This window comes from Leptosomus discolor, chromosome 22 (assembly GCF_034619465.1).
Source record: "Leptosomus discolor isolate bLepDis1 chromosome 22, bLepDis1.hap2, whole genome shotgun sequence".
NCBI classification, from domain to species: domain Eukaryota; kingdom Metazoa; phylum Chordata; class Aves; order Leptosomiformes; family Leptosomidae; genus Leptosomus; species Leptosomus discolor.
Genome location: NC_141412.1, coordinates 7974633 through 8045572, shown reverse-complemented (window position 1 = coordinate 8045572; position 70940 = coordinate 7974633). Strand labels below are relative to the sequence as shown.

General features: G+C 50.9%; 1 pseudogene; it reads left to right on the top strand.

Annotated features, from left to right (window-relative positions):
• Positions 1 to 33136: 33136 nt before the first annotated feature.
• On the top strand, positions 33137 to 45091 carry LOC147413965 (ubiquitin carboxyl-terminal hydrolase 36-like; annotated as a pseudogene).
• The last annotated feature ends 25849 nt before the right edge of the window (positions 45092 to 70940 follow it).

Here is a 70940-nt window from a genome sequence, read left to right as displayed (position 1 = left end):
TCCTTCTGCTTCTAGAGCTGGCTCAAAGCCCTGGCGTGCTAATGTAATCGCAGGAAGGTTTTGGTTTGGTGGGTTTTTTTTTTTTGTGGGGGAAGAGGGTGTTTCACTGTTTGTTGTTCTTTTTGGAAATCAGGTTTGGGAGAATCAGGATCTCTAGTTGAGCACAAAGACCTACAGCTGGATTATGAAACCTATTGGAAGTATTGGCATCCCCTTACTTGGACAGGTTATAAATACTGTTTGAGGGAAGTCTGTCAGTTTAGGTGTAGAGTTAACCTTTTTTGTTTAGGTTTTACCTGCCAATTTCATGTCTTTTTCCATTTAGATTGTTTACCTGAATCTGTTTCGAAGCCGAAGGGCGGTCACAGAGGTACAGAAAGGAGCAGCAGGATTTTATGCCATTTTACAGTTAGATTTTTGGTTTAGATTTTGTCGTATTTTCCATTTAGATTTTACATCATTTTAGGTTTTGTTTTTATGTTTACATTTTATGTCATTTTACAATTTGATTTTCCGTCTAGATATGATGATTGTATTTTACTTCAAGATTTTAGGTTATATTTTAGGATTAGATTTTACATTTAGATTTCAAGTTTAACTTTTGAAGTTTAGATTTTTACATCTAGAGTTAACATTTAGATTTTACGCAATTTTATGTTTAGATTTTATGTCTAGATGTTAGGCTGAGATTTCAGATTTAGATTCTATCTCATTTCATGTTTAGATTTTACGTAGTTTTAGGGATATATTGCTTTAGACGTGGTGAGGAGTGACACAGGAACAGCGGGAACACCACTGGGTTTGGTGACTGTGTCCGTGTCCTGCAGCAGAAACGTTTGAGTCTTCAGCCTGATTCAGCCGTTGCTGTGGAGAGGTTTGAGCTCACTGCACACAGCCTGTTTGTATGGGCTAAGTGTAGTGTTCTGGGGTTTTCTAGGTATTTTGATTCTAACATTCTGGGCCTAATTTTCTCGAAACTGGATTTTCAGATAGGGTGTTACTCTTGTTGCTAGATGCTAGCATTGGGCTGCCTGAGGAAAAATACTGTGTAAGATCTATAACCAAAGGGTTTCTGTATTTTCTCTATATTTCTATATTTTTGGAGTACTTGCCAGCTGAGGAGTTTCTCCCTTGGACTTAACCTATAGAGGGTGATCTGTCGGACAGCCTGTCCTAGCAGTTGCATTATTCCTACTTGTAATCAGGTTCTTAATTTGCAGCCTGAATTTTGGATGAGTTGTGTGCTGAACTTCCCAGTAGCTCGTTTGTTTGTTGCTACTTTTCCCCAAGGCAAAGATTTCAAAAGGCAGCAAAGTTAAGGATATTTGCTACTGTGCCGTGAGCTGTTGCTATTTGAAAGCCAGTTTGAGTATCGGTGGTGTTCAAGAAATTGCCAAGGTTTTGAGGGTAAATCTGAGTATCTGTGTGCCGAGCAGAAAAGTACAAGGCATGTTTTCAGTTGCCAGGTAGATTTCTTTACCCAGGTTGCTCGAGATGATGCTGCAGCGTGGCTGGTGTATTTGTTAGTTCCAGCAAGTGTCCTCTTAATGCAGAGACTGATGGCAGTTCTGTGATCAAAGCTGTGATCATTGTCCCTGGTTACGTGTTCTTACTTGCTTTTTCTAACTCTACGGCAGGGCAGAAGAATCACTCTGCTGCCTCTACCGAGGGCAGAAGAATCACAAATCTAGACCAGATTTTGCTCAGTGGAAATAACACGACAGTGGTAAGTCGTCGTTGTTAAAGGCTGCGAGCATTTATCTTCTGTGCCTGTAAATCCATCGGTCGTTGAGTTCAGCTACTTCAAGCTGAGCTTTCCGGCAGTTCTGTTACAGAGGCTGTTTTCAAGTAGCTTTGGGGGCGTATGTGTGTGTCAGTGATGCTGGGAAAGGGATCTTACTGCCTCACTTGGTATATGTTACAGCGAACATGAAAGGAGCGTGGCTCTCATCTTATTTTGGGGAATGTTTTTCTGGTCTTCAGGTGCACGAGGGAATCCCTGGCTTTGCTGCCCACTCTGTGGGCTGGGTCGTACAGTGGCTTTTAAGTGGTGAGCAGACGTTTGCCTGCAGGAGCGCGCAGGGTGAGATCCAGCTGCATTTCATCCACTGCCTTACGGATCAACGCATTGGCAGCCATTCGGATGCTTACAAGCTCGCCGAGTCATCTGGGGATGGTGATGATGCCACGTGATGCCCAGAGAGATGTACCTTCGTGTGCTCTGAAAGGAAACCTGGAGGTCTGCTGGGTTCACAGCAAATTGGAAGCGCTGGGATTCTTAGTTTATCCTGTGCCGATGCATGTAGATGGGTACTGAAACGGGAATAAAGTCTTGGAATTCTGCAATTGCTGAATTCTGCAATTTCCTAAATACCACAAAAGCGGAGCCACAGTCATTTTTTGCTTGTCTGCAGAGATGGCTACAAAATCTGGACTTCTTGCCTGAGGGCATGCCTGATTTTGAGGGAGGAGAAGAGGAAGAGTGACTTGAGTCCGAGTCAGCTCTGTGTGAGTAAGGAATAGTCTCCATTTTACTGTCTTCCCTACCTTGCACCTGTGTGACTGAGCAAGTGCCATCCTGACTTAATTTCAAAGCCTTTCTCCACTTTGGTTACTGTTCTGCAGCCTTAAAGGATAACGCATGTTCTGCCTTCTTGGGGGGGGTAAAATTACGATGATGCAGCTGAGCTGGTGCTCTGCTGCCCCTGGAGCAGCAGACTGTGATTCTCAGAGTGCGAATTTTCAGCCAGACACAGGTCTGTTCCCGTGTTAGGGCTTGTGTCTCTTCTGGGGATGCATCTTCCTGCACCAGGAAGGCTCTGCTTTAGGCTGCTCCTTACTTCAGTCCCAACAGCAGTGAAGCTCTTTGCCTTCCGAATTGCTCAGCTCCAAAATCACTTTCAGTGACACAAATCAGAAAGGCTGCAAGTGGAAACAGAGTTTTGTCTTTAGATTTTATGTCATTTCATTTTATGCTTATTTTTGTGAATCTGTTGCCGAGCCGATGCTCCCGAGCACTGACACAACGCCCGTGTGTCGCCAGGAGCAGGCTGATGCATTCTTTAGTTCAGCTTGTAAAAACTTCCCTTGCAGTCTGGCGAGGGGCGGTCACAGCGGTCCAGAAAGGAGCAGCAGGGGGTTATGTCATTTCACGTTTGGGTTTCACGTTTGGGTTATGTTTAGAGTTTATGTTTGGATTTAACTTCCTATTTCAGGGTGAGCTTTTCGGTTCATGTTCTAGACCACGTTGAGGGTTCGGGTTTGCATCTGATCTGTGTGTTTCAGGGTGAGATTTTTGGTTCGGGGTTGAGCTCACCTTTAGACTTGGGGTCTGCATCTGAGCTGCCTGTTTCAGGGTGAGATTTTCGTTTTGGCTTTTAGCTTCAAATTTAAAGTTTGGGTTTGCATCTGAGCTGCCTGTTTCAGGGTGAGCTTTTTGATTCAGGATTTAGCTCACGTTTAGACTTTGGGTTTCTATCTGACCTACCTATTTCAGTGTCAGCTTTTTGATTCAATTTTTGCCTCACGTTTAGAGTTTGGCTTTGCATTTGACCTTCCTATTTCAGGGTAAGCTTTTTGGTTTGGCTTTTAGGTCAGGTTTAGAGGTTGAGTTTGCATTTCACTTGCCTGTACCAGGGTGAGCTTTTCGGTTTGGGCTTTAGCTCACCTTTAGAGTTTTGCTTTGCATCTGAGCTGGCTGTTTCTGGGTGAGCTTTTTGTTTCAGCTTTTAGCTTCAAATTTAGAGTTCGGGTTTGCCTGTGACCTGCCAGTTTCAGGGTGAGCTTTTTGATTCGGCTTTTAGCTTTAAATATAGAGTTTGGGTTTGGATCTGATCTGCCTGTTTCAGGGTGAGCTTTGTGGTTCAGGTGACGTGTGGAAAGGACTCTACAACCTGCAAGGTTATAAAGTAGGTATGTTTATTGCGCACAGATGCACGGGGGATCGCTCCACCACAAACGTGCATACCCACCGTGGCCGCTTGTCCAGTATTTATACAGTTAAAACATCAGCTATTCCAGAAATGCCTATAGATATTCATGATCTATCCCTGAAAAGGCAGTTCCTTCCGGTCACTCCATTTCCATAATCTCCGTTTCGGGCTCCTCCTCAGTGCGCTTGTGCAGTTCCTCCTGGTGTTCGTGGGCAGGGGTCTTCAGGGATGAAGGCTGTAGGTCTTCCTTGCTGTGTACTCCTCACCTCTCCCCTGGAATCTCTAATTTGGCTGAGCTTGCAGTACCCGACTGGTTTCGGCCTGGTCTGTCCTTGCACATCTGGCTATCTCCTTTTTGTTATTGTTTACAGATGGATGTTAGGAGCCCTCCTTAGCCCTTATCTCCTCCTCCTGCCTTTGACGCCTTTGAGCCATGAATTATGTCCTTGTTTCTGTCTTTTCTGTTTCCCTTATCAGCTTCTTTCTCAGGCATTCTGGCCTCCTTCTCGGGCAATTTGCAGGGGTTAGTGACTAATTGCTTACTTGCATGTATGTTAGTGCTGGGAAAGCAAGTTTTAATAGTTTTAGCATTTTCTATGTAGGTCCCTATTAATATTTTCAATATACATTTGGTTATAAAATATATTTTCTATATGGCCCCCTTGCATCTGAGCTGCCAGTTTCAGGGTGAGCTTTTTGGTTTGGCTTTTAGCTCAGAAGAAGCAAACAGGTTTGGGTTCAGCCTGATGCTGAGTAAGCTGAGTGCACTGCAGCTGGCAGGGTGGCAGTAGGCCTGTGTCCCTGGTTTGGAGGCCGAATATTCCCAGCTTCCTTAACTTCAACTGTTGAGGCTCCTCGAGAAGCCTCAGGTCAACTGTGAGGAAGGGAACTTACCCCTGATCAAATTCACAGTCAGCGATTCCTGCCCTTGCCCAGATTATTTGAGATGCTCTTTTTCTTCATACATGCCTCATCTGCTGCGGGAGTTGAGATCAGCTTGAGCACTTGGAGCTTCAAGGTGTCTTCAGGTGTCTGAGGAAAACTGCAGGAGGTTAAAATCAGGCCTCTGGAGTTGGTCCCATCTGTGTTCTCTTCCAGGAGTCTTGGGCAGAGGCTGTTGCCCCTGAGCTAGGAACAGTGAACAGCTTGTGATGGATCACCTGAAGTTCCCCAGTTCCCAGCTGGTTTTATGAAGGTGAATCGTCCCCAACGGGGACAGGATCCCTCTGCTGTTGCATGTGGAATCACAGAGTGCAGCGAGAGCTCTCAGCTGCATCCAGACAGGAGAGCGGATAAGCAAGACCTGTGTTTGCAGGTCAGGTTTTTGGCAGCAGCTTCTGTTACTGACATGAACTGAAATACCTAAATATACTATAAGGGCATTAAAGGATCATTGATGGTAGAGTTAACACCAGTCTGAATGTCGATGCATTTGTGCTCTTCCACGTGCAGAGCAAACGCATCCCCTGTTGCTCAGGTTCTTCCCAGCCGATGCAGAACTCCCAGGAATGAATCATTTCCCAGCCAAGACTGTCCTGGATATTTCTGTGACGGTGTTTGCTTTCTCTCACTGTGATTTCCTTCCACCAGGCATATGCCTGGGGCCTGAGGGACAAATATTGGTGTGATAAATGTCCTTTGAAATGCCGGTCGGACCTCCCCAGTTTCAGTTTTAAGAAAACCCAACAAACCAAATCCTAGGCATTTCTGTTTGCTTTTGCATTTATTGACCGCAGTGCATCAGTGTTCCTCAAAACTGTAGCGATTTTCCAAATGCTGCGGATCTTCTACAGTTTCAGGCTTCTAAATCGTCTGTATGTTGTTCTGTCATGCATCTGGGTGCCCTGGATAACTTGAGGGTCTCATTTTCACAGACTGCAGCTGTATGCCAAATCCCTTCTTGTTTCTGGGTACGTTAAAGAAATCCATGAGATTATTGCCCCTTTGCAGCTACTGCAAAAACTCATTTCCTTTGTACTGTACTTGTTTTTCTCTGCCAGCTGGATCACAGGAAAGCAAGAGACACAGCAAGAAGGTACTTCAGCTTCCCCTAGACCTTTTTCTGTGGTTGTAGAACTATTTAAAGGTGCAGTGCCCAGCTACAGATGACTCTGCTGATTGGTGTTCTGTGAAGAAAGGAGCAGCTGAAAGAGCTCCGTTTGTCCTGGCACTCCTGTTTCACAGCCAGGTGAATGGAGCCGGAATAAAATTCCCAAGGCTGACATGGGTGTTATGTTCTTTTACCACAGGAGAAGGGACGTCCCTGGGGCAGCACCATTTAACCGCAGTGTGGACAGGCCCTCCGGCTCACCGCTGTGCCCGGTGCCTGAGGGCAGCTGCAGAGGGACGGGACAGGACTGATTTTGTGACACTTCTGTTGTGGGAAGAGTAGAGAAATTTCCTTTTATTGTTTTTACTCTAGGATGGTTCATTTGCCTTTTTAGGCCTGGAATTTTTCTTCTGTGTTTAAGAGGACAAGAGCAAAGTCCCTTTGGCCACTGTCTCTTTAAATGCCAGTAGTGCAGAGCTGTTCTTGTCATGGCAGACATTTTTGTGGAAGACTCCTAGACCTATTTCTGTTATTATTGCTGTATATTTGAGACATATTCTGCAAGTTTAGGTGCAAACAGTTCAAAATGTTTGTCTTGTGTTTCTAAAGAACGTCTTGCAGAAGCAGAAGGAACTCATCTGTCCAGCTTCTCCGCATGTGAGACCTTGGTTCCAAATGAACTGCCCTGGATAATGCTCGCCCCATGTTTTGCAAAATTCCGTTCTAATTCCTTGGCCTGAGGAGGTCTGTCAGGAAGACTTGCTGATCTGGAATTTGGAGACTGCTGAAAGACAGTTGAGGTGGCTCCTGTCTGCCCAGTTATGCTTTTTCTTCATAGTAAACTTGTGTATGCAGCTTACACGTCTGTGTAGAAAATGAGATTCCAAATGTTTCTGTTTATCCAAGGAATAAGCTGATGGATCTACTTTTTTTTTTTTTTTTAATCCGGTTACCATTTTTATCTAGAACAGAGCAAAAATCTGGACTAGGTTTGTTTTAAGGAAGCTGTACTTTAGGGAGCAGTGAGCACTGCAGGGATGCGTTTTATGTAATCATCCTTTGAAATAATACAGCTGGCCCAAATTCACTCTTTAAAATAACCAGTAAAGCTGGGGTCGATGCATGGAGAAGCAAAATGTGCTTTTGCTGAGGTAGTTCATACTAACCAGGTCAGCCACTGCAATCAGCTGTCAAGGCAAGATCACGTTGATGTTGGAGTAGCTGTGGCTGCATCAGGGTTTTTTTTGTAGGTATAGAAAAATCATCTCTAACCCTCTGCCAGGGAAGAAAGTGGCTCCGGAGGCTGGACCTTAAAAAACGGGCTCTCTATGAGCAGTTCTGGGTAAGAAAGAAACAGGTGGAGTCTCGTGTTTCTTGTCTCTCTAGGTGATGTATCTGATAGCGACCAATGGGACACCAGAGCTGCAGAACCCCAAGGAACTGTCCGCTGAGTTTCGGGCCTTTTTGAGCTGCTGCCTGGAGGTGGACGTGGGTGTCTGCCAAGGACCTTCTGCAGGTAAAACGCGAAGCGGCTGCAGGTGAAAGAGCTGCGCTGTGTCATGGTTTTGTCATCAGCCGAACTCGAAGGCATCAGATGGAGCCCCCTCATACAGCCTGGTCTGTACTTGCAGGCCGGTAACGGGCTTTGGTACCGAATGGAAGAGGCCTCAACAGCCCTTCCTGATGCCAAACCGGTGCTCAGTCAAGGCGCTTACGTACTGTTTTATATCAGGTGGTAACAACTACGGGTCGCTGGGCAGGGCGAGACCTGCACCTCTGAGCACAGTGACGTATCTGGTGCCCACGTGGAGGGGACAGCAGAAGTGACCCTGGACTGCTTTTCTGGACCCGTCTGGATATAGCCCACGGGCATCTGGAGAATCAGTGTGCCTGTGAGGTCAGACATGCTGCATTTGGCTCCCGAGGAAAAGCACAAAAAATTTCAGCCATTAACTTTGAAGTGCACTGCAGTTAGATCGTTGTCCTCGGAGGCTCACCATCCACTCCACCCTTTCAGGCTCTTTCACCAGTGGGTTCCTCAAGCCACACTTGAGAAGACAGGCCTTGTTTTCCTTCATTTCTTAACCCAGAAAGCAAACAGGGTATATAACTCTCCCGAAGCATCCTTCTCATCTCAAAGATTCTAGAGAAAGGTGTTTTGAAATATATTCATGCAAGAGTTCTATCCTAGAGGCACAACAGGTGAGCTACTAGAGATATGACACCTCCCAAAACAGGTCCATCCACCCTTCTCCACTTCTGCTTCTTCCCCACGCACAGAGAACAAGGAAACACAAGAGTGTGCAGACTCGGTAGCTCAATGGCACTGGGTGTACGCTGGGGGGGTCTGGTGGAGCGTGGGACCTGACAGGTCTCTGAGGTGACAGAGCCCCGCACTGCTGTGCTGCGCCACGCCAGCCGTGGGCAACACTCCGACAGCAGCGGCAGCAGCCGGTAGCAGCATGGTGCGAGCGTGTGGGGCCCAGGTCCTTACCCGCCGCCTCCTCTTCCTGGTGGTCCTGCAAGCCCGCAGGCTGCTCCAAGACGAGCACAGGGAGCAGGTAGGCAGGCAGAGGGCCAGCACCCAGCCCTGAGGAATGTGGTGTAGCATCCAGTGCGCCTCAGTGGGGTGGTGTGGGGCCAAGGCTAAGGCTGGGTCTGGGAGAGCGGCTGGGCTGGGCAAGTCAGGCAGGCACCGCGGTGTGGGCAGAGGGGGCAGACACCCTGTGGGGAGCTGTAGAGGGGCTGTGGCTGCTTTGGGGGCATTTTCTAGTGGGAGTGGCCGTGCAGGGTAAGAAACCCAGCACTAAGTCCCTGTGGGGACACCCGGCCCCGTGCCACACTGCCCTGCCCCAGGGTAGCCTGCCCCCGCTGTGTGCCAGGGTGGGTGAGCGTGTGGCACCGCGGGAGCCAGACAACAGCCCACAGCAGCGTTTCTCCCCGGGCTGGCTGCAGCCGTGCCCAGGGCTGTGGCTCTGCCACTGCCTGGCTGGATCCCAGCTGTCAGCCTCGGGGCCACCCCAGAAGGGCATGCTCAGGAGAGGTCTGCCCGGAAAACAGGTGCATTTCTGCTCCAGTCCTGCAGTCCTGCTCCTCTCAGATGAACCGCAGGTCCCCAGCCTGCAGGAACAGGCAGGGGTAGCGCTGCTGCTGCCTGTCACAGTCTGTTGTCACTTTTCCTCCATTTCCAGGGGTGGGCTTCCTCTGTGTGCGTGGAAACTTCTCTGAGCTCTGCTGGATTGCAGGTGATGGCCTTGGCCTGGCTTATTGAGCTTCTCAGGTGGTTTCCTGATTATGAGCCTTGGGAGTTCCAGGGGGCTGACACTGCAGGCAGCCGGTAAATATCTGCAAGCGGCACCTGAGCAGAAGGCGAGAGGAGCGCTCTGGAGCAGTCCTGTGTCTGAGCTGTGTTCGCTGGCATTCAGACCTGAAGCAGCACATTGAAATGTTTCACAGGAGCTGCCCTGCCTGGTTGCAGGCAAGAGCTGTCCAGCTTCCCGGCTGGATTCTAGGGCTGGCCTGCAGAGAGGTCACACGGGTGTGTCATGGCTTTGTCCTTAAACCTCCGGGAGCTGCCAGCTCAAAGCCAGCTCAAAGCCCAAAGTCAGCCAGGTGCCTCTGCGGGGGTGAGAACACAGCCCCATGTGCCTGTGCCATGTCATGACGTGACCCCTTTCTATGTTCTGCTGTTCAGTTATGGCCACGTGGGTCACAACATGTGACAGTAACTTCTCGTGGGTGTTTGGTTGCAGATGTGGCCACTGGGAGGGCTTTTGCAACTCCTCGGCTGGATCCCAGGCTGATTCCTAGCTGGCATCCCAGGGTTGAGTAGTCCAGCTTTGCTGACTTTATAGAGTAAGAACGCATTTTCAGTATTTATTCGTGTGACATTTACCTTCCTACTTTCTGTTAATGTTGTCAAAGAGGGAAGTAGAAAGCTAGGATAAGGAGCTATTCCCAAAAAACCTCCGAAGTTTGAAAGGAAATCCTGACAGCCTCGAAGAAAGCAGCACCTGGTCAGTGTATTCTCCTCTGGTAACCGTCTGACTTTGGAAGCTGAGGTTCAGATCCATGTGTGGACGTGCTGTAGCCTGCACAGCAGGAAGGGATCAGTCAGAGCCTCGTTGCAGCGACGCTCAATTTCATGCCTTGCGTGGGCTGGTGAGCCACAGAGATGGCCCAGCACAGCGTCTGCTACCAGTTGTGTTTCCAGCTGAGTCCCAGGGGCAGCTGCTGCGCCAGTTGCACTGGTCAGAGGTGCTTTGTGCAGATGCTGGTATCCAGATGTCAGGAACCAGATGGTTTGGCCATCACGATGATGTCACCGATGAATTGCAGGTGTTCTGGAGCTTCACTTGTTCCAGTGTAGTCTGAATCAGTCCATGGGAAACGGTGGGACTGTGTTTCCACCCCTGGGGCAGTCGATTCCAGGGGTACTGGACACCCCTCCAAGTGAAAGCAAACGGTGCCCTGCACTCTGCTGCCAAAGGGATGGAGAAAAATGCGTGAGTGATAACCCCTTGGCTGCCTTTGACTCCAGTTGGTATTGAAGTTCTAGCATGGCTGGCACGGCAGCACTCAGGGGTGGCATGACTTCATTCAGGCCACCATAGTCTACTGTTAGTCTCCACTCTCCACTAGATTTTCACACTGGCCATGTGGGGCTGTTAAAGGGTGAGCGAGTTGTGCCGATCACCCCTTGACTCTCCAGTTGACAAATCAGCTCATGGGTGGGGATCAGAGAGTCTCAGTCAGTGCAATATTGCTGACGATGTACCGTTGTGGTAGTGATTGGCACCCTTTATTCTACAACCTTCAGCAGCCCCACCACAGAAGGGTCCTCCAAGAGACCAGGCAAGGTGGACGACTATTCAACTTCCTCTGTCTCCAAGGCAGCTATACCAAAGGCCCACGGGTACCCTCTTGGGTCCTTGAAATCCCCCCTCCTGAGGTAGTCTGTGCCAAGGGTGCACAGAGCCTCTGGGACAGTCACAATGGGGTGTTTGTGCCATTCATTCCCAGTTAGACTCATGTCAGCTTCCAGTACAGTTAGCTGTTGGGATGCCCCCTTCACTCCAGAAAACAAATGGGTTCTGCCCCTCCTTAGCTCGATGGCATTAGGGTACAGTGTGTACCAGCATCTCCTGGAGCCTTAGACTCCTGTGGGTCTTGACGTGCCAGGCCATCGGACCCACGCAGTCCAGTAAACTCGGTTGTTCCTTTCCTCCCCCTGGCTGGAGGCAGTGCCCCTCTAGTCACTCCTTGTGAAAATTGCTTAGAAGGTCCAGAGACCTTCTCTTCCCCTTGAGGGCACTGAGCAGTGCTGAGAAGGGCTCAGTAGGCATGGGCCAGGCCCCAGCGTATTGCAGTGATTTGTGTCTCTCTGGAATTGCCAGGGTGACAGCGTACCTTTTCCAAGTATTTTACTAGTTTTTCAGGATTCTGTATTTGTTCAGGGGTGAAATTCCAAAACACTGGGGGTAGCCACTGTCCCAGGCACTTGCCCATACTCTCCCACACACCCTGCCACTCATAATTATCCAGCCTCAGGGCAGATCTCTGGGTGGTGTTCTTAGCAAAAGTTTGTTTAACTGTGAACAATAACCTGGGACACATTCAGGAGATACAGCAAGAAGAACATGCCAGCTTGGGCATCCCAGGGATATATGGAATTCTCAAAAGCTGCTATAATGAGTCTGAATGTGGAAGGAGAGGTGGAAGAGTGGGAGAAAGTGTCCTCCTTTGTCCTTCCTGTGGGCTGGGTGCGATGAGTAACAAATGCCGAGAGAAGGTGCCTGGGGGATGGGCACGACAGCAATGCCACATACAAATACCAGCTTAACCTCGTGACCAGTGATGCAATCAGATCATAAGTCGACATCAGCCAGTGCAGCAAGATGCTAGTCCTGATCCCCCTCCCAGAGGTCCCGACCATCAGCTCAGGGAGCACACAGTGCGTGTACGAGTTGACACAGCACTGCCGCGTGAGCAGACGAACCAGCATGACCAGCGGTGGTTTAACTGATGTCACAGAGGGGTATGACAGACCTTTCAATGCGCTCTGGCCAGATCTGCCGTTATCTCAACCCCTCGTGCCCCATGTTGGGCACCAAAAAGGACCGTCGTGGTTTGGGCCCGGCTGGGAGCAGGCACCACGCGGCCGCTCACTCACCCCTCCCACTGTGGCAGGGTGGGAAGGAGAATGGGGAGAAAAGGGTCAAACCCCGCGGGTTGAGATAAGAACAGTTTTAATGGAACAGCACGAAGAAACAATGGTGACAACAACAATACTAATGGGATAATACATACAGCGAGTGACGTGGAAGGCAACCTATGTCCCTGAAGAGGAAGGAAAAGACTGAAAATGTAGCTGAAGGCACACTTGGATGAAAATTATCAAAGATCAGAGAGCACTGCAAATCTATACATTCATAGCAAGTTTATGTAATCTGTGTGTAAAACTTGGTACCATGATATAGTTTTAATGTTGTGTTCTTGAGATGAAACAGCAAGAGGAACTAGGATTATTTTTTACCTTTAAAAAAAACAGCTTTGTTCTAGCACTCTTGTAAGTCTGTTTTTAAATACGTCTTTGTGGACTTGTAATCATACCTACAGTATCTTTATTTCCTTAATTTAAATGCAGTGCCTCCCATTTTGAGACAAAACGGGACTGGAGAGGGATTGTTGAGAAGGCAGCCTCTCTGTGAGAGTCCTTGCTTGCACAGGGCCAATTCCAACCACTGAAAAAACCCCCCACATAAAACAGGCATCCAAGAGCAGTGGTTGCTTACTGATGTGTCCCTCTTTTTAATGAAGCTGGACAAGGAAGCTTTTTCAACTTTGTGGTTTTTAGTCCCCACGCATGCAGCTTAGGTTTTTAAACATTCCTCTGCACTTATGAGTTTTGTCATCTTTTACTCTGAAGGAAAGCAGAAACCACTGGATTCCAAGAATTTGCAACATGCTAATGGAATAATCATACCATGTAATTTTTCATGTCTGTGTGCCTGAGATGAACATAGTATATAATTTGGAGGTATGAAAGGCTGCTTCCCCAACTACCATGCATTGAGCTATAAAGCTGTCTAATCTGACAGCGTGGTGGAGGTGATTCTCTTTCCATTCCCAGGGGGGCTTTTCAGCCTTCCACGTGTATTCCATGGCCTGAGGAGGATCGTTAAGAGGATCAGTGTTGGGGACCCATTTCCTCAGTAATCTGCAGGGCACCTGAAGAAATGACTCATCCAACAGTGCTTTAACATTCTTGACCCTAACCTGTAACTTCGGGGTGCCAAATGTTCGCTTTTGCAATACCTAGTTATAATTTGTGAAAAGAGGGTTTCCTTTTCCCCAGTGGATTCAATCTCAAATTGAACATACACTCCCTTTGAAAATCCAGTTCCTCCGATCTCCTTTTTGGTGTTTAAATTTCTGTGTTTCCTTTCAGATCCTAAGAAAGAGCAAATCCCACTTGCAGGTTGGTGGGGTTTATTTATGGGTTTCATGTGTGTGTGTGTTTGGGGTTTTTTGTTTGGTTGGCTTTTTGTTTGGGTGATTGTTGTTGTTGTTGTCATTTACTGTCTCTGTCTTACCTAGAGCGGTTTGCTTGTCTTCAGCATTCCGTGCAGCCCTGTAAGATTCAGGAGGTTTGCTTGTTTGCTTTCCTCTAGCAAACCATGTGGCTTCCATGGTACCAAAGAAAACCAAATTGCACCGGCTTGATTTTGTTCTTGGTGAGAACCCCTTTAATAAACTGCAATGATCAACTTCTCTTTATGGTATGAATCCAACCTTCTTACATGATTTTTGTCTGTCCCACCTTATCTTGCAAGCAGGAATCATCAGGATTTAAATATTTCATTGGTCAAAAGGTGGGGAGGGGCGAAGTTACGGCGTTAATCCCACTCAATCTGCATATTCTAGTCACTAGGTCAGACTTGTACTTCACTGGATAAAGTAGTAACTGCAAGCTAGCAATTAGATCTGAAGAAGCAGAAATAATTGCTAAATGAAAACAAGCATTTTTGATGATTTTTTAAATAAAGCAAATAGAAACATTACCGTTTTGATTTTACTTAAAGATGCTTCATTGTGGATTTCATTGTTGCTGTGTTTTCTGAATTGCTTCACTGCTCTGAAATGCGCTTGCTCTCGTTTATTTGAAATAACATTGACAGGATTGGTGGGCAAGCTTGATTCCCTTCCATCTCCCACTTTGTATGTACATTGCCTCATAGAAACCATGTCTTTGCATATGTTCTGTGCTCAAAGTCTACTGAGTCCACTATATTTTCCATTCAGTGAACTAACAAAAGAATATTGAGATAGAAATGAGTTGCCTGATATTTGAGGCCAAAATCACCATTATTGCACTACATCTCTGTAATTCTTTTCCCAGTATGAAGCTTGAAGACTGTTCTGCTGTGCAGGTGGGAAGCATTTTGCACTGGTATGAAGAGTTGACATGCACCAACAGAGGTATGACACTGGAAATACCTTACAATTAATGGCTTTAGTCATTTTCTTTTAAATGACATTGAGATTAATGAAAAGCAACCCTCTCTCAATCTTAGAATTTCATGCATACTTACTTGTCTTGGCTGTGCTTTCCCTTTTAAATCCCCCCATAGCAGGTGTGTTAATGAAATACAGTAATGGAATTAATTTTCTCAACATTGTCTTGTGGATCATAAACATAACTCTTGTTTTATTGCTTGTTATCTCAGATTTCAAAACCAGCGAGAGAACATCTGGGATGTACCTACATTGTACTAAAAGGTTCATTTAGTAGTGGTGTTAGCCGTTTGATTAGTTGATAGAGACATTAAGTGTGCTGAGCCTAGCATAAGAGTGCTGGGGGGGTGTGGAATATCAGCTATTTGTAATAAAATTCCTTTTCATACACAAGATTTTATAAAAATAGCCTTCAAAGAGGTGTTGCTATTAACAACTCCTCTTTTCTTGGGTTTCATGCTATCTAATGACTGATTTAAAGATTCAGCTCTTACAATTATGTTAATTTAAATTCTTGATTTTAAAATTCCTGACTTTAATTAAAGTAACCCCCCGCTATTATTTAACCCCCCAAAAAATATCTTGCAAGTCCTTGAAGCTTCGGAGTTAGACACCAAACTGCGGAGTTCATAATGACTTTTATTTGAAACCATACAATTGTTGACTCAGTCCCGTTTACCTGGAATCTCCTCTGGTCTTAAGACGTTCTCTCTGTGAGATTAAATCTTCTACCTACCTTATTAATAGTGCAAGTATCTTGATAGATGAACAACACCAAAAGGGCCTTTCTTTAGCTTTCTTTTTCCCTGAGCTCCCTCTGTATTGGTGCCTCTTCATTGTCAGCTGTTCTGGTGTGAAGGCTGGTAAACATCCCCCTGTGCAGGCCCTGGGCAAAGAGCAGTGACCTTGGTTATGCACAGCCGTACCCCTCCATTTGGCAAAGACCTGTTGGGAGATGCAACGTTCAGCAGAGCCGAAGCGAAGGCCACGCACGCTGCTCACACAGGAGATTCAAAATGCAGTAGGATTTCCTCCTTTTCGCATAAAGAACTCTTTCAACATCCTCGGTTTTCTGCCTTTGTTTCTTAGCTGAATCGTTCCTGCAGCTTGGGTGGTCAGACACTAAATTTGTGTGGCTCTTCGATAAGGGCTAAGAGGTGAGATAAGTAACAGTTAAGAAGAATATATGCAAACAGAAGATACTTTCTCACCTCCTCTCACTTAGGAGCATGTTACCAGCTGCCTGTAACAACAGCAGGCACAGCACCCTCAGATCAAAATTATGATACGTGAAGGTGATACCGGACTGCAGCGTTGTGCTTGGCTGAGCAGAGCTGCCGCGGCAGCCTTCAGGAGGTGTTTGCTGGAGAGGTTGATTGCTGTAAGACATATCATGAAGACACCTTCCTTTGAACAAACACTTGAGAAGTCACAAAGGCTTTTGAAGACTAGTTGACACTTGTATTTCAAGTTGTCTTTTCTGGGTCTCCTTGTCTCCCTTTCTACCTCCACCCCCCTGCCTTCCTTTTTCACTCTGCTTTATGGGTCCTGGACTGCTCAGCTCTAGCTTTTCTGATGATTGTGTTCGCTCACCTTGCTCTGACTGCCCTCTCTCTAGCCACAAGAAGCTGGATGTATGCTTCTCTCCTCCTTTACTTTGCTTTAATGTTTCGCTTAATTTCTTTTTCTAGTTCCATGAATGTTTCTAAGGAGTGATGAAACTTGGGTGAATGAGGGCTGAAAATAAAACAGTTTCTTTTCTTACCCATTTAATGCACTATTAAGAAATGATGCTCAGGGAAACAAGCAATATCACTACATTCAGGTATGCTGGTATCACCAGATGATTAACTTTCATTTGCACTAAACATTTCATGTTCTAGGTTAACATTTTTTCCATGCAAAATGTGTTGGACTATGGATTATGCTGATGATCTACAGCTGCTTGTGATGGAGGCCTTTTTGAGAACGCTTGGAGAATTAAAGAGAATTGGCTAAGTGGAATTAAAATTGGCCTTATTCTGGTGGACAGTTATCTGTTTATAGTTCCCAGAAGCTTTTCATTGAACAGTGATATGTTGTATATGTGGTACTAAATAAATATCAGGTACTGCAGCAAGATTACAGAGCTATTTTAGGCTGAGGAGGACATTAAAATGAACAGATTTGGTATGTTGGAATTTGATGTACACACCTTCAGGACCTGTCTTCCCAAGCTTCAGCTGTGTGCGCACAGGCATCTTCCTGGTGTCAGTAAGTTCATGGCCACTGTGCAGGTCCTTGTTTCATGGTTCCCACACGGCTAACTGGGGGCTCTTGCTGTTCTCTCTCAGCAGTTGTTGCGTAGCAGTAGCAGTACGTACAGCAATGCTGTGGCTCTGCTGTGCCCACTTTATGGGCAAGCATGTGCACTGTCAACCACCTCTTTCCTCTGCAGAACAGTTCCTCACTTCTGGGAGCAGATCCCATAAGCTGGCTTGGAAGAGCTTGGCAAGGCAGAGAGGCTGGTTCCCAGTAGTTCAGAGTGGTCTGAAAGGGCCCAGGAACACACCTAAGGAAGGAAATAACCGCTGTTTTTTCAACTAACTTTTCACAGCCATGTTTGCAAACTTGTGCAAGCTGTGTAAATATCCAAGTGAAAGTAACTTCTGCTCATATGGATAATGTTAGGAAACATTATGCCTTATGCCAAGCTTTGTCGTAATGAGAAATTCAGTTGCACGACTTTATTTGAGGGCGTAAGATGAATTAACCTACGAATGTCAGGTTTTTCCTTTTGAAATGCCTTATCAGTTGGATATCACCAGATCAGCCCTTTCAGCACTCACCGTTTTCCACCCAAAGGGAAAGCTGTGTAGAAAGAAGGAGGAAAATGTCTTTTGAAACTCAGGATAAACCCATTCTCTTCTCAGCCCTATCTCCCCCTCTCTCTCCATCTAGCATGGAGCAGGTGGCAGAAACCTGTCCTAATCCTGGTGGATGCATGGGCATGTCAGGTGTTCAGATGAGATGCCTCTATGTTATTTTCTCCCCCCCTGTCCGCCCCTGCCCCCCTGCCTCTTAGAAGTAAAGTCTCTTAGGAGTTAGGAGGGAAGACTTGGGATCCATCAGGAGGTGATAGTGAAAAGCACTTTCCATACTTGTATCACCCTCTGATTTTCAGACAAAGTCCATGTGGATAAGCCCCTGACAAGTTGGAGGGGGATTGCATTTTCTGTTTGTGTAATTCTGAACTATACCCAGGATCATAACATCTAACGTGATTAGCTGGGATAGTTCTCAGATCTCTAGCACCTTTGGGAGCCTTTTCCAGTTTGGAGGCTGGTTACTGGTTTGTGTAGCTTTGTGTATCAGATACTCTTTAAGCTGTGAGGTCCTTAGGCAAAGGGTTATGTTGCTCAAGTGTTTGGGATACTTCGGTATCGTACAGCTCCTGAAAAAGCTTTTTACTAGGGGATGAAATTTGTTCCATCAGTGGCTCTGAGTGAGCTGGTAAATGAAAGTGAAGCTGGCTGCTGTGAGCTGTAGGGATACACAGGCAGGTTTGCTCGCAGTTCCCACTTGCTTGACAGCACTTCTTAAACTTGGTCCCTTCAAAAGGAGAGAGCATTTGAAGTGTTGGCAGGAGCTAAGCAAACGGGGAAGCAGCATCTTGACGAGCACTGAGAGCGGCCATTCTGTTTTCATTTACTTGGGTCTCCGTGGCGCTTCTGTTTCCCATGGAGACGGTGGCCTCCTGGGTCCTGGGAGTTCCTGAGCCCATGTCCTCAGGCTCGGGCGGGCACCTCCAGCCTGCAGCTCTTCCAGACTATAGCATCTTCACCAGGAATAATCTCTTTGCTACAGGTTAGGTGAATACTTCAAAATCTTGAAGTATTTCCTCTCTAGTTAGCATTGGTTTGAGCAGCAGTTGCCATTTATCAAGGAGTCCTGGTAGGAAGAAGGTGGGTAAATTTTACTGCTGTCAAGCCAGAGGTAATAGTTTATAGAACTCAGGGGGTGCAATTTGTTTATTGATAACATGGGGCAGATCGTCTACGTACTGTGAATCAGTGTAGTCAGCTGAAGAAAGTGGCCTTGTTGAGGTTGTGACCTGTGACAAGGTAACAAGATTCAAGAGTGTGGTGGTTAGCTGTGACATCTAGTACTACCACACTGTTCCGGAAGATGCCTGCTTCCTCATTTTCTTCCAACTCAAGCTGATATTTATATCTTTAATCCCATCTTAGATTAAGCCTCTGTGAATCCAGTATTATATTTCCTTCATGCAGAAATTGAGGAGTGCAGGGTACCTGTTGAGCTCCAGGCAATCCTTGTTTGCTTTTGACTCTGGGCAGCACCTTTGTTGGGTTAGAATCATAGACTGGTTTGGGTTGGAAGGGACCTCAAGATCATCTAGTTCGGACCCCCTGCCATGGCAGGGACACATCCCACTAGACCAGGTTGCTCAAGGCTCCATCCAACCTGGCCTTGAACACTGCCAGGGATGGAGCAGCCACAGCTTCCTTAGGCAACCTGTGCCAGTGTCTCACCACTCTCAGGGTGAAGAACTTCTTCCTTGTATCTGGTCTAAACCTGCCCTCTCCCAACGTCTATGGTGGTTGACGTAACTCTATGTTAGAGTGAGTTGGATAACCAGGGTCTGGCCAGCATCTGATTCTGTGTCTGAGCCTTTTAACAGTGCGTTCAGTTGTGAACACTGAGGTTGGGTAATGTCACTGGAAGCCTGTATCTCAAACTGGGGCTGTAGTGGGATAGCCCACTGCAGTCACTTGCCAGCTACTGCTGTGTCCCCCTTTGTGTTGTCAGAGATGCATGAAGAGCTGGCCATTACGTGTTGGGTGCATGACCGGGTGTGTGGTGGGACACACCATGCACATTGTTTTCACACATGGAGGCCTCTCTGTGGTCACGGCGGTCTTTGGAATGTGGACACTTGTTGAGTGTTGTGATGTGAACATCAGTCTGGCACTGTTGGGATGGACCTTGCAGCAGACCAGTGGTTGAGGATATGTTTCAGCAAAAAGTTTTGATAGCTGAGTATCTGCAGCTTCCGCAGGGAATACTCTTGTCCCAGTGGTGAGGTAAAGTAGGTATATTCCACAAATCTCCTCCACTGAATCTTCTGCATTCAAATCTCCTATCGTTTGACTTTCATAAGCCAAAAATGTACTTGACCTGGCTTTTGCTGTAGGCTGAAGTGCTGTACAGCTCAGCTACTCAAATTGCAGTAACTTAGTCTCATAAATCTGTTTAACTTAAATCGAAGTAGTGAATGATTTGCCTTGTGAGGCTTCAGCTTCGTGGTTTCTTTCATCTGAAATCAGTCTGGGTTTTGTGACACACTGGCAGCCACATATGTCATGGATGTAAATTCCAACATTAGAATCATAGAATCATTCAGGTTGGAAAAGACCTTTGAGATCATCAAGTCCAACCATCAACCCTACTGTACCAAGGACACCCCTAAACCATATCTCCAAGCACCTCATCTAAATGACCTTTAAACACATTAAGGGATGGTGACTCCACCACCTCTCTGGGCAGCCTATTCCAATGCCTGACAACCCTTTCAGTGAAAAATTTTTCCTAATGTCAAGCCTAAACCTACCCTGGTGCAGCTTGAGCCCCTTCCCTCTTGTTCTGTCATTAATCACCTGCGAGAAGAGACCAGCACCTGCCTCTCTACAACATCCTCTCAGGCAGTTGTAGAGAGCAGTAAGGTCTCCCCTCGGCCTCCTTTACTTAAGACTAAACAGCCCCAGTTCCCTCAGCAGCTCTTCATAAGACTTTCACCAGATTTGTGCCTTTCTCCACACTCTCTCCAGCACCTCAATGTCCTTCTTGTATTGAGGTGCCCAGAACTGGACACAGTACTCGAGGTGTGGCTGCACCAGTGCCGAGTAGACAGGGACAATCACCTCCCTACTCCTGCTGGCCGCACTATTCCTAATACAAGCCAGGATGCCGTGGGCTTTTTTGTCCACCTGGGCACACTGCTGGCTCATATTCAGCTGCCTGTCAATCAGTATCAACATTCAGTACAGCTTTATTCCCCTGGCATCCTCTGAGAATCAACAGCTCTTAGACTGAAATAAGAATTGAAGGCAGCTGAGTTGGTTTTGATTTACTAATGTGAGCTCTTGTGTAAAGAAGGGTTTGTTCTTGTATATATAATGTAACTTCCATGGCCTAAACAAGCAGGAAGTTTTAGAAGCCTGCAGAGTTGAATTTCCATAACAACTTATGAAAAGTTATGTGACAGAGGTGATCTGGGGAAAGCAAAATGTCAAATATCAAACACTCACTGAGGGATGTAACTGGCTTCTAATTTGATGTAGGGCTTACATATAGCGCGTCGTGTCACCGAGCTCTAGCAGGCTGCAGCATAAATGGACTTACATGCCTTTGTCACACATGGAATTCAGGATTTGATGTGCTTTGCATGTTTCACGCCATGTCTGCCTGGCATGCAGTGCAGGTCTGATGCCTGTTTGGGCACGCTGCATTGCATGTGCAGGTTTAGCCATTCTTCCGGCTACCTAGTCAGCTCCATTCCTTAATCTTGGAGAATAAGAGGATATTTGAGGTGGGAGACAGAAGACCTGAACTAATTGTTCCCATTATGAGAGTGATATGATAAATCGCCAACCTGAGCTGGGTATCAAAGTTTTGGGCCTGTGTAAGATCACCAGTTAGGTTAGTGTAAAACACAAATCTCTTGACACAGCACTGTGGAGTTTTGGCTTTATCTGGTGTGAGGAATGCTTAGAATACGCTTTATTACGGACTTTAATGTGTCAGAATTTTCTCATTGTAAGAAGTCATTAAGTTGTACTGAAAAAGCTCTAAATCATGAACTGACATTTGTGCCTTGTTTTGTTTCTATAGACAAGATGGATAAGATTTTTTTTCTCTTCTTCTTTTGATTATTTAGTCCTGAAATCAGCTGTCTTATGGCTCAGATTTAGTCCATCTGAATGCTCAGGCATCTACTTACCATTGCAGGAGCCAGAGTGGCATAATAAAATAACAGTAAGTGATAGAAATAAGAAACTTTTTAAAATTTAAAAAGTGGGGAAAGTTATTTTTAAATACCGAATTGAAATAAAAGTGAAGATAGCCACTAGATGATACTTGAAACTCGTGTAATGAGACAGTACATCTGTGTTCAAAATCATTACAAATTTTGATAGACCTACAAGGATTTTAAGTGGATCTGCATAGTTCTGAGAGATGGTGGTGTTTCCAAAACCAGTCAAAGTTCCTTCAGCTGTATCTCCTTCTTCTGTGATCAAATTAAACCACTGCACTAAGGAATCTGGTCTGCATTAAAAGCTCATTCCTGATGCTTAAAATGCTGCCTTCAGAAAAAAGAGAAATACATGTATTACTGATCTATGTGGAAAATGTTTCAGGGTCTGTATGTGAGTGCTTCCTCAGTTCTGGACCCCTGTTTTCATTGCTGTCATGCAACTATTCAGTCTGTCAAAATTTCTCCCCTACTTTAACTTGCTAAAAGTCAGCGGGTTTTGGATTGTGCTGCTGCTGTGCACTGTACTGCTCTGCAGACAAGTGCTCGTCTCCTGTCTGAGAGGTGGATGCATTTCACAGCCTGCTCTGTGTTCTGGAGGAGAAGTGTGCTATTGAGAAATGGCTCTGGGGGGAAGCCCTGCAAAGCAGTGCCTCTGCCTCCTCTGCATTTGGGCTTTCGGACGTTTGTTCTGCTCACCCTCCTGGGGTTCTTGGCACTCTCTCGTGTTGTGGCAGCAGACGTAGGAGCAAAAAGAACCGCTGCTTTGGAGCAAAAGGATGACAAAGCTTTCTGGCTGGGTGGGTACTACCTCCTTCACCTAGGAGCAGGGCCAGGTTTAGGAGCGCAGGTGTCCCAGTGTATCCATCCCCGGGGTGACTGACCTCGTGTGAGGGGCTTGGCGCTACTCTACGGTGCCCATCTCCTTGGCATTGGCACTGCACAGAGCACGCAGCAAGGGCACCTCCTGCCTGCTCTCCAGGGGCTCCAGGCAAAGGAAAGCACTGGGCTAATCTGGGTGGATTTTCCCAGGGGATGTGCGTGGCTGCGGGCAGACCTGCTGTGGCCGTTGGTTGGCGCCTGGGGTGGTTAGTGCCTGGTGTCTGGAAAGGCAGGTCTCACTCTAAGAAGTGGCTGTCTTCTGTGCTTTATGATCCGGAATTTTGGCTGGAGGAGTGTGTCACTGGAGTCTCGTTAACGTTTCGGTGCCGTAAGTGTAGCTGTGGCCTGTGACTTGCTGGGTTTCTTCTTGTTCCTGCCTCTGCAGCTGCTGAAGGCTGCAATGAGCCCTGCAATAGCAGCTGGCCTGTTTTGCTTAAGACAGGAGTCTTCAGCCAACTGCTTTTTTTCAAGTGACTCTGGAAGAAAGCCACACAATCTGAAAAAAAAGTCAATGCAAAAGGGTTCTGGCTGGCTACTTCAGACTCTTTAGATCACGTCCTTCTGTGGTGAGCAGTGTGCCCCTCAGCTGCACCAGCGAGCCGCTCTGCAGACAGTTGCAGGCCATCATTTGGGCAGGTTGGCTGGTGTTTTATTTCCACGGTGCATGCTGCTTGTGGTTGGGGTTTTGTTTTAAGTTTACTTTTAAAAGGATGAGCCTTCGGTGTAAGCTTTCCTTTGCCTCCCTGCCCGCCCCACCCTTGCCTGCTCCCCCTGGGCTGGCACCTGGAACCCCCAGGGCTGGGTTCCAAAGCCACTTTAGAAGTAAGTACCTCCAACCCCTTCCCCTGCTGCCCAGGCTTGGCCTCTGCTCTGTGTCCTCCCTCTCCTCCAACCCCGAGCTCACAGGGAGCCTGCTCTGAGTAAGCCTCAAGCACCTCGTTGGCTTTCCTCTGGGCATGAGAAGGTCTCCTGTGAGGGCATGGCTCACCAGAGCTGCTGAACACCAGCGTGGCTTCTCCTCTTCCCTGTAGCAGGTATTTACTGTCATTTCCCTCTTCCCAAAACACTGGGTGGGGGCTCGATATGGCTGAAGAGGTGACCCGGGGGTGCAGGAGCCCCAAAGCAGCCAACATGCCCAGCCCCTCACCCGGGGGTTGGGGACAGCAGGAGCGGTGCCTGGCTGGCCGATGGGACCTGTCCCCCCGCACCCCAGCAGCTGCACCAGCTGGTGCCCAGCCGTGCCGCTCGCCGTGCCCGGGAGCACTGTCAGCCTGGGGGGCAGCCAGCCGGTGGGGTGCCCTGCCCTGGGCTGCCCTGCAGCCCTTGCCTGCCAGCTCCTCCCTGCCTGCCTGCCTGCCTGGGGCCAGCACCCCAGCTGCTCCCTTTCGGCCCCGCTGTATCCAGTGCGGGCACCAGTGCCATGATGCGGTTACTGGCCATTGGATCGCAGCCCCGGCACGGGTCACCTTTGGCACTGGGTGGCGGCTGCATTTCTGCTGCCTCCTCCTCATTTTCCCCGATCCATCGCCCACGGCGTGCCAATCCCTCCTGCTCCCACACTGCTGTGCCATTTGGGCAGGCTTGTTTCCCGTGCCACCTCCTTCCCTTCTGCACTTAATGCTCACCTTCTGCGGAGCTGCTGGGCTTGTGGACGTGTACCATGTCAAGGTGGTGTCAGTGTTTTGTTTTGATGTGGAAGCGGTGTGTTTCTGCCAAGCAGCAACGGTGTTGCCCGAGCAGAGCGAGCGTTTCCTGCAGGGTCAGTGGCTTGCCATTTCATCCGCGAGAGGTTCCTTAAAGCTTGGTTCAAAGTAGAGCCAAACCTGCTGTGCCCAGCCTCAGCAACTCCATTGGGAAAGTGCTGGTCACTTTGTTATTTTTACAAAATGAATAATTAGTGTTTGAGGTCCTGACTTTTTTCAGGGATTAGGTTTATTAGGATAAAGCATAGCAGAAAATAAAGGCTTAACCATTTCCTAAACCATATCTCACTTTATAAAGGTTATTTTTGTAGGTCCAGGAGCTGACTCCCACGAGCCTGGTAGCTGGTACCTTCCAGCACTGACAAGTTTAAGATAAATGTACTGATTTGTTATACCTAATAAGTGGTTGTTGGCATTCAGACTGGGGAACGAACATTCAAATGGAGGGAAAAAGCAACATAATGAAAGACTTCAGAGAACTGGGGCGGTGGTTGTATGTATAAAGCTTGTCCAAACTCCTGTCCTACTTGTGTTCAGGATGTTTTCAGTCCTTTTTAAAAATACTTTTTTAGTTACATATTTGCAATGTCATGCACCACTTAGTTTTCATAATGAGATTAGTTTTTTCTGTGTTTAGAATCTTAAAACACCTTCCCCCCACCCCTCCCTTCTTTCCCGGGCTTAACTTTGATCCTGATTTCTTTCCCTCCTCCCCCCGCAGCGGGTAGGGGGGGAAGAAGGAATGGGGGATGCAGTCAGCTCATCACTGTTGTTTTCTGCCGCTCCTTCCTCCTCAGGGGAGGACTCCTCACACGTTTCCCCTGCTCCAATGTGGGGTTCCCCTCACAGGAGAAAGTCCTCCATGACTTCTCCAGCGTGAGTCCTTCCCAGGGGCTGCAGTTCTCCATGAACTGCTCCAGCGTGGGCCCCCCCATGGGGTCACCAGCAGCAAACCTGCTCCAGCGTGGGCTGCTCTCTCTCCATGGGCTGCAGGTCCTGCCAGGAGCCTGCTCCCGTGCAGGCTTCCCACGGGGTCACAGCTTCCTTCAAGTATCCACCTACTCCGGCGTGGGGTCCTCCACAGGGTGTAGGCAGTCATCTGCTCCACCGCCCATGGGCTGCAGGGGGACAGCCTGCCTCACCATGGTCTTCACCACAGGCCGCAGGGGAATCGCTGCTCCGACGCCTGCAGCATCTCCTCCCCCTCCCTCTTCACTGACCTTGGTGTCTGCAGGATGTTTCTCTCCCATATTCTCACTCCTCTCACTCGCTGCAATTCCTGCTGCTCAACAACTTTTTCGCTCTCTTAAACACGTTACCCCAGAGGCGAAAAACGCTGTCGCTGATGGGCTCGCCCTTGGCCAGCAGCGGGTCTGTCTTAAAGCTGGCTGGCATTGGCTAGATCTGACATCAGGGAAACTTCTAGCAGCTTCATACAGAAGCCACCCCTGTAACCCCCACCCCCACTACCAAAACCTTGCCACGCAGACCCGTTACAAGTAGGGACAATGACCCACGATGACCTGGGCACTTTGTCCAGCAGTGACGTTGCCCTGCGTGCCACAGCCACGGGGGTCCCGGGGCGCTAGGTGACCCCTGGCAGACACTTCCCTTCCGCTGCTCCTGTACCGCTGCCTGCAAGGGAGTGCTCCTCTGTAGAAGAAGAGAACCAGAAAGAAAAACAAAAAAGAAATCTTTGTTTAAAATCAGCTATCATTAAAAGACTTTGCAGGAGATTACATTATCTGCTCCTGACTTTTCAAGCTTTATTTTTTATATTATGGTTAAGTCTTATGGAAAGGTTCATGTTCATTTAGTACACTTGCCTGAAATGGTAACACAAGCACATCTGGGCAGAGTATTCCTTGCATAGAATAAGCAAGCTTTTTCTATGTATTGAATGGATGAGGTGTTCTTGTTCGGTTCTTGTGCCATCCTGGGCATTTACTGTCTGTGTGGTTTCCATTTTAAAAGCAGATTTGGAGAGAGCCAGCACTTGAAACGCCCTTTAGATTATTAGGTACGAAAGATTCACTTAAAAAAAATAGTTTAAAAAGTGTTGCTGATATCCTCTTGATCTTGGGGCTTAATTTTATGTGTTAGAGAACAAAGAAAGCAAGCAACTCAGATCTGAGTTTTAAGTCAGTTAAAAAAATTTCTGAAGGTGGAAGAGTGTGTCATTAAAAATTAAGTGAGATCTGTTGCTGTGTTGCCAAGCATTTCATGTCGTGACAGTCTGTCCCAAACCTCTGCTAGCAAACAGGGCTCCATTGAGTCTCAGCATGTCCCCCATTAAACCATCACATTGCCTAAAATTAGAAAGCTCGGCTGTGCAACAATAAAGAATATATTCACTGACTAGTCAGTAATTAGCATCAACCAGTTCTTGTTCTTCATTATAGAAATATTTTGGTTCAGTTATTCCAGAGTGAAAAGAAATTTACTTTTAAAAAACTTGTTGCATTATGTAGGTGTATTTTACTGTCAGCAATCTCCTTTTGCATTTATTTGGAAATTTAAATACCTCTTCAGCCCACTGGACCTGTGAGAACATGAACTCATGTCCCAGTTGCCTGCTGCTTTGTTGGAACAGCTCAGGTCACTGACTCGGTCACCCCCAGTGACCAAGCCATTAGTGCCATAGTTTGGTCCCCTTTTCTCTCTTTGGTACTTGTTTTCATAAAGTAGTAGAGAATTAGATCGTGTAAAACAGAGCGGAAAGTGTGGGAAATCCACTTGAAACTTTCCCTTTGTTCCTTTGTACCGGTTATCTGCATGGAGTCAGCTGAGGGACCAGTTGGACTCCATTAAATGTGGTTTTAAGGTAACAGGAAACCAGAAATTCGTTTCCACTGTCCTCATGGAGATGAGATGAGCGTTGCTGAAGTTCAGACATTCTTCCACAGAGAACCTTCCCACAGGGAAGTCAAAACCAGCGTAGTCAAAATTCACATCTCCAGGGTTCTGCTTTTGCAGGTCTTGGATTTCTTTCTAGCCTGTATCACTGTGTGCCTTACGGCGCCTGGTTGCTTTTGAAGAGCTTTGTAAGGATTTCTGTGTCTGTGGACGTAGTTTGGGCAATGCCTGCTGAGTACAGCTGGTTCAGCACAACCACTAGCAGCGTTCTTGGTGACAGGTCAACTGTGGGGTGAGATAGTCCCAAAATGAGGACCGCAGAAGTCAGTCTCCTGTCTGTATCAGGTTTTGTAAATAACAGAGGATGATAGGAGGAAAACAAAACTTAATGTTCATGAAGGTAATCAAACACTTGTTCTTAATGAACACTTAAAAAAATGAAGACTTGCATACAGTTGTCTCATTGAAATAGAAACATATGCTGTAAAAAACTAAACAATTATTCTTCTTCCCTGCTCCACCCCACCATCCAGCTCTTTTCTTAAGGAATCTTATTTTTTTTGTCTCTGAAGCCCTATTAGGTGTACGTATTTCTGAGTCATCCAATAAAACTGTCATTCTTTGGTTAATCTTTCCAGGACTAGAAAGGAAATAATACAGCCAGCGCACACACACACCCCAAAGAAATGAAGTTGTTAATTTTTTTACTGGTGTAATATCTCTCTACTATTCGATCTGTATCTGCACCAAAGGGAGGTGTAGAACATCACCCTGAAGGTATCTCTTGCTGTCAGTGGATCATGAATTTCAGCCTTGACAAGCATCCTCTGATGCTGTTATAAAGCATCTATGGCTTCCTGTAAGCAAAGCTGTCCGTACTTTTGTCTTATCTTGTTGGAATATTCCTACTTTTTCCATAGCATCTCTCGCTTGTCATCCTTACGCTGAGAAATGTCTTGTAAAATCTTGTTAGCTGGTTTTAATTGTCTGCCCTCCTGCTAACTTTTAAAAGCCATTGCATCTGCCTTAAAAGATACATGGTATTTTTACTTGTACTGTAGAAGAAAAGACTTTTTTTGTGATATGGTTCATAAATTCCAGTTATTGCAGACTTTGCACTGTGGGTGTCGTGTATCTTTGTCTACATTGAGCCTGTACTTGGGGCTAAACTGTAACAGTCACTCTGTCACCTGGTGAACCCTCACCAGCCAGGGAGGGAAATTGGGAAAAAGGAGAGCAGACCTGGGGTAGAAGTGCAGCAGATTTAGTGAAAATGCCACCAATACCAACAGAGATGTGCTTAGACAAGGGAATATGCAGTTGTCCCCACTGGCCAGAGGGCAGTCCTGAGGAGAAGCCAGAGGAACCGCACAGGAGCTCCCTCTCCTCAGCAAACCTTCCCCCTTTAGAATGACCATGACATCATGGTGTGGGCTACTCCTGGAGCTAACTCGGGTCAGCTGCCCTGGCTGCCCTGGAACTGCCTAGCGTGGCTGGGCTGTGATTCTATCCCAGCCAAGCCAGGAAAAGCTTGTACACTTTTAAGCCCCAAATCCTGCAAAGATTGTGACTTTCCACAAATTTTTTCCACAAACTATTTAACCGCCAAACTTAAACGCATGCTTCGGTTCTTGTACAGTCCAGGTCCAGCTTTCTTTCCAAAAGCCTGCTGGTAGGGATGCTTGCCAGCACTCAGGGATCCCTGAGAGGGAGAGCAGGAGTTGATATTTTGACTTGCTTCTGTCTGCCAGCTTCCCGTCTCCCATACAAAACAAGCAACTAACATGGTATTGATGATGTGTTGAGGGGAAAAAAAATCAGGTAAATAAATGGAATCTGAAAAGTCCTCTAAATGGGTTCCACTGATGTTTTGCCATTCAAAAAGTAAATAATTCCAGTAAAACTTGTGCTGTCATATAATATGTGCATTCACGTGACCATGGAGTGCCTTGTCTAAGTAGTTACGTTGTGTCTTGCCAAAATCTTCCATATACAAAAAAAAAGAATGAAAGTGTCCATGTTAGCTGTTTTTTGCATTTGATTGGATTTAATTTTTTTGATGGGACAGCTTCTCTCATAATTATATAATAGTATGTGAATATATCAACAATTATGACAGAAATGCCCATGAAGCGTTGTAGCAATATGGTAGATGAAGCAATCCAAAGGAAAACAAGTTCATCACACTATGTCAGCATCCCTTTTTTAAAAGGAAAAGTCCTATGCAATGTAATAGAGAATTAGAACATTTTTCATTGTGTCAATCCTACATTTGACTGAGAGAGGCATCAGCAACAAGTGAATACCAAAAAGTCTCTGAAATGTAGGTCAAAACTTAGGAGAACTTGAATAAGCAAAAATGGAGGAAAAAGATTTGGAAACACAGATTTATTAAAACACAGAGGCTGGAATATTTCACCTGTTCATGTTATGAATGACCCCCTATTTTATAGGAGAGAAGAGAGGGCACAGAGGATAGATTATGTAGCTCGACATACTTAAGGGGCAGGGGGCTTCCAGGCCATGCTGCAAAGGTAAAGTTTGAAGTCAGTCTGTGGCCTCAGTCCTTCCATCAGTGGGGCTAAATCATGAGGATTTTTGTTGTTGACCATTGCAGAGATTCACTCCAAAGTTGAATCAAAGAGCGACTGTGTGTCTTCCTGTAGTAAGTGGTGCCTGTATAACAGCCAGGTCCTGACTTACTCTGTGTCTCGGATCTCCTAAATGTGTGTTCAGCCTAGAGGATGACCACCTATCTTGCTAAAAAGCCTCTTTATAGCAGAACTGCTGCTTCAGGGTGATGACTCGGGTTAAATGGTTCACAATTTAAGAAAACAACCTACTGAACACCACTTGAATGCCTGGAGCTGAGCATACATTTTTATTTCAGCACTAGTGTGCAGTAAGCTTTGGTTCATTTATTTTAGGGGAGAGAGCGGCTTTGCAATGGCATCCGCCAGCTCCCTCAACACTTGTGGGTGCATCCCATCAGGGCCCATGGATTTGTGGGTGTCTAGTTTCTCTAAAAGATCCCTAACCCAATCCTCCTTGACCAAAAGGTAGTCTTCCTTTCTTCTGACTTCTTCCCCTACAGCCAGAGTCAGGGACTCCTGAGGGCCAGCTTTAGTAGTAAAGACTGAGGCAAAGGCACCATTCAACAGCTCTGCTTTCTCCATATCCTCTGTCACCAGGGCACCCGCCTCATTCAGCAATGGGCCCACAGTTTCCCTCATCTTTCTTTTACTGCCAATGTATTTGAAGAAGCCCTTCTTGTTGTGTTTGACATCTTTGGCTAGGTTTAATTCCAAGTGGACCTTAGCTTTCCTGATTGCATCCCTGCATTCTCTGGCAGTGTTTCTATATCCCTCCCAAGTGACTAGCCCCTTTTTCCACCTGCTGTACACTCCTTTCTTCCCTTTGAGTTCTACCAGGACCTCCTTGCCCATCCAAGCAGGCCTCCTGCCTCCTTTGCTCCACTTCTTCCTCATAGGAATGCACCAATCTTGAGCTTGGAGGAAGTGCTGCTTGAATAGCAACCAGCTCTCTTGGGCCCCTCTGCTTTCTAGAGCCCCAACCCACGGGATTCCTCCAAGTAGGTTTTTGAAGAGGCTGAAGTTGGCTCTCCAAGTCCAGGGTTGCAATCTTACTTATTGCTCTGCTTCTTCCATGCAGGACCCTGAACTCCACCATCTCGTGGTCACTACAGCCAAGGGTGCCCCCAACCTTCACATCTCCGACCAGTCCTTCTTTGTTTGTCAGTACAAGGTCAAGCAGCGCCCCTCTCCTCATTGGTTCCTCCACCACCTGTGTCAGAAAGTGTCATCAGTGCTCTGTAGGAACCTCTTGGACTGTGGCTGCTTGGCTGGGTTGCTTTTCCAGCAAATGTCAGGGTCGTTGAAGTCCCCCATGAGACCCAGAGTCTGTGATTGTGAGGCCACTTTCAGCTGGCTGTAGAAGGCCTCATCAACTTCCTCCTCCTGGTCAAGTGGCCCGTAGTAAACACCCACAATATTGTCACCCACATTAGCCTGCCCCTTAAGTCTCACCCGTAAGCTCTTGAGTTGCTCCTCCCCTAGGCAAAGCTCGATCTGTTCCAGTTCCTTCTCATATAGAGGGCAACTCCCCCACCTCGCCTGGCTGGCCTGTCTTTCCTAAAGAGCCCGTAGCCATCCATGACAGTATTCCCATCATGTGAGCTGTCCCACCATGTCTCCGTTAGTGCTATGAGATCATGGCCCTGCAGCTGCACACAGATCTCTAACTCCTCCTGTTTGCTCCCCGTGCTGCGTGCATTGGTGTACAGGCATTTTGGGGAGGTAACTGAGCATGCAGGTTTCCCTGGAGGGACGGAGGAGGATCTAGCATAGCTAGACATGACGTGGAGGCAGCTGGCCTTCTGGTTTTCTTCTGGAGAGGCAGCTATGGGACACTTGTTGCTGCTCCGCTTGGCCTGGTCTATTCCCCAGTCAAATGTAATGGCAGGGGCATTGCCACCCTGGACCCCATCCCTGGAGACATTCAGTTTGAAGCCCTCCTTATCAAGCTGGCCAGCCTTTTACCAAAGATACCCTTGTCTCTGCCAGACAGGTGAACTCCATCCCTCCCCAATAGGTTAATGTCAAAGGATGCCCCATTGTCATAAACCCCAAACCCCTCACGATGGCACCAGCCACGCAACCAAGAGTTGATGTGCATTATCTGTTGATTTGCGGCTGCCTCTTTCCCCCTAACTGCTAAAATGGAGGAAAAGGTAACTCGGGCACCTGAGTTTTGCACTGTTGACCCTAGGACTTTGTGGTCTTCTTTGATTCTACACAGGTTGTGTCTTGTTAGGTCATTCATGCCCACACGAAAGAGTAACAGTGGGTAGTGGTCCATGCTCATGCAGGACAAGCTGCAGTACCTCCTCAGCTCCATCTCGGATCTCAGCTCCCAGAAGGCAGCAAACCTCCCGTGACTCTGTCGGGTCGGCAGATGAGCCCTTCAGTGCCTTTTAACAGAGTCACCCACTGCGAGCCCTCAGTGTTTCTTCCTCTGGTACCCGTGGGGTGCTGCTGGGATGGTTTCTCCTTTCGGTGCCCACTGGGCGCTGCTGGGGCAGGTTCTCTGTGCAGGCCTTGCTCACGGGTGTCTGGATCTGTTAAAGCTTCATATTTGGGTTTTTGCTGTGATGCCGGAGGGCAGAGACTGTACCGGAGCTCTGCTTTTATAGGTCACCAGGGTCCGAGGTGCCTCCTTGTTCTCAGGAGTGTCCGCTACAGGAGCGTGGCCGTGAACTCACTACTCTGTCTCCCCTCAGCTCCGCAGCCTCGGGCTGTCCCACAGCTCTGCCGCCGCAGCCCGCGCGCACCCTGGGAAGGGGTTGACCTGGCCGCCAGGGGAGGCTCCGGGTGCGCCCCGTGACCTGCCGACCGACCGGGGCTCTCCATCCACGCCAGCTCCGGGGCGGTCCCCGCGTGAACACTCGTTCTGGCGTGGAGGGAGTGCTCACTGGCCCGGCAGCCGCTCAACAGCCACCCAGAGCACTGTCCCGGGCCTGGACCGGCGGGCTGGTCGGAGCGGGCTGGTTGGAGAGCCCTGCCCTGCCCTGCCCTGCCCTGCATCATGTCCTGGTCCCCAGGGCCATTTAAATCTCCCGCGGTTTCTCCTGGCAACGGCCAAGCCACGCAGCCGCACTGGCGGAAGCTGCCAGATCCCGGAGCTCCTCCTTGGGCTTCCCGGGCTCGAGGGGCGCCTGATCTGTCTGTCCGCCCCGGCCCAGCACTCGGCCGAGCTTCCCTCCGTGCTGCCGCCATCCTCGCTGGCCGATGCGTGACATCAGGCTGTGACAAGGTGGCAGGGCATCCTTAACTGCTGGGGGCAGCTGCTGCTGGCGAGGGGGCAGGGACTCACACACCCCCGGGAGATGCCGTTTGATGATGTAGGTTCCCATCTCTGAACCCACTTTGGTTCAGTTGTTCCCTCCAGCAGCGGGGTCTGAAGGTCCTTCCGCTTGGTTGTGCTGTTGGAGTCTGCAGGGGCAGCAGCTGCTCACACACGTTTCTGGTGCAAACAAGGGCGTAGCGCCAAAATGCCACTGAGTTAACCAGCAAGAAACACACGTAGAAGAGATCAGCCAAAACTAGAATTAGTGATCACTGAAATGGGTGGGATACGTATGGGCATGGCTGGAGCCGTACGGGCTGGAGCCACTGTGTGAGATGGTTCTGGGGAGGCACTGGCCCCAGTGTGGCTCCAGGGCTCAGGCAACTGGTGTAAGTACAGGGGTCACAGCTTTCCCTTCTGCTGCTGTAGGCTGAAACATTAGTGCTCTAGTAGGCATCTTCCAGAAAGCAGCATCCAAAGCTGCGAGGCAGCCTTGCAGTGACAAGGCTAGACCTCTTTTCATGCCCTTCTCCTGAGAATCAACCACAGAACTGCTTCTGGCTCTGCCTGTGGGACCAGCACTTAGCCCAGCTTCTTTCTCTTGCTGGCAAGAAGCCCCTGTGAGACTTCATCCATTTTTTTTGGCTTTATAAAGATCTAGCTGGGTAACCAGTCTCCAGGTTCAGTTTGTGTTGATGTTTGTGCTGTTTTCTTGGCAAGCCAGCCATGCTCCATCAGGATTATCATTGACATTGCACAGTGTAAACAGATGGCTGTGAGGGGCCAGACTGTGTGCAGGCAGCACTTGCTTGTGCAGCCTTCGGTCCTCAGATGTGATGTGCTGGTTTTATTTATTTATATACTTCTTTGCCCCTTGCTTAGGTAGTAGAACTCTTAAGCCATCCCTTGAGCTGGCCGTTAGCACGTGTTAAGCATGTATTTTTACTGAGAGGCAGTTTTGAGGTATTTTTTACGTAAGGATGCACACACAAGGTAGGTGTGTGAGTAAACATGATTTACCCTCTGCATGCACTTGGTTCGGCGGATCGTTTGTTATGTTTGCTGTGTGGTGGCTTTTGTTGATGAGTACTTTGGAAGTGTCAGGGTAATGACTTCTGGTCGTTTGCTTCAAATTTGTGTATGAAAATTCACTTCTCTTGGGCAGGGAGTCAGATTTCCCTATTGCACCTAGCAAGCCTAACTCATAGTGTCATGGAGTTCTGCATCAACATTGCTATAAGTAAGTGCATGATTAACAGAGGAGTTGCTGGTGATATGTTCCACAGTTAAAAAGAGGGATATCCTGACATTTTCAGTGGCAAGATATGAAAAACTACAGTGGGAGAGCTGTGGGGTCTCTCACTTACTTGACCAGTGAAGTGCGAGGGCTTTTCTGCTGTCCTCCAGACAGGAGCACATTTGAGAGCTGGACTGGCTGGTGTCCTTGCTTCATGCTCTTGAACTGCACATTGCCAGTTAATCAGGCCATTAGGTGGAAATGTTAAGACTAGAAAAGACACATCCATGCTGTTGCTGATAACTGGAATAAATCTCTATCTAATATCTTGCCAAAACCAACTGAGAGTCTTACATTAGTGCCCCCTATATTTGTCACTGGTTTGTTTAAGTATCTCTATGGTGGTCCTTTATGCCTAAGAGTTTGTGGTGAACTTACAGCTGTTTTTGCACGACAGGTGACAGTAATGAAAGGCAGTAGTAGGAATAAGGATGATTTGAGAGAAGGAGGAGGAGCTGGGAAGCAACTGAAAAGAAAGTGTCTTCAGTGGCATCCCCTGCCTGCCAAGAAACTCCGTAACTGCTCTGAATAGGGGGAGAGTGAAGAAGGAGAGGAACATCTTGATAAGGTAGACTTCATTGGATGCTTTGACTGTAGGGGGTTAATGATGGGTCAGACTCTCCGTAGCTGCATTTTCGTTTTGTTTGTTTCTTGCTGTTCTCTTTTGTGAACAAACACAGCCAATAAAAAGAAGCGATGCTGTGCCCATAAGCCTATAAAGGCAAGTAGCAAATAACACAAAACAGTGAATTGACAATCATGCTTTTAAAACCACGGACAAAACTCTCTTTTTTATAGTTAGACTGTAAGAGTTCTGACTGGGTTATTTTAATAACGTGTCGTATATATCTCGATCTTGATGGCTCAAGGTAGGTTTTTGACATGTTTTTAAAAAATTTTTATTTTAGACGTGAAGTTCGCCTGTGCTTGGTATCTGCTTCTAGTGGCTGCAAGGACAGAAAACTAGCTAATAGTTTTCTTTCTTTTTTAAAGATTAAAAAAATACAAAGATTAAAATGGAAAAAGAAGAAAAAAGCTGTCAACCATTTTTATTATCTTTGCGTGTGAAATTCAACTTATCCCACAGACTGTTGAGAGCACAGGTGGAATAATCTGTCTCTGGTTTGACATTTGGTATGGTTCAATGACACCGGCCTTACCCATTTTCCGTAAGGACCTGACTATGTGGCACCTCACAAATGTACAGTTAGACTCATCCTCTGCAACAACAAGTGGGAATGTGTTACGGAGATAGGGTGTTTCAGTCGTGGGGAAAACATTCCTATCTGCATCTCCTGGGCACCTTCCTAAGGCAGGAAGGGAGAGGTCAGTGCTGAGGAGACTGCCTCGAGCCACATGCTGGTAAGGAAGAGTGACCTTGACAAGAATAAGGAGCTGCAAGGAGGAGCCTGATACTCTGACAGTTTTCTGTTGACCTTATAGGCCACTGTCACCATGTGGTATAAAATCACCGTGTTGCGCTTAGGTAGGAGATGGTTTTCTGTCTCATCCAGTATGGACTCATCTCCTGCGGTGCACCCCTTGTAGGAACGATGCACTGCCCCGTAAGCGCAGAGAGCATATTTTGGCAGTGTATTCTTTGAAGATTTGGCCTCTCTCTCTGACTGGGCAGCTGTGTGGTGGCTGCACTGCAGCACAGCTCCCAGGCTGAGTAATGAAGGGCAGGAGGTGGGGAAACCTCTGTTCCCTGTGCACTTTCCTTCCTGTGCACTCTGCAGTTGCAAACACAGTTGGTTGGGATCCAAGGTAGCTCTGCTCGCCTCATCCCACTGAAGTGACTTCGAGGGTGTAGGGAGGGCACAGGAAGGATCTCATCCCTCCAGTCCCTTTAGGACTGTTGCTACAGAATGGTCCTCAGCTTAGAAATCTGCTCCACTTGCAAGTTGGAGTTTGAGTCTTGCAGAGAGCGTGAACGAAGCTTGGACAGTCAGGTGAGGAGGTCTGATGTAGAACTCCAGGTCTTCTGAACAGAACTGATGGCCTTTGGAGACAGCTGTGTGTCCACCCGCAGCATACACAAGACTCTCAGTCTCCAGGAGAAGCGTGGATAACTAAGTTTACACCCCTTCCCTTTTGTTTCTGCTAGGTGTCACTCCTTGGTGCGGATGGTTTAGAGCGGGGTGCTGATGAATCCAAAGAGAAGTCCTCAGAGCAATGAGCTCGCCGACCAGTGAATGCATTTTTCTTGTTCTGCAAACACTATTGCGCTCTTGTGCATAAAGAATGCCCTTGGCTCAATAGCTGTGATGCAACCAAGGTCCTGACGGGTCGGTGGGCTGTTCTAGAGACGAAAGAAAAGCAGAAATACACTAACATGGCCAAGGAGGTATGTTCTGCCTGGATATAAAGGGAGTTCATTACTTATTTGCCTGTTTTCTGTTTCTGTGTGTATTCGATGTTTTCTGTGAGGTCTTTCTCTTCCCTGAGTTCCTCAGCTTCCCCAGTGGGATTCTGGTGCCCAGAGCAGCTGCTGTTCTTGCTTTGAATCATGTGGTCCTTTGGACCAGAATGAAAAGAAATTGGTCTGTGTACACAAACTAACCCGGCTCTAGTAGTCATTGGCACAAATCTACGTACTTTGTGGTAGATATCACCTGGTAATTCCTGCGGTACGAGCATTAACACGGGGATAGTGCATAGGCAGGGGCCACTGAAGACAATAACATACAGTTCAGTGTCAGCTGACCAGTGATACTTAGCTCAGGCTGTGCATTTGCTATCAGTAATACAGGTTGCTGTTATAATACAGGTGGACAAAAGAAAAAGCATAGTCAACAAATGTAGTTGCTTTTTACTTTTGATGCTAAAGAGCTTAAAAATTCTTAGTGTTTCATGAAGTACTCTCCCTATGTATTGTTCACCAGTTTCAGACAGAGCAATGTTTCATGAGGCAGAGTCCAGTGTCTGAATCAGAGAGCAACACATTGTCAGAGTCGTTTAAGTGGGAGCAAGGAAAAGAGATTTATCCCCACACTTCACAAAGTATCTTTAGGTCAACTTAAAATTTAAATGAGGCTTTTTAAGAAATAGCTTGCTTGGTAAGCTGGCCCCAGGAAGGCTGCAGATCTCAATAGCAGAGTGAGGGGGACACAGCCAGGTACTCAGGCTGATAACATCACCCCAGAACAGATCCCTGTAGTTACCCACGTGATATAGATTGTGGGTAACCACTGAACTCAATCTTAGGAAAAATGATGGAGGGCCAGTCAGAAGGAAGGACATCTCTCATTTGTCCAGAAATGGTGGAGCACTACAAGAAGCACAGAGAGCTGTGAAATGATGGAGAAACCATTATCTGTACCTGTACCTGTCACCTGAAGTTGTCTGTTACCGTTAACACACGTGTACAAGGTTTGGCGGTTCAGTACTTTGTGTGAGCACAGAAAAGCCCACAGTGTTCTGCATGGCAGGTCATTTTTGAAGCGGGGTCTGTAATGCCTCTGTGGTTCCCTGTCTGTGACACAGTGTTGAAACACTTGAGTATCAGCTTTGTCCAGCCGTTCCTGGTTTGTTCTGCATTTGCACTCACAAATTGGTGATGCTTCCTGAAAGGTGTGGGAAAAGGGCAATTAGAAGATCCATCACTATTTTTCTTAGCCTTTTGTCTTGAATGAAGGAAACTCATTCATTAACAAGGAAAATAATTGCAGGACCTCTGCATGAAGTGACAGATTTGAAACTATTAATGATATTGCTGTAGAAATCATTGCTCCTGTAGTGATTTATTTATTTTTCTTGGCATGAAGAACAAAATGGCGGGAGATGGCTGAGGATGGGGAGTTGGGCTGGCTGCTGGCCCCCTCAGCCAAGAAGATGCGGCTGCAGAAGAATGAGGTTGAGCCCACCAGCTACGGCTTCTCCTGTGAGCTGGAGCAGCTGCAGGGGAAGTACGTGCTGCTCAACCCCTGGGCCAAGGCTGCCGAGGAGGAGCCACCCAGCAAGCAGGGTAGGTAGAGCAGGTGAGGGGGTTCCTCTCCACGCTCTGCGCTGCCACAACTCACCACCCTTCTCCCCTCAGGCAGCAGCCATGCCCTGGGGGGACGGGGTCCCCATGCCCCAGAAGGTGCTCTTCCTCGCGGAGTGCCTCTCCATGAAATGGGAGCAGATCTACCGGATTGGCGCAGGGCTGGAGAACCTGGGGAACACCTGCTTCCTCAACTCCATGGTGCAGTGCCTGACCCACACGCCGCCGCTCGCCAGCTACCTGCTCTCCAAGGAGCACAGCCGCAGCTGTGAGTGGGGAGGCCCGGCTTGGTGGTGGCAGGGGTGCCGGTGGGAGGAGGACCGCCTGCCTGTCCTGCTACCAGTGCTGTGCTCAGCACCGCTGCCTGTGGCTCCGGCAATGGGGCCCCATGTCCTGTCGTTAAAATCCTGTCTTCTCCTCTCCTGCTCCAGGTGACCAAGGAGGCTTTTGCATGATGTGCCTCATGGAGAAGCACACAATCCAGGCTTTTGCCAACAGCGGCAAGGCAATAAAGCCGGTATCCTTCGTCCGAGACCTCAAGAGTAAGGATGGCTGCCTTCCCCTCCCCCTGGTAGCCATGCAGGAGAGCAGTGGCTAATGCAGGAGTGTAACCTTTGAGATGGGGGCAGGTCTTGGCAGACAGCTCTTCTGAGATGACGCCCTGAGCCTGCCAGGGGCTGGCGCCTTCATGGGCCACGTGAGACTTCCCCCACGGCCGGCAAGAATCTGATGTCTGGTTTGGTTTGAGGGGGCTCAAACCCCACAGTCCCTGCCCCAAGGAAGGGAGGGAAGGCCTGCATCATGCAGCACGTGCTGGGGCCGATTCTTCCCTCTCCTGCAGATATTGCCCAGCACATCCACTTGAGGAGACAGGAGGATGCGCATGAGTTCCCATGTCACACCGTCGATGCCATGTAGAAGGCCTGCTTGAAAGGCTGTACCACGTACGTGGGGCCTCTGATGGCCCATCGCTGCTCTTCCCCGCTGTACCCTCACTGGTCCTCTGCACCCACAGGAGGGGACTGCGAGGTGAATGTGTCCCCCAGGTCAGATTCATAGAGGGAGCCGCTGATTCCAGGGGCCTCAGGTGGATGGACCAGCTCCCTGTCCCTCTGTGACACAGCTCTGTCTGCCTTCTCCCTTCTCCTGACTCCTCCACCATAGCAGAGCTGTGGTCCTGTCCCCAAATCCCGAGGCAGCCATGGGTTTGGATTCTGTCCCAGTTGCTGAGGAATACAGGTGTGCCTGCTAGTTCAGCCCCAGCGCTGTGGCTGGGGCTGAGCCGCTTTCCTGTGGGCCCTCCGTCCTGGGAAGCCTGCGTTGCCTCTGTCTGCTGTGCCCAGCTCTGAGCTCTGGCCAGGAGCTTCTGCTCCTTCTCGAGGAAGGTGTGCATCGGAGCCTGATGCCACCCCTCGAGCTGCGGCACCGGGAGAGCAGGCTGGCAGAGGCTGTGACTTCCCTCTGCCCCTAGAGCTCTGCAGCCCGTCCGCTGGCCAGAGCACACAGGGGAGCTGTCCTGAGGAAACAGGGGTGGCCCACGGGGGTGGCCATGGTGGAGGGGCGATGTGAGATCTGGTGCTGCTGTCTCCAGGTTGGATCGCGAGACCCAGGCCGTGACGCTGGTTCACCAGATCTTTGGCAGTTACCTGCGGTCCCGTGGTGAGTGCTGGCTGCCAGGTGCTGGGCCTGTGACTCTCAGGGCTGCTGTTGCCCCGAGAGCCTTATGGTAAAAATCTTTTGGGAAAGTTGTGAAGCATGTGTAAAGTACCCAGAGCTGCAGCTGGTCAGTCTGGCAGTGCCTGCGGCTCATGACCCCTGTTGTGGCGATGGAAAAAGCCGTTGGCCGTGGGTCTCCAGCTCATTGCCGCCGACAGAGGAACCCGTGTTGCCAGCTCTCTAGCAACAGCTGCTGTCCCAACACACAGCGGAACTGCCAGCCTTCCTCCTTGCCAGGCTGTGAATCCTGGTGCTCACCTCCCAGAGCCTGAATGCAGAAAGGGGGAATATTGCAGCTGCCTGCACTGTGCTGGGGTGGTGGCGGGTGCAGGTGTTGTGCCAGGCTGTGCTCATTGCTCACTCTTTTGCAGTGAAGTGCTTGGCGTGCAAGAGCGTCTTGGACACCTATGACCCTTACCTGGACCTGCCACTGGAGATCGGGGTACTGGGGCAGGGTCGGGGATGGGGAGGAGCTCTGCTCTTGTGGGGGGATGTTCTTGCACCCACACTGTTACTGCTCTTAAGGCTCCTTAACCGGCCAGCATCAAGGTACGGCGCAGGCGAGAGGGAAGCTGCTTCCATTGTGGTGCTGCCTTCTCTCTCTGGCAGAGCAGTGCCCATTGCCTGAGCGTGGGCCACGACTCCTGCATTGAGGCTCTGTGGTGTGGGGGGCAGTGCACCTGTCCCTCGCAGCATGCTGGCCGGTGCCTAGCTGGTGGCAGGCTCACAGGTGTGGTGTAGCCTGTGGCCCTGTGCTCATGCTCTGCATTAACTCTCGGGGCCAGCATCTCGGCAGGGAGCTGGGCTGTCGCGTGGACAGGCCACTCATGCCCTGACCTCTCCTCTGCCCTTGCAGGAAGCCGCAAACCTAGTGCAGGCGCTGGAGCTGTTTGTGAAGCCAGACCTGCTGGGCAGGGAGAACGCCTACATGTGTGCCCAGTGAGTGTGTGGGGCTGCGGCCGGGAAGGGGCCCGTGGGTGTACTGGTGGGAAGCAGGCGGAAAGCCTGCTCCAGTAAGGGAGGGCTTCTCTACCTGCTCCACGGCTAAACCATGAGGCACGTGGGCACGGAAATCTGCAATGAAGCCTGCCGCTCCTCAGCTCCCTCCTCTTGTGGGGAGGACCGGGGCCAGCAGACATGGCCATGAGCAGGTGCTCTGGAGCGGTGCCCGCTGTCAGCTGGGTTATTGCCGTGGGGTGTGCTGTTTGGCCGGGGCTGGCATCGTCTGGGTGGTGGAACAGTTTTAATAGCTCGAACTCTTCCTGTGCAGGTGCAAGAAGAAAGTGACGGCCAGCAAGGGCTTCACCATCCACTGAGCCTCCAATGTTCTCATGGTCTCACTGAAGCGCTTTGCTGACTTCGATGGAGGCAAAATCACAAAGGTGAGTGCTTGGCCATCCAGAGCGGGGGCTGTTTCCTGGCCCAAGGCTCTGCTGCCCAAAGCAGGGTAGGAGGTGGTCCAGTGCGAGCTCTGCCGTAGGCCTGCTGACCTTCCGCAGCTGTGTGGCACAGAGGGAGTTTGGCTCATCCTGGCATCTTCCTCACAGTGCACTCTGCCTGGTGAGAGTGGGTCCCCCTCCCTCAAGAGGTGGGATTTGTAGGACAGCTGAGCTGCTCTTGCTCTAGCAAGAAAGCCGTCTGCTGTGCAGGCTCCTGAGACATCCTCTTTCTGCAGGATGTGGGGTACTCCGAGTTCTTGAACCTCCGCCCTTACATGTCTCAGAAGAATGGGGACCCTGTCATGTACAGGCTCTACGCAGTGCTGGTGCATTCTGGGTACAGCTGCCACGCCGGGCACTACTACTGCTTCGTGAAGGTGAGCCTGGGGTGCTCTCTTGGCACCCCCTCTGGGCTGGGGGCTGGTGGGTGCTCGCGGGTCCCTGTAGCGTGCAGAAAGGAGGGTGCTGAGCAGAGGTACGTGGTGTGGAGCACAGGATTGGGGGCACAGACCGTGCTCCGCTGCAGGAAGCGTGCAGGTCTGCTCTCACAGAGTCCCCTTGCCTGCCCTGGGCCACCTGTGGGTTTTGGGGAGAGGAGCGCTGCCGGCGGGCACTGTTCCTCCTGCTCTTCAGGCCAGGAGTGTCGCCAGTCACAGCTGGACCCCATTCTCTCTCCTTCTGCAGGCCAGCAATGGGCAGTGGTATAAAATGAACGATGAGCTGGTCCGCCCCAGCAGCACCGAAGCGGTCCTCAAACAGCAGGTCTACGTGCTGTTCTACCTGAGGTGAGAGCGCCCTGTGCCTTGCGGCCCCTCTTCCCCCTGCTCTCAGCATTTGGGACGGGGCTGGTAGCACATGCCTGGGTGTGGGACGAAGCTTGGCCCAAGTAGCCCCAAAGCCTGTGTTCGCGCGCTGGCTCGGAGCAGAGTGGCAGGGAGAGGTCCAGCCCCTTGTCAGGGTTTTGCTGTAGATCAAGAGTGGTTCATCTCGTCGGAGCTTCTGGCTCCTGTTGCTTGTGTGCATCTCTGACGAGAGCGTTCCCGTTGCTCGAAGCCTCGCAGATAACACCTGCACTTCTCTGCCTTCACCAGAACCCCCAGCCCCAGGAAGAGCTCGCAGGGGCCCATGGCCAAAGATGCCTCCAGCCTGCCTGGCTGCACCGGAGGTGTCGCCACTCAGGTCAAGACCACTGTGACCAGCAGGGCCCTGTCTTCACCACTGAAGGGCGGGCTGAGTCCTGAGGGCTGGTCTCGGCCAGCGCTCCTGGGAGCTGGGAGCTGCTGCCCCTCTGTCTGCTCTGCAAGGGCGGGTGGGCTGCAGCTTCGCAGGGAGGCAGGCGCACTGCTCCAAAAGGGCAGGCGTGAGGGAGGATGGTTGGCAGGAGGGATCCTGCTGAGCCAAGGGCTCTTGAGCTTGCCTGGTGAGGGATGGGGAGGAGCTTATCCCTCTGTGTCCTTGGCTCTTTGAACACTCTCCTCCCTGAACCTCTATCCTGGTTTTTTAGAGACCAGACACGGTGCTGGGGAGGAAGCTGACGGGGCTGAAGGAGGTCAGAGTCCCTGTAGCCCACAGTACATCCGGGGCAGGGCTGGAGCTGCCCAACAGAACCGCCCCGCCAAAGCCGCCCGATGTGTCCCCATCACCCAGACTGCCCCTCACAGCCACCCCCATGGCCACAGCACTGCTCGATGGTGCAGCGTGGAGGCTCAAGAAGCCATTCTCCTTCCCACAGCTGCCTCCCGTGCCCAGAGCAGCTCAAGGCTTCTGCAGCACCAGCAGGACAAGCGCGGCCAAAGCGGAGCTGCCCACGCAGAGCTCCTGCAAGTGCAAGCAGCCACCTGTGTCACCCAAGGTGCTGCTGGAGCCCAGCCACAGCCGGGAGCCTGGGGGCAGTGGGGACAACACCGGGACCCTCAAGAGGGTGCTCCCATGCCAGCGCAGGGCGCAGTGGGGAAGCTGGCCAAGGTGTATCAGAAGGCCAAGAGCAGACCTGACAGCACCTGCAGCTCTCGGAAAACAGGCTGCGGCACGGACCTCCCTGCCGGCCCCGGCGCCGATCCGGCTGCTCTCAAAAACGCCAAGCTGGCAAAATGGACAGCACCAGGTCACTGCCACCAGCCAAGAAGCTGGTGCTCTCTGCGTCGTGGCTAAACCCCAGCCAACAGCTGAAGCCCACGCAGCCACTCGCTCACTCCTCCCCCCTCCCCCTGGGACAGGGAGGAGAATCGAAAAAAAAGTAAAACTTGTCATTGAGGTAAGAACAGCTTCATAAATAAGTAAAATAAAATAAAATCATGACGATAATAATAAAAAAGTTACTAACATTAATAATAGTAACTGTAATTAAATGGAATATAGCAAAGAGAGAGAGAAACAAAACCCGAGAAAAGACAAGTGGTGCACAGGGCAGTTGCCCACCACCTGCTGACCAATTCCAGAGCAGTGATCCACCCTCCTGGCCAAATCTCCCCAATTTCTCTACTGACATGGAACAGACGTTCTATGACCCTTTCACCAGTTTGCGTCAGCTGTCCTGGCCATGTTCCCTCCCAGCTTCTTCTGCGCCTGCTTGCTCAAAGAGCAGGGGAACCTGAAAAATCCTTGACTTAGGATAAGCCCTCGAACTCTCCTGGTTTTGCAGAACACGGTCTGCCAAGGCCACAGCACGGCGGGAGTCTGGCGGTGAGGTTCTTGCTGATGTGACGGTGCTGACGCCTGTGTCTGCCCCACGATATGCAGCCCCTCTCCAGCCATCTGCCTCAGCAGAGAGCAAATCCTGGGGGGAGCAGCTGGCAGCAGAGATGCAGGCTCCCCGAGCTCCTGCCAGGGCGCGGGGACGTGCTCCCGCCCCCTTCCCAGCAACTCCCCATGGGCACAGCGGTGAGGCTGAACCCATCCCTAGGCCGGACCTGACCAACCTCCAGATTCACTCTAGAGTGGCAGGACCTCAAAATCTTGGATGGAGCACCTGCTACGTACGTTCACCCCTGGGGATTCACTAAATCCAAGCCTACTGGTGAAGCCATTACTCACAGGGGTTGTTCCATGTCGTGGCCATTGCTCGTCTCGGGAACAGAGAGGAAAGCTCTGGATGACAAAAGCTGCCAGGACTCACTCCAGAAACGGAAGACCAGTGCTAGAAGATCCCCATCACCTAATTGCATAGAAATACTTCTGGCTTAATTAAATCATTATTGAAAATGTAACACATCCACCAGCAAAACACTTTCAGTGGTAGTTTTAGCTGCTGCAGAGCTGCAGGCTGATGACCTTACACTCACTGTCACAGGACCAAAAAAACGCACAAGTGGCAAACAGGAACTCATATCTACCTAGCTTTATAGGTAGAAGAGCTCAGCCTACAGCTCTGGAGGTGTAGACCAGCCTAGACTTAGATCCTGAGTCTACCTACTCGATGACCTGTCCACAAAGTCAAATCATAATTACCTTTGAAAGAGGAGGGAACTGGGAGGGGAAGGGGGAAGAAAAAAAACCAAAATTGCTGGGAAGAAAATGGAAGTAGAGGCACACAATTAGAAGAGGAAGGAGCCGAGGTATCCTGAAGGCCAGCTCAGCCCAACTCACTTTTGCTGGTGAAAAGCTGTGCAGCTTGGAGGGAAAAAACCATACTTTGGTGCTGGGATGCGCACAAATGCCTGAGTTCTGACATGAAGCAGCAGAAAAACCTGGACACGGCTGCTTTTCCCTTTCTTCCTATCTGCAGGCATCTTTGACTTCTACATTTGCCTGAAGTCCTCCCAGACTAACAGGGATGTGGCCTCTGTCCAGTTCATGAGCCAGTGTGCAGGTGTCTGAGCCGGGGTGAGGTGGAGGAGCCTGGAAAACAATTAATGGACGAGGCAAGGGAAGAAGGTGTAGTGTGAGTGGCAGCTGGGATTCACTGACGCCCTGTTTCGTGTCTGGATCAGTGTTGGTCTTGGGCATGGACTAACCCCAGTTGAGAGCAGGAATTCTCTTTACTAATCCTGGGAGTTTGAGGGCTGTTCCTGCCCTCTCCTCCTGGTGCGACCCGAGCACATGACTGCCCTGCCTGCTTTGGGACCTCGGGGTGAAAAGGAGAGAGGGACTCGTGTAGTTAGGGGGTCTCTAGGGGTGCCCTGGGTTTGCTTTGCTGCTCACTTCTGTGCTGTTTCCTGGGCTGTTCACTGTGTGGGTGCCTAGAGAGGCAAACGAGGCCCTGAACTAAGTTTCTGGTTCAGGCTTTCCTCTTACGATAAAACAGTTTCTCATCAGTAACAGCCTGAAAGATTGATGCTGAAGCTGCACGTTCCTCTTGTGGCAACAGGGTGTTTTCACAATAGATGGTTGTGTTCAGTTGATCCTTACTAGCTTTGTGCGTAGGAACACAGTAGAGCAATGTTACTGTGTGGGCACCATGTATGTGGATGTCCGGTGTTCTGCATATTTGTGACTGATCTTCTTTCTTTGAGACACGAAACCCTTGATGTGTACTGCCAAGGACAGAACAAAATGCGCAGAACTGATAAAGCCAGAGGTGCCGATCACAGAGGGTGTGTATGTTAGCACTAGTTTTAAATTTTCTCGGCGGTGTTCTAGTTAAAAGCCTTGCCTTAAACGATTGAGACGAGCTGAACCATTGGGTATTTATCATCCTTGCGCAATTCTGTATTGCTTCGGACTTTACCAGCCATACTCATGGACTCTGGGCCTGTCCTGTAGTGAGCTCAGAACAGAAATTCAGGAAAAAAATGTGTGATTTTCTAAAATTCTTGTGAGATGGAAGGCAACCGCTGGCTGCATACAGGTGGGAACACACAGAAATAGGCAGCGTCACTCAGAATGAGGAAGAGCGGTGTGGGGACAGCCGCAGTGTGACAGTTGTGGTGGCCACGAGCAGCACAGCACGGGTTTTTCAGGCAGCAAGGCCGGCTGGCAGGGTGGGTGAACGGCTCCTCCCGAGCGTGGAGATGGGCATGGGAGAAGCCAGGGCTGTTCTGTCAGTGTGTAGCAGGGGACAGTCGGAGGAAGCTGCTCTCAGGGCCTGTGACCAGGGGCTGTCATCTCGGTACTCCCGGAGGGTGATGGTTCCCAGGGACTGGAGCTGCCAGGCAGGGGCTCCAGCTCGCAGTTTGCCATGGGGTGAAGGACTCCCTCTCCCAGCGTACGCGGGGTTGTTGTAGAAGGGTCTGGGGAGCTCCTGCTGCCAACTGACTGGGTTCAGACTGGACTGGTGTGGGGCTGTGTTTTGGATTTGCACTGGAAAGTGTGTCGGTAGTAACACAGAGATCTTTTAGTTTCAGCTGAACAGAGCTGTGATGGGTTTGAGGGGCAAGGTTTTGCTAGTGGGGGGGCTAGAGGGGTGGCTTCCATGAGAAGCTGCTAGAAGCTTCCCCCGTGGCCAAGGCTGAACCCCTAAGTGACAGTGGTGGCGCCTCAGGTAGAATGTCTTTAAGAGGAGAAAAAGTTGATGGGCAGCAGCAATTGCAGCGAGAGGGAGGAGTGAGAAGATGTGAGAGAAACTTTTCCGCAGCCAGCAAGGTCAGTGAAGAGGAGGGGGAGGAGGTGCTGAGGTGCTGCGGGTGAATGAGCAGAGATTCCCCCGTAGCCCTTGGTGAAGACCATGGTGAGGCAGGCTGTCCCCCCGCAGCCGAAGGCAATGACTGCAACAGCACAGGGCCCTTATCAAGAGAGGGTGATTGACGTTGTCAGTACCTCATTCCTGTGGGGGTGCCACTCCCCTGCCCGCTGCACAAATGACTGCAGGCGGAGAGAGGCGCTGCCAAGCAAACATCCAACTCTTTAATGGGTTGGGAAAGAACGGGGGATCTGGGAGAGGGCTGGGGATGGGGCAGGTGGAGTCAGGTCTCCTATTGCAGATCGTCTCTGCACATCAGTGGGGGGCGGATTGGTGCAGGAGCCGTGTGGCATGAGTAGCCGTACTCCCTCCATGGGCGACAGGCGCGGCCAGCTGGGCTGCTTGTGTTCGGCAGCCTCCCTGGTGCGCTCCTTGCCACTCGATGTCACCGCTGGTGCCGTCTCCTCCTTGCCATCAGCTGGGGGCTTGGAGGCAGCTGGCCGCATGCTGGGGCATCTTGGGTCCACCAGCAGGGGCTAGGGGACCCAGGGGGGCGCCTGGGGGCCGGCCTGGGGCTCCAGACGGCGCAGTTGACGCTCTACACCCACCGGACTCTTTGCCCCAGTGGATGGAAAATCCGGATGGCTTCCAGCAAGCGTGCCTTCAGGTCGGTGCGGGGCGTCCTCAGCCCCCCCAGGGCTTTGTCCTTCTTGGCCAGTCGCGAGTGAGATGGGCATGGGGCACTTTGTCCCTGGGTGTTCCCAGGGCTTTTGGGTTGTTTGGGCCCCAAGGTGGGAAGAGTGGTGTCTTCACATGCCCTGCGCTTGATGTCACCCACTTGTTGCCTGCTGCTCCCTGCCTGCTGCTTGCTGCCACCCACCACCGCGCCGCCCCTGCCCGGCTGCCCCTCGCACAGGGCTTTGGAGTGTTTGTCAACCTGGCACGCCACCGCCTTCTTCTTCTTCTTCGGTGGGTCGTCGTCCTGCGAGGAGCTCTCTTGCGTCTTGGACATGTCGGCCAGCGCAGGGCGCTTGGCCTGCTTGCCGCCCACCTCTCCCGCTCTGGGCAGTGCCTGGCTGGAGATGACAGCCGGCAGCAGCGGCAAGCGGCTCACAACCTCCTGGGGCTGCCGCTGCGGCACCTTCTCCAGCTGCTGGGCCGTGCAGAGCGGATCACGCTGGGGAGCTGCTGTGGAGCTGGTCAGGGGACTGAGCAGTGGGAAGCACAGGGGGCTGAGCCAGGGACTCTCCAGGGGACACTTCAGGGGGTTCTTCTGGGGACTCCCCACAGGACAGTCCTCAGAAGTCTTGGGAGAACTCCCCAGAGCACTCTCCTTGAAAGCCTCCAGGGGACTCAGCAGCAGGCAGATGGGGAGGTCTGCCACTACCCCGTTCCGCTTCCCCTTGGGGTCCTGCAAGGGGCTGGCCGGCACCCCCAGAAGGGGTCGGCGTCCCCCAACATCGCCTCCGCCAGGCTCTCCTTGCAGCAGCTGCTCTCCACCGCGTGCTCAGAGAGGTTGGGGAGCTCCTGGAGGAAGGCGGTCAATCCAGGGCTGTCAGAGATGTCGGAGGCAGCGTCGAGCCAGGCCAGCATGTGGTTGTCGGTGGTGTCCTCTGCCTGCTCAGGAAAGGCCATGGTGAAGGTGGATGGCCACTGCTGGGGCAGATGCACAGGCTTCCCTGGAGCTGGCCCTGCAGCTGAGAAACTCCAGGAGCCTCCTCCAGCCTCCAAGTTTCCTCCTTCCAAGCAATTCCAGAGGCTCCTCCTGGCTTTCCTCTGAGATATCTTGGGGCTGCCCCAAGCCAGCTCTGTCCCGAGGGTGAAGCCAGGCAGTCTGGCAGCAGGACACGGGGGGACGCTCCTTTTATCCTGCCCCGCAGCATTGTGACAGCTGCGTTGCCAGGTGTGGGCACTGTGACATGGGGGCCCCCCTGCGCAGCCCCACCTGCCGCTGCCCTGCCCGCCGCTCCTCTGCCCAGCATCCTTCGGAGGAAGGCCTTTGGGGGGCTGGCCCCGAGGCAGCCCCTGTGTGCCCAGGAGGCCCAGGGGGCTGTCCTTGCCCTTGGTGGCCATGTGCTGGGCACAGCTGCTGGGCGGCCCCGACGCCTCCTCTGCCCCTCGGCTCCCAGCAACAAAGCCAGTGCTGCTGCTCTTCTCCCCAGCCGGGGCAGAAACCCACCGTGCGGCCCAGAGACCCCCCTACCCGCCGTCCCCTCTCTGCGCCAGAGCCAGTGGCCATGAGGCTGTGCAGTGGGGAGGACGGGGGACTTGATCTGGGGGAGACAAACCCTTGCCCAGAGGCACAGCGGGGGTGGTTTCGGCAGCCGCAGCCCCAGCAGAACCGGAGCCAGAGGCTGGGCTGACGGTGCCAATGGAGCACCATGGAAACAGCAGAGGCTTTGGAAAAGGAGGGAGCAGGGGTCACCCTGGAGACGTTGCTCCTTTTCAGGCCCAGAACACTGGGGTCCGTGCCCAAAGCACGGCGAGGCAAATAGCGACGCTTCCCAACGGTAAAGGCAGCCACTAGCTGCTTGGGCTGTCACATCCCCTTTTCCCCATGAAACCAAGCTGCACAGTCATCCGTCTTTATGGGGTGAAAAATGTATTCAGCTGCAGAGCTCATTTGTGACTTTAACCTTTTTGAGATTTTTTTTTCAATTCTGTAACGGGTCTGCCTGAGATGCAGCCCTCACCGTGCTGTGCAGTGGCAGCTGGATAACACACCAGTGTTTTGACTACTACTGAGCAGGGCTCACACAACATCAAGGCTGTTTCCCCAACATTTCCCCAGTAGGCGGGGGGTGGGTAAAAACTTGAGAGGGGCTATAGCCAGGACAGCTGACCCAGACTGTCCAAAGGGATATTCCATACCACATGATGTCTGCTCAGCAATATAAGCTGGGGAAAACAGGAAGAAGAGGGGGACGTTTCGTGTTTGTCGTCCAGAGCAACCGCTACGCGTACCGGAGCCCTACTTCCCAGAAAGTGGCTGGACATCGCCTGCTGCTGGGAAGTAGAGAATAAGATCTTTTGTTTTGCTTTTTCTTCCGCATGCAGCTTTTGCTTCATTAAACTGCCTTTATCTGACCCACGTGCCTGTTGTTATATTCTCTCTCTCCTCTGTCCAGCTGATGGGGAAGAGTGATAGAGTGGCTTTGGTGGGTACCTGGTATCTGGCCAGGACTAAACCACCACAAATTCCTAAAAGAAACTGTGAAAAATAATCTTCTGGCACACGTGTTGCAAACCTGCAGTGGTAAGAGAAACTCCTCTACACACAGTTAGATAAGTAGAGACGTCTTTTATTAACGATGCACAGAGGGGTCCAGTCTCCGCCCTGTTCCCCGGACACTTCAGAGAAACTGCCCCAGGAGAATCATTCCACATCAGTCCCACACACTAGCCATTTCCATCTCTGGCCCTACAGCCCAGCTCTGAGGAGGGACCTTTGCTGCATGGCCAACTCTGTCCTCCTCCGGGACTCAGTGATACCCAACTCCCCTCTCATTATTTGTAAAAAAGGGATCCAGTTGCCTACTGACACTCATTGCACACCAAGTCCCAGGGCTTTGCTTCAGTCAGTATATAAAAGTTCATCTCTGCCACTCCTCCTTCCGCACACTCCTCCCTGTTTCCAGTGTGGGTCCTTTCCATGGGATCCCACTGTATTTGTGCTCAAGGCTATTTCTTGTTCATTTCATTCTGTCTTAATTTTCTCATTTTTTTCTCACAGAAATGTTGTGGTTTGAAGGGATGTCTGGAAATCATTTAGTCCAACCCCCAGCCAAGGCAGGGTCAGCTGGAGCAGGTTGCTCAGGACCATGGCCTAGGTGAGTGGATGGAGACTCCATCACCTCACTGGGCACCCTGTTCCAGTGGTTGACCACCCTCACAGTCCAGAAGTGTTTCTTGGCTTTAGATGTAATTTCATGTGTATATATCTGTGTCCATCACCCCCTGTCTTATCACTGGGAACTCCTGAGAAAAGTTTGGCTCCCTGGTCTTCATGCCCTCCCATCAGCTATTCCTACATATTGATAAAATCCCTTCAAGCTTTCTTCTCTAGGCTGAACAGTCCCACATCTCTCGGACTTAAAGTCTACGAAAGCTGCTCCAGTCCCTTCAATCAGCTCTGTGGCCCTTTGCTGGACCTGCTTTAGTAGGTCAACAGCTTCCCTGCCCTGGGCAGCCCAGCATCGGACACAGCACTCCAGGTGTGGCCTCACCAGTGCTGAGTCGAGGGGAAGGGTCACTTCCCTCCACCTGCCAGCAATGCCTTTCCTCATGCAGCTCAGGAGGCTGTTGGCCTTTGCCACGGGGGTGCGATGCTGGCTTTAGGCTCAGCTGGTCCTCTGGGACCCAGAGGTCCTGCTCTGCAGAGCTGCTCTCTTGCCGGTTCACCCCAGCAGGCTGTCCGCTGCATGGCTGGATCACAGGCTGTCCTCCCCCAGGGACTGTCTCAGTTGAGACGGACAAAGCCACAAGACAAAAAAATCTTTTTGAAAGCCTGGTAGCACCAAAGCCTTTATTGCCTGTTCATTTATACTTTCTTTCCCCTTAGCTTTCCCAGATGTGTTTCTTTCCAACTGGTTCAGAATTGTTATACAATCTTATTTGTTATTTGCGCAGTTCATCATAACTCATCTCTTCTGCCAAAAGGACATGCATGCTTTGTCTTGTAGTCGACACTTTCTCAGGGCTTGCTTATCTTGCAGCTGCAACTCCTCTTACTCCTCTCATGGGTAGACTGGAATCCTCCCGAGGTCGAAGTCGTCCTGTTCAGGGGCCTCAGTCCAGCTGAGAACCCCCACAATTCCCCCTTTTCGTATTTGTGCTACAAAAATTACCTATGTCGCCTTCTGCAGGGCCCTTTGCATCAGGGACATAACATGGCAATATCAATAACACAACTACAACAACAATCAATATTAAAATTCCAGTCTTAATCAGTGATTAAACGCAACCAGACAACCCCCAGCCATTAAAAAGGTTATTTAACCAACTCCACCCATCATGAACCTGAAGTTTCTTCACTCCTCCTTTCAACAGCTGAATACTCTTATGAATTGACTCTGAATGGAAAATTCCAGGAGCTGTCTTACTTGGTCTAAAAGGCAAAAACGCCCATTCTAACACACGTAATGGTTAAGACCAATCAGAATTCCATTGTGCTATCATGGCAAAGGGCATTACTCCATCTATCATCACAAAAAACATGCACAGCCACAGTCAAATCAATCCTCCACACCTGACTTCTGTTAATTGCTTGTTCTACGTCCTCAATCACTTGTTTCACTTCAAGTGTTAATTTTCGTGGAGCAGCTATATCGGCGTCCCCCTTCAAATGGTCCAAAAGTGGCTGTAATTTAGATGACGTCAACCCTAAATAGGTCAAATCCAATGAATCATTCCTGCCGCCTTTTGTATATCATTCAGCGTTTTTATATTCACTTCTAACCGAACAGGTTGCGGCCTCACCACTTGATCCAACACTTTCATTCCCAAATACAACCACGGCTGCTGTCACTGCACCTTCTCAGGCACCACAATCAATCCATAATTTTCTAGTAATTTGCGCGTGTCCTTCTCTATTTCATCTAAAAGCGGCAAACAAGGTGCGGCTAAGAAAATACCATCCATACAATGATAACAATAACACTGCAGATATCTTTCACTGACAGAAGTTAATGCTTTTGCCACAAACCATTGGCAGATTGTCAGGGAATTTTTCATTTGCTGCGGCAATACCTTCCAATGATACCTTTTGGTAGGCTCACTATTGTTTACGGATGGTACAGTCAAAGCAAATTTTTCCATGTCAGGTTCTGCTAAAGGAATAGTAAAGAAACAATCTCTTAAGTCCATTACAATAATATCCCACTTCATTGGGATCATCGTGGGCGATGGCAGGCCTGGCTGCAAAGCCCCCATTGGCGCCATTACATCATTTATTTTCCTAAGATCATGCAAAATTCTCCATTTTCCAGATTTTTTCTTAATTACAAACACAGGGGTGTTCCAAGGACTATGAGAGGGTTCAACATGTCCTGCAGCCAACTGCTCTTCCACAAAAATTTTGAGGGCCATAAGCTTTTCCCGAATGAGGGGCCACTGGTCTACCCATACTGGCTTGTCTGTCAACCACCACAAGGCCAGAGTCGGTCACACTTTGGCCCACATTACAGTGGCCCCTACCGAAAATCCGTGGTCAATCACACCCCCCCACTGCTGCATCAAATCTCTTCCCCACAAATTCATTGGCAGGGAAGTGACATAGGGCTGTATTGTAGCTTTCTGCCCTTCTGGGTTACTTATCAGCACAGACTTGGCTGCCAACAGACTATGCTGAACTCCTCCCACTCCTAAGACCCCTTCACTGTTCGAGACCACAGGCCACGACCTAGGCCAGCGGTGTAAAGATATAATCGTAACATCCACGCCACTATCCAATAATCCAACAAGTTTAAGGTGTCTTGGAGAGGCGCTATCCATAGTCAATACACAAGCCACTTCGGGACAGTGCTCTGCAATGCTTTGGGTCCAATATACTTGTGATTTCCCGGTGGATCCAAAGCCGTGATCCCCACGAATCGTGGGTTCTGTTCTTGGAACACAACTCCTAGATGGCACAAGTTGCGTAACCCGTGTTCCTGCTTTTACAGTCACTGGAGGTGCCGCAGTAGACACCATTGCCATTATTTGTCCTACAAAATCAGCATCAATTACTCCCACACGCACCATTAAACCCTGCAGGGTACTACTTGATCGTCCTATCAATAATGCACTTAGTCCTTGTCCAATGGGGCCCCAGGCTTCTAGAGGCACCTTATACACTGCCTGCGTAGTTAAAGTCACTGTGCAGGAGGTGGATACATCCATCCCGGTGGACCCCTTGGTCCTTCCCCATAGCTTGTCGCAAAGGGTTGTAGTCCCGCCTGTGACCCTTGTAGGGGCCAAGGCGCCCTTTGAGGTGTCATTTGTAAACAATCTACGGTTCCCACAGCCCAAAAAAACTGCCTGCTTTTTTTATTTCCATTCCAACAATCAGCTTTTCAGTGGCCAGTCTTGCCACAACTAAAACACTTCTGGTTTTTCAGCCGGAGAGCTGACATGTCTGTGGCAAGTTCTGGCATTTTATATTTTACTGAGCCTACTTTTGCACAAGCAGTGACCATGTCCTCTATACTTGCATCGACTTGCATAGCCTCAACAATTTTTCCACAGTCCTCATTCGCTTTATCACGAGCTAATTGCTTCACCAGCAACTGTCACAAAATGGAGTCATAGACTTGCTTTTCAACAGATGCCATTATTCTTTCTACAAACAGCAGAAACGCTTCCTTAGGTCCCTGCCTTATGGCAGTATATCGCGGTTTTGGCTCTGAAAGTTCAGCAGTTCTCATGATAGCCTCTATACCTATCCTTTTCACTTGCTCTAACACAAGCGGATGCCATCGGGCGTGTGCCTGGGCGTTATTACGCTGCCCTAATCCCATGAAAGCTTCTGTCCCCACCCCATATCTGGGGTCCTGCCGATCTAACTGCAGGTTTTTTGCTGTCTGTAAATCAGCACACTGCCTCCAGATGTTGTAAAATACTGCATTTTGCACTAGCTGAAATTTAATTTGTGCAAGTTGGCTTGTATCCAAGGGAACCATCTCATCAGTTGCTACCAAGCGTAATAACTGCATAACTGCAGGAGAGTTTGGGCCATATTGTGTAGCAGCTTTCTGTAAACCTTGTATTGCTTTCCAAGCAAACACAACGTGCTGATCGTTCTGGCCCTGTTGAGTAGCACAAATTACTGGAAATGCCGTGGCCCCAGTAGGCTCTTTCTGGACCACAAGGCACCTGCTTCTTAATCCGGGTGTCTGGATGACCTTGGATAAGTCGCAATTCCCCTCCTCCATGGCTCGATTTTTTACCTCTTTCCAAAAACTAACAGGGTCTCTGGGGAGGACCATTATCTCAGATGGGGGTAACGTCCAGGTCCAAGGAGGCCCACTGCATTCTGCTTGCGGTTCCTCATCATCCCCCCCATGATCGCCCAATCTTCAGGTGGTGGGGGGGTGGGGTGGGGTGGGGTGTCTAGAATCCAGGAGACTTACAGTCCGTAACTGATCTTCGCACTGACCCTTCCAACTTCTCCAATAATGGAGATGCAGACGGTTCTGCGTAAGTCTCTTTAGGTAGAGAAGGATATAATTCATTATCCTTATCCCGAGGTCATAAATATTGTCTGAGTTTTACAGTCTCCTAGGGCCGCATATACCTCTGCAGCTCCGTAGCACCACTTAATTGGGGGCGGGGGGCATCTTTTACACTTAAATCCTTAAAAAAAGGGTTTGTCGAGTCTGCGGCCATTGCCGTATTTCCTAAACCATGCTTTATTTCAACGTTACTGTCACTAGCTTTTTCAGCGTCATCTTCCTGTTGCTTAAGAGCTTTTAAAGTTTCCAATAATGATACCCAGGAAGTTAAAAGTCCCAAGGCTTCCTTATCACCCTGTGTTGCACAATCTATTCATCTTTTTCCTGTTTTCTCCCATATTTTTATGCTGAACGCAGTTTCAGTGGATGCTGGCACTCCATTATTTTTTGCCCGTATCAGCATCCTCTGTAACATTAATTCGTCCATTTTCTGTCCCTGCTTTTTCAATATCGTTTTGCATACATTCAATACACTCGCTTCCTCTTTTGTGAGGGTAGCGCCCATACTCCTAGTGGCTCACCTGGTACGTTAGCTGTCTTATCTGTCTGTGGACTTAGCAGCTCCACCGCCGCTCTCAGCTTCACCGGCCTCCGTCTCCACTGCAGCTCCCGCGGTCAAAGTTTCTTCGTGTTTCGTTGATCAATCGTCGGGGTCACCAATTGTCGCCATTGAGACGGACAAAGCCACAAGACAAAAAAATCTTTTTGAAAGCCTGGTAGCACCAAAGCCTTTATTGCCTGTTCATTTATACTCGCTTTTCCCTTAGCTTTCCCAGATGTGTCTCTTTCTAATTGGTTCAGAATGGTTATACAATCTTCTTTGTTATTGCACAGTTCATTATAACTCATCTCTTCTGCCAAAAGGACATGCATGCTTTGTCTTGTAGTTGACACTTTCTCAGGGCTTGCTTATCTTGCAGGTGCAACTTTTCTTACTCCTGTCTGTTCTCTCACGGGTAGACCAGAATACTCCTAAGGTCAAAGTCGTCCTGTTCAGGGGTCTCAGTCCAGCTGAGAACCCCCACAAAATCTCCTCTAATATAACAGCACACCACTACCACCATAACCTGCGCCCTGCCACGGTCACCTCAGCCCTGCTGTGGCTCTAACTGTCCCTTCTCAGACGATGTCTGGCTACCAGAATCTTGCGATTTCTGCATGAGTTTGGCAAGGGGCTCTTCTGTGAAAAGGAGCTCTTGTGTTGCTTCTTCGTCTGCTTTTCTAGTCCGCCAGGCTGGGTCATTCCAGGCTGCGGTGGGGCCAGGTCCATCCCCGTATTGCAGCATGGCTCCCAAGTCTCCCTGGCGACAGTTGTGGACTCAGCAGAGTGGCTGAGGAGGATGTCGCTGCTTGGGGGCATGTTGCAGGAGCCCGCGCTGCGGTGGCCGTGTCAGAGATGCTGAGCCTTTCAAACTGCCTCACCATGACCTCGTATTCAGGGTCACATGGCGTCAGCACTTGTGGGGCGGACAGGGGTGCCCCCCCTGCTGGAAGTGCCCAGGCTGCGGGGATGTGGCTGCCTGCAGGAGCCCCTGCTGGGGAGGCCGTGTCAGAGATGGTGAGCCTTTCAAACTGCCTCACCATGTCCTCGTAGTCGGGGTTGCATGGCATTAGCACTGGGGGGGCGGCCAGGGGTGCCCGCCCTGCCGGAGGTGCCCAGGCTGCGGGGATATGGCTGCCTGCAGGAACCCCCACTGGGGTGGCCGTGTCAGAGATCTTAAGCTTTTCAAACTGCCTCACCATATCCTCGTATTCGGTGTCGCATGGCGTCAGCACTCGGTGGGCGGCCAGGGGTGCCCGCCCTGCCGGAGGTGCCCAGGCTGCGGGGATATGGCTGCCTGCAGGAACCCCCACTGGGGTGGCCGTGTCAGAGATCTTAAGCTTTTCAAACTGCCTCACCATATCCTCGTATTCGGTGTCGCATGGCGTCAGCACTCGGTGGGCGGCCAGGGGTGCCCCCCCTGCCAGAGGTGCCCAGGCTGCGGGGATGTGGCTGCCTGCAGGAGCCCCCGCTGGGGTGGCCGTGTCAGAGATGCTGAGCCTTTCAAACTGCCTCACCATGTCCTCGTAGTCGGGGTTGCATGGCATTAGCACTGGGGGGGCGGCCAGGGGTGCCCCCCCTGCTGGAGGTGCCCTAGCTGTGGGGATGTGGCTGCCTGCAGGAGCCCCCGCTGGGGTGGCCGTGTCAGAGATGCTGAGCCTTTCAAACTGCCTCACCATGTCCTCGTATTCGGTGTCGGATGGCATCAGCACTGGGGGGGCAGCCAGGGGTGTCCACACTGCCGGTCGTGCCCAGGCTGCGAGGATGTGGCTGTCTGCAGGAGCCCCCGCTGGGGTGGCCGTGTCAGAGATGGTGAGCCTTTCAAACTGCCTCAACATGTCCTCGTAGTCGGGGTCGCATGGCGTAAGCACTCGGGGGGCGGCCAGGGGTGCCCTCGCTGCCAGAGGTGCCCGGGCTTCGGGGATGTGGCTGCCTGCAGGAGCTCCCACTGGGGTGGCCGTGTCAGAAATGCTGAGCCTTTCAAACTGACTCACCATCTCCTCGTAATCGGGGTCGCATGGCGTCAGCACCGGGGGGGCGGACAGGGGTGCCCCCGCTGCCAGAGCTGCCCAGGCTACGGGGATGTTGCTGCCTGCAGGAGCCCGCACTGGGGTGGCCATGTCAGAGATCTTGAGCTTTTCAAACCGCTTCACCATATCCTCATAGTCAGGGACATATGACATCCGCACTGGGGGGGCGGCCAGGGGTGCCCTCCCTGCCAGAGTTGCCCAGGCTGTGGGGATGTTGCTGCGCACAGGAGCCCCCTCTGAGGTGGCCATGTCAGAGATGCTGAGCCTTTCAGTCCACTTCCCCATGTCCCCGACGGTGGTGGGCTCTCCTTCTTCACTTTGCCCAGCCATGACTCCTCCTCCTTCTGTCAGGCTGGAGAGCAAAGAGGGTGGTCGCTTGAGAGGTATGTCTGCCTGACGTACCATCTCCACCTTTACGCCGCGGTCCCCAGGCTCATCTGAACACAGCTCTGGAAAGAAAAGGCATAAGGGATGACACGTGCTGGGCTTGGTCGAGCTTTAAAACTCATGACTCTGCCCAATGATTCAGCAGGACAAACTACATGCCAAGAACGTGCAGCAGGAGAACTCCTGTGAAGTAAACCAGCCAAAACCTACACCCCAGCTGAAGAGGGCCATTGTTTGGATCTGTCGGCCCTCTGATGCCGTGTGCTCCGCAAGCCCTGCTGCCCTCCTCGGGAGGGACTCGTGGCAGCTCTTGTCACTGTGGCTGAAATGCTATGCCAATGGAGAAAGGCCTCAGTGCAGCTGCCTCAGAGGGGCCCCAGCTGCAGCACAGTTCACAAAGCTCAGACCATGTCTCATGAGCAGCTGCAGAGAGCAAAGAAAGCAGCCCTGGCTTGTGTGCCAGGATGTGCCCCGAAACCTGAAGAAAGGTCAATTAACCTCTGCAAAGGGTCACCCTAATTTGCCCTGTTTGTTAACGTTCAAAGCCGCGACTCCCAGGATGGGATAAGGGCAACAGTTAGAGCAACGCAACCCGAGGCGATGCTCCCAACTGCACCATCAACTGCCTGTTCGAGGTGCATCTGGATCTACGGGCTTTGAGTCGGACATGAACTGAAAACCATCATAGCCTTCTACCTGTCTGCACATCGGTGCGCTCTCTGCCGTCCTCGGGCTCCGGCGCTTTTGACTCCAGCTGCACCTGTGCTGGCTGCGTGGCCAGGTCTGTCCCGTGGACTTCTCTGTGCCTTTGACTCTGAGGACACTGATGTAGGCTCACCTGCACAGGCGGGAGGAAAAAAAAATCCTTCCCAGGTTCCTTTCCATATCTCAGCGGTACTCCTTCGCCCCAAAGGTCAATGACGATGATCGCCCTTAACCCCACGGACTTGCAGTTTGGGGCCCTGGACCCGAGGAGTGAGTCGTGTGCTTTGTGCCCTACAGGGCTGTTCGCTCCAAAGGCTTGCGCTGCCCCCTTTGGGGTGACACTGGTCTCGGGACCTGCCCCACAGGGCATCGCCCCAGCACCCTTCTCGGCTGCTCTGTGATCCCGGAAAGCCATAGCCGGGCACAAGCTGTCTGTGTGGTGCACAGGGGACACAGGCTGCCCGTCTGTGCTCTCCACCCCTGCACTGGCGATTTCTGCCCACACGCCACCAGGGAGAAAGGGGCCTGAGTCTTGATGGCTTCCCACCCCAGAAAAGCTTACTCTCCTAAGGCCTCTCCCAGCCATACACACCGCCAAGGTTGGAGAAATGGAGCCACTGCTTACTTCTGCCTGGCACCAAACCAAAGTCTCGATGGTCCTGGCAGTTAACGTCACCGGCTGGAGAAGAGAAGAAAGGCCAAGTGAGAGAAACTCCTCTGATGGCCTCTGCTAGAAAGCAGAGTCCCTCTCCTGAGCTGTCTGGAACAACAAGGACACTTACAAATCTACAGAAGGCCAAGACCGGCAGGAGGAGATTCATCGAGGGCGGTGCGGTCACTCGCATCTCCTGGGCTCCGCTCCTTTGCCTGCGCATAGGGAATGGACAAAGGAAGAGCTCAGTGTCACTGAACCCGGCTTTGCTCTCTCCCCTGACAGCTCGTCCCGCACCATTTGCGTCAAACCAGCTGAAGAAGTGCAGGCACGGAAGGAGCAAGTGGTGACAGCCGGCTTGTCTTGGCCTTAATTTACCAACACAAGGCTTAGAACCCGGCCAGCGCTGCCCCTCAGCTGCCCCAGCAGCACGTGTACCTCTCCCCCAGCTCTCGAGCTGCCTTTCAGCTGCAGCCGCAGCATCCTACCCACTGCCACACTGACGCCAGAGCTTTGCTTCTCCAGCGGGGCTTACCTGAGGAGAGCGTCCAGCCAGAGCTCTTTCATCTCTTGCGAGCTGCAGAGGAGAGGAGAACAAGTGTCACCAACTGGGTGCGATGCTTTTTGCCGCACAGGGGAAAGCCCCGACCTCTGGGATCAGGTTCGCCTCTCAAGGGGTGACATGTTCTTCTAGAAGACATCAGGCTGACGCCTCTGCTTCCCCCCACTCCCTGAGGGCCCCTTTCCCTGCCTGCAGCTGTGCCTCAGTCCCAGCAGCTGGAGTACATGGACAGCAGGGCTGTCCTCCCCACATCATCCGGGAAGGGGGCTCGAGCCGAGTCCTGGGACCTCCTGCCACCCTGACACCAGGAAGACCTAGCCAAAAAGCGGCTCCTCCCTTCTTCTTGGGCTTTCCCAAAAAGAGGCTCCCACTGTGCCCAGGAGCTTAGGGACTGACAGGGGCCGAGCAGGGGCAGTAGGATCAAGTGTCTTTCTGCTCTCTTTGCACAGAAGAAGAATGTCAAAGCCAAGAAGGGTCTGCTCGCCACCGAGCCTCGTCTCTCCAGGAGTCCCTTTTGATCCTGCAGCTCTACAGCTTCTGGGATGCCCCTGAGCTGAGGAGCACCGTTGCAGACATGGGGCTTCTCCAGAGCGGGAAGTGACAGCCCAGCTCTGCCAGAACTGCACCTGGGCTTTCCTGGGATGGAAGGGGATCGGTGGACTCTGTCTACACACACACACACCCTGCACCCAGGCCACGCTTGGCCTCAGCCCTTTGACAGTGCACGCCTTGGGCACGGGCTGTTTCCAGAGGAGAGAGGGTCAGCTCTGAAAACAAACTGGTCACGCTGCAAAAGCAAAGCAGTGCCCCTGCTGTCCCTCCCCACCCCCTGACGTGAGCCCGAGGAGCCAGCTGGAGTCTGAAGGGGAGCACCGGGCCAGGTAGCCCTGCGCCTGTGCCACACATCACCGCAACTCACCCGAAAGTGACCATGCGGAAGCTGCTGGCCCGGACGAGGACAAGGGTACTGCTGCAGTACAGGCCAAATGCTGCGTCTTCTTCCGCACACCTCCACACTATCTTCTCGCTGCACAGCACCCACAGCTCGCTGAGATGCACCCTGTGCTTCAGCCAGAAGATGCTGCCACATCTGCAGCCAGGAAGAGCAGAGGTTGATGGTGAGGTTGCCTTCTGGGGGCACAACTATGGCAGTCCCCCTTGGGAGAGCCACTGCGCCCAGGCCGAGCCCTGGGAAGGGCAGCCCAGAGTGGCCGGTCGCACAAATCGGCAACATCCCCGCTGCTGGGGAGACATCTTGACTCTTAGAGCGCTGGTTTCTGACCCTACCAAGGAAGCCTCCCTGGGACTTTCTCGGCCATCGGACCGAAGGCAAGCCTGGGAGGGCTTTGCCAGATGGCTCCCGAGGGCTGGCGTTGGAGGCAGGAGTTGGGAAGAGCGAGCACCGGCCTCTTCTCTTCTTACCTGAGCTTGGCAATAGAAATGGAGTCTTGGAAAAGCAGGTGGCGTCTCCTCCTTGTCCTCCCACGCCAGGTCACCTCCACGCACTCGTAGTGAAGGAGCTCGGGATGCTGTCGGGACACGAGGGCACCCGGCTGGCTCCAACTCGAGCCGCCCCTGCAAAGGACGCAGTCGCAGGCGTCAGGCACACGGCTCTGCTGGGTACCGTCCGTGCCTGGGTGCCACAGAGAAGGAGCGGGCTCGCGCCGGGAGAAGCAGCAGTTCAGCTGGTCCATCGTGCCGTGGCCAGGCAGACACTTGGGCTGGGGAAGCGCTCAGCAAGGGGAAGAGCAAGGCCCTGCACGGCCTTCTGAGGCTGGGAAACGATGTCCCAGTGCCAGGGCAGTGCTGCTCTGCTCAGAGCCCGTCTCTCCCCAGCACTGCCCGTGCTAGCACAGCACCGCACTGGGAGACACTGGTGGCCGTGGGCGGGGTGGCTGTGACTTCACAACGCATCACAGTGGCACTTTGCAATGCGTGCCCCCTGCACATTGTGAGGTCACAGCCACCCCACCCAGGGCGGGGCAACACAGGGGGCACCCGGGCTCGGGGGACGGGGCACAAGGAGCCGCTCCTGCTCCAATGGCTTTTCCCACACTGCCAGCAAACCAAAGGAACAGCATCCAGGCTACGGGTCATGAGCACGGCAGGCAGCTGCTGGCAGGGGTCACCTCGGAGCCGAGACAGGCACTTTGGGCCTGACCCCCGCCAGCCGAGGAAAGGCCTTCTGGAAGGCAGCCCTTAGGCACCGCGGCTCCTGCTGCCACCTCCGCGCTGCATGTGGTGATGTTCTGTCCTTCCATCTGGTCCACCAGGCTGGATCCAGGGCACACGCCACACTTGGAGGGACTCTTGGGCATGAGGATGAGTGGGTAACAGCCTGCATTTCCTGCGCCAAACGGGGGGTTGACAGGCAATCCTCAGCAGCAAGGTGCTGACAGCTGTGGTTAAGGAAGACACAGTATTGGTGAGCCAAGGTCACAGGCAAGCACGCCAGTGTCACCCCAAAGGTCCCACCAGACCTGTTAAGACTCCCCCAGACCCCTGCGCCTTTGGTGCCACTGTTCATTTCTCTGCTTGGGCTGGGTCACACACCGCCTGTCCCAGGGCACAAGCGTCACACCACAGGCCCAGCCTCCTCTAAGGCAGCACCCAACCTGTTGTGTTGATGTAGGAGACATGGCCGTGCCTGGTAGCTGCTCAGCACTCCTGCCAGGCAGCTCCCGCAGTCTGTTTGCCCCCTTCGGAGCAACCCGAAGTCCCAGGTGTGGGACGCCGGCTACCGAATCACCATGAGTCAGCAGAACATAGTGGGGGTCGACTTGAATGAGAGCACAAGCTGAACAGTGCGCTCTTCTCGCACAGATGAGTACGAACCTAGCATCTAGAATCCTCTGTTTTGAGGATGAGAATTCCTGTGACTAGACGGGTCAACAGGCCTGGATTTCTCTCTCCTCCCCTGGCAGGGACACCTCTTTGGTAAGGCTTGCGCCTCCAACTTTGTGGGATGTTACCCAGGAAAACATTGCTAACAAAAGCACTGTGTTAACTAACTCGAGCTCCCTTTTTGCAGCATATCAACAGCAATTCCAAACTTGTGACATCTGTCACCTCAACAAATTACCTGTCTCTGGAACTTTGCAAATCTGTCCGACAGGAAGTCATAGGCAGGACGGTGAAACAGGCAAGTGTTGGCTCTAAGAAGCAGCCACACGCATATAGAGACTTTACACTTTGGAAAATAAAACTAAACCAGCTTTAATCTAACCATAACAACAAAAGAAAAGATAATAATAAGGAAATAATGAAATATATACAATATGTACAAATATATACAAAACAAATACCGAACCCAACTCCCCCCACCCTGATGACGACACGTCACCACCACGCTGCAGGGCTGGCACTAGGGCAGTCCCAGGCTGGACTCGGCAGCAGACAGGGACGGGATGCAGAAGCTGGGCTCAGGCACTGGATTCAGGGATGCACGGGTCGGGATCGACGACAGAAGAGCAGACAGAGTCCACCTCAGATGTCGGCCGTTGAAGAAGAGAGATTGACACTCATGATCCCTGAGCTTTACACTGAATATGACGTCTATGGGATGGAACACTCTGTTGGTCAGGTTTGGGTCACCTGTCCGGTTCGCTCCTCCCTGCAGGTGTGGCCTTTTTCATGCTTGTGACCCTTTTCACTCCCAGCACCCCAACAGATTTAGCAATTACCTTGGTCACTATAAGAAGAAGGATAAGCCAGGGCCTCTCTGCATCCCATTCCTTGGTACGAACTATAAACATCAGGCCTTGTCACTGTTGGGAGCAGTCACTGTCTGGAAAAACATGCTGCTCTTTCAGAAAGTGCCGTTAGTTAGAGGAGACTTAACTGAAAAGTTACAAGCACTAAACCAGAATTAGTTCTGGTTTAGCCCAAACCAGCACAACGATTCATTCCCCAAGAATGACATAGCAATAAATACAGAGCAGTAGCACAGTTGTCTGGGTCGTAACGGCAGCAAAGCCAGGGACCCACCAGTTCCGGGCCGAACTTCATACCGGGGCACGCAGGGATGCGCATGCCCACGGTGTCAGCAGGCAAGGGAGCTGGGCATGGGACCTGCCGATGGGCGGGGGGAACCCAGCTTCCCTGGTGGGCCCGGCCTGCTGAATTCTGAGCCGCAGAGGCACCGATGGGGCTCATTGAAAGGGCATCGGCATCTCCCCCAGCTCTGCTCCCTGCACCAGCTCTGCCCTGGGGTGCACAGGATGGGGAGACTGTGTAGGCCTCCTGTATTTGTGTGCACACCAGACAGACCACGTAAGGAAAAGACATAAATAAAACACGGAGCAGCACAAAGTTGCTGTCAAGCCGGAACAGAGACACCGTCTCTCCTGGCTTTGGCTGCGATGGAGGTCGATTTCCTCCTAATGACCCGTATGGTGCCGAATTCTGGATTTGTGACCAAACCAGTGCTGGCAGCGCACCCATGTTGTAGCTACTGCTGATGCGCGCCAAGGCCTACTCTGTCCCCACGCTGCCCTGCCAGCAAGTAAGCTGGGGGTGGTGGTGGTTGTGAGCCGGCCCCGTGCGCTTGCAGCCCAGAAAGACAACTGCATGGTGGGCTGCAGCAAAAGAAGCGTGGCCAGCAGGTCGAGGGAGGTGATTCTCCCCCTCTGCTCTACTCTGGTGAGATCCCGCCTGGAGCACTGCATCCAGCTCTGGGGTCCCCGGCACAAGAAAGACGTGGACCTGCTGGAGCGGGTCCAGAGGAGGCCACGAAAATGGGCACAGGGCTGGAACACCTCTCCTGAGGTGCAGAAGGATGAGACAGTTGGGGGTGTTCCACCTGGAGAAGGCTCCAGGGAGACCATCCCATGGCCTTTTGGTATATAATGGGGACTTCTAAGAAGGCACAGAAAGACTTTTTAGCAGGGCCTATAACAACAGGAGAAGAGTTGAGGTTTTAAACTGAAACATGCAGCACCTTTCCATTGAGCACAGCAGCTCCCCAATAACGAGACACGCAGTGACACGGAGCTGCAGCCTCCCCTTTGTCCGGGAACTCGGGACGCACAAGGTTTTTCCTGGTTCAAGTGAATTTGCAGGCAGCAAGTCCTGGACAGCACCAACAATGCTCTGAGAGCTGCATCTTCCAGGCAGGTGCTGGTGGGTCTCCACTCCTCGAATGGGAGAGTTTGGTGTCGCAGGAAAGAGCCCCCGCAACTGCCGGGAGGGCAGTGCTGTGCCAGGGCAGAGAAGCAGCTGCACCAAGTGCTGGGATGCGACCGTCTCAGGCAGATGCCCCCCAGGGAGGTGCAGGGGCCATGGCCGCTACGGGAACATTTTCTAGGTGAATGGTGGGGAAGGAGCGGTGCCAAGGGGTGAGAAACCGTCCCTGGAGGCAGCCCTGGGCCACCCTGCGCCAGGACAGCCTTCCCAGGGGTTGTGTTTTGGGGCAGAGCAGCACCGCAGGCACCAGGCAATAGCCTGCAGGAGCACTTCTACCCTGGCTGCTCACAGCCACGTCAGGGGCCACAGCAATGGGTTCCAGCCTATCTGATCCTTCGCTGCTTCCTGTGCCTGCTGCCCAGCCCGCGGGCTTGTTGGGCTTCGAGTTTAGAGCTGGGGTGGGCTCCAGGGAGTCCTTTCTCCCAACAGCTCCAGGCATGGTTTGCTTGAGAGCGGCGTGGTCCAGTGCCCCATCAACCGCCTGACTTCACAGACCAAGCGCTCATCTTCAGTATGTGGTTTCTGAGGTACGGGACTTGATATGTTCTCTTTAGCTGCCCAAAGAGCAAGGAATGAAGCAGAAAGAAGAAATCCTGCCAAGAAGCCATCAGAAATCCTAAATGAAATTCTGAATGAAGTAGACAAAGCAGCACATGGTGGGTTTATATAGCACCCTTAAGCAGAAGGCTTGGGAACCTGAGGTTTTAGATGCAGCAAGATAATCGTGTGCCTGATGAGGGACGGTTACTTCTCCTTAAACTGACTGACTTCCTTTCTGAAGAGCTGGACCGTGGGACCGTGGAAGGCAGCAATCAAAGAAGGAGACAGTCACGCGGCACCGGTTTCTGGTCACAGAAGAGGGGCAATTCCAGCAGGCGTGCCAGGTAATTGCTGTCCTTCGGTCATCCGGTGTCATGCATCAAAATCACGGGGTGCCTGCAGCCTCCTCCCCTGGTGCCCGCTCCTGCCCCTCCTGCCAGCAGCCACCCTATTAGAGCAGAGCAAGTGTTCTCAGAGAAGCCACAAACAGCTCTCTGAGGACGCCTGTCACCTCTGGGCTGTGGAGGTTATTGTATCAGTGTGCCCGAGAGACGCTCCCTCGGAACCCTCTGCGGCTGCAGGGAGGTGCTCTACCGCATAATTGTTCCCCTAGGTGTGCATGGCCAGAGACGCACAAATGCTGCAGCTGCCAGATCTTTCTGGGGCATCTGTACAGGAGGCATCATGGCAATCTTGGCCTCCGTACTCTTTGGGATGGTGTCGTGTTGCACGTTCTGTCTGTGGGTGAAGATGAAAAGGTGAGTTGTTTGGGGGGATTGGCATGGGTGTTGTCAAATCTGGGTATGAGATGGCTGCTATCAGCCAGGAAGTGTTTAGAGGGAGGGTATTCTGGAGTGCCGAGCCAGTGACGGGCCGGACTCTACTGAGAGTTCTGCTGCAAGATGTTTTAACGTGCTTCCCAATTCTTGAAGCTTGAAATTTAGATTAATCCAGCAGCTGCGGCTGAGGTGAAGAAGAAAAGGACCAAGGAGACCAGTCCAAGAAAATGCGGTAACTTCAGAAGGCCAGCGCAGCAACAGTGAAAAACAACAAGAAATAAAGAGAGCACTGACGAGAATTAAGTGGTTGTTCTCGGGGATCGAGTGCCGGGTGGTACGGGTGTACTTGATAGGTGTGATCTGGTGTAGGGGTCCCTCTCCGGGTGCACCCAGCCTGAGCTGGCACCTGAGAACTACTAAACGAGGAACTGGGCACCTTCACTCAGACTTTGCATTCTCAGCGGGATCTCGGGCTCAGCCCCTGTTGCGGTGGCCAGCACGTGCACATCCGTAACACGCTGGCACCCCAGACGGTACCGTAGGCAACCACCATCGGAACCTCTCGCCGCCAAACGTCCAGTCGGCCCAGACAGGGGTGTTCACCTGGGATCTTTGGCAGCGGGAGGCACCAAACCTGGAGAGTCTTAGATTCCTGCCTCCAAATTCTAAACTCTGGAAAAACACTGCACTAAAGGAGAATTGTGCAGTCTGATCAGCATAAGACACAGGGTTTTAGAGTGGGATCACTCGTTCGGAGCCGCTAGCAAAGTGAGAAAGGACGTTTCCTGGCAGTGTCAGACCTCTGTCTGACAGATTACCAGTAGTGCATGCCACACTACTCTGGAGCCTGAAAAGGAGGCTTTGCAGACTAATAATACAGCTTTGGGCTCTCAAAAGGAGATGTAGCAAAGTGAAACAGAGCCTTTGGACCATAAAAATGAGGCTTTGGAGCCCAAATGAGGTTTTCTGCCATAAAAGTGAGGGTTTAGACCCTAAAAATGAACCTGTGCGTCATAACAAAAGGCTGTTTGTTAATGAAAGATGGGCTTGGGCCCTATAAATGAGGGTTTGGAATCTAAACGTGAGGCTTTGGGCCTTCAAATTCAGACTCTGGGCCCTTGAAATGAGGCTTTGGACCTTAGAAGGGAGCATTGGAACTTAAGAGGGGAGGGCTTGTGGCCTAGAAACGAGGCTTTGGGCCCTAAACCAGAGGACTGGACCACAAAAATGAGAGCTTGGACACTTAAGATACAGCTTGGACCCTCGGAAGGGCCGACTGGATTCTAAGTATGTTGCTTTGGAGCTTGAAAATAAGACTTTGGAAACTAAAAATTCAGCTTTGGACTCTAAAAAAGAGAGACTGCAACCTGAAAGGGAGCCTTTGGGCCACACAAAGGAGGTTTTAGAGCCCCAAAGGAGACTAGACCCTAAAAGGAGGCTTTGATCCCTACAAGTGAGGCCTTGGGCCCTCAAAATGCGTGTTCGGGCACTAAAACTGAGGCTTTGGGTCCTGAGATGAGGGTTTGGACCTTAAAAATGAGGCTTTCGGCCTTAAAAAGAGCATTTGGACCATAAAACTAGGGTCTGGACCCTACAAACGAGGCTTTGGGCCCTGAAAAAAGGAACAGGCTCTCTCATCAGTTTTGGAGACTGCGACTTTGGACCCTAGGGAGTAGGGTTTGGACCCTAAGGGTACAGGTCTGGAACCTACAGATGAGGCTTTCTACCCTAGAAGAGGGACTAAAGCCCTACAAATGAGTCAGTGGAGCCTGGGGGGCATCTGCCTGCTGCTGCCCACAGAGCTGCCACGGCTCTCCTGGCCCTGCCCCACCACGACCCCAGCCCCGCTGTCACCCTGAGGTGCAGTGGGTGCTGCCACGCTGCCAGGGCTGGGTGCTGGCCCTCGCCTGCCCACCTACCACAAGGCAACCTGTGATGGCAGGGAAAGCCTTTTCTGCCAGGCTCCCGTAGCCCTCAGTCGCAGCGGTGGAGCAGAGTTGTGATAAGACTGGCTTTGTGGTCTGTCTTTTGTGTCACCTGACGTGCTCCGAGAAGATCCTCGTGGGTCAGACTCGTCACAGTCACACATCCCATTGCTGGTTTTGTCCTGTAGCATGCTCAGCGCGTGTTTGCTCTCCTCGGGGTGACCGAAATCCATCTGCAGAGAAATAGAAAGCAGGAAACTATCCCAGACTGACTGAGGGAAGGGAACCTAGGCAGGAAGGATATTTAAGTCTGCATTTTCTACTGAAATGTGGCTGGTTTGGATCTTGCCACCTCTTGCTTTTGAGTGCTTGTTGAGCCCTTTTTGGGTGTCTTTAATGGAGAAAGGACACCCCAGCTCAACAGTTTCTATGCACAGAAGACAAATCCAGAAGACTTAAGCAAGGCTACAAACTGAAAGTTAGAGAATGGTCTTCTGACAGTGACCATCCTGTTCAGCGCTGTGTTGGGTTTGTGTCTGCTGGGGTTTTGATAGCGGGGGAGGGGGCTGAGGAGGAAGGAGCAGCAGAAGCAACCTGTGACAAACTGACCTCCAGCCCCGTTCCCCGTCCCCCTGCGCTGCTAGGGGGGAGGAGGGAGAGAAACCAGGAGCAGAGCTGAGCCCGGGAAGAAGGGAGGGGTGGGGGAAGGCGATGTTAAGATTTACTTGTATTTCTCCTTGTCCTGCTCTGATTTGGTTGGTAAAGTGGTGGTGGTCGTGGCGTTCAGATAACATTGATGTTGTCTCCCCAAGCTGAGTCTGTTTTTTGCCCGTGACCGTAACTGGTGAGTGAGCCCTCCCTGTCCTTTGTCTCCACCCTCGAGCCTTCTGTTTTTAATCCTCCCCATTCCCCCGGGAGAGGGTGGGGAATGGGTGTTGGGGTGTGTGTGTAGGAGCGAGGCAGGGGCTGCGTGGGCCTTTGTGGCCGGCTGGGTGGGATTAAACCCCAACTAGAGCAAGAACTCCTCCCTACGCCATCCATGGCCTTCATTTCTCCTCTTTTCTGAATGAGCCAGCTACAGAGAGCAGATCTACAGCCATGCACACAAGTGCAGCAGTTTAAGGCCAAGCAATGAAAGATAATAAAGGACACAGGGACTTTCAGGTTAGACAGAAGTGAATTACACAAACAGTAATCTTTGCCTAGGACAGAAAGAAAAACTTGAAAAGAAGAAAAATATCAGTAACAGGGAAGTAAATATATTCTGAACGCATCTAGTATTTATTACCGGATATAAAAAAGTACGTAAGCGTGTTGACCGAGAACCGTTTTGGTATCAGAAAGCTCTACCGAGGCATCATTCGCTCGATGCCAAAGCCCCTTACCTGCAAGTAACGACAAGGCTGTCTTTAGGTGAATCGCATGTTTTCCAAATGACATCACAGACAGAAACCTCCAAAACAAAACATGCCAAAGGAAATCAAACCAACCGTATAATGCAGCCTTTTCCCCTAAAGACAGGGGTGGCCAGTGACATTTTAATTCCTTTGTCAGCACAGGCTTTACCCAGTTGGAAATCAAGCTGATGTCTACCTTTATGAAGCAGAGAGAGTGTCCTGCGTTAACAGCTGAACCCCCGACGTATAAGAACCGCATGTAAAACGCGGATGAGTGGCTCTCCAACGGATTGGGACACGCACGCTCAAAGACCCTGATACTCAGGATATTTCACATTCTAAAGCCAGATCGAGATGATTCAAAAATCATCCTGAAATACTTCACAGAACAGCCCGAGAAAACCACCTCTAAAAACACAGACTAGGCTTAGAAGAAGATTTTTTTTTGGATCCATTTAAAATACCTGTTTGCTACAGAACTAGCTCTTTCAGAGTAAGGTATATTCTTATGGTAACACAGCAGCTTTATCGTTATTAAAACAAAACCAGAAGCCATAGTTGTCGCCCTGACTTGTCTCTGACTGTAGTTATTAGTCTATAGTTATCGCAAATGAGCTTTCATCTTTGGGACATCTCCCATTCCAAGAGGACAAAGTTGCATCGATCTTCGCACCTGCAACATTTGTGAACCTTTTCCTGATACTGTGAGAACGTCGTATCACGTACGCCTTTGAACTTCTGGCCATACGAATATCACAGCGTGCAACTGCTCGCTCACAAAGGCCGACAAGCCCCAGTGTAGACCACAGTAGGAAACAAAGTCTCCTTTGTGAGAGCTAATGGCCACAGTTCTTGTAACGGATTTCCAAAGAGTCACACAGAAACACAACCATTGCCCCCTCGGAAACAAAGGTCTTCATTTCCAAGCTTTGAATCATTTCAGCATATTACTTGTACAAACAAGACTACACGAAAGAACAGAGAGCTGTGTCTCATTATAAACACGCAGAGGCAGAGGAGGAGGAAGAGTGAGAAGAGGTGGAGGAAGAACTGGATAAAGACAAACCAGGGGTGAAAGAAAAAGAACAGGAGCAGGAGGAAGAAACGTAGGAAGAACAGGATGAAGAACTTGAGAAGCAAGGAGAGCAGGAAGAGGAGGAGTATGAGGGGGAAGATGGAAAGGAAAAGAAAAAAGG